This window comes from Triticum urartu, chromosome 5A (genome assembly GCF_056163025.1).
Source record: "Triticum urartu cultivar PI428250 chromosome 5A, HENAU_Tu73, whole genome shotgun sequence".
NCBI lineage: Eukaryota > Viridiplantae > Streptophyta > Magnoliopsida > Poales > Poaceae > Triticum > Triticum urartu.
Window position 1 is genome coordinate 658,417,908 of NC_141877.1, and position 72,089 is coordinate 658,489,996.

The 72,089-nt window shown below is 42.4% G+C and overlaps 2 protein-coding genes across 4 annotated transcripts; one reads left to right on the top strand and one right to left on the bottom strand.

Annotated features, from left to right (window-relative positions):
• Window positions 1-5,642: 5,642 nt before the first annotated feature.
• LOC147973845 (WAT1-related protein At5g64700-like) lies at window positions 5,643-19,859 on the top strand. 2 transcript variants are annotated; one of them, XM_087522279.1, is made up of 8 exons: window positions 12,170-12,208; window positions 17,164-17,315; window positions 17,475-17,537; window positions 17,631-17,744; window positions 17,800-18,076; window positions 18,451-18,609; window positions 18,696-18,847; window positions 19,021-19,859. In XM_087522279.1, exons 1-8 carry the CDS (start codon window positions 12,170-12,172, stop codon window positions 19,169-19,171), a joined length of 1,107 nt encoding a protein of 368 aa, XP_087378405.1. In that variant the 3' UTR covers window positions 19,172-19,859. The 2 variants fall into 2 exon arrangements, with proteins under 2 accessions (XP_087378404.1, XP_087378405.1); XM_087522278.1 differs by lacking the exons at window positions 12,170-12,208; window positions 17,164-17,315 and adding an exon at window positions 5,643-5,858.
• A 263-nt stretch (window positions 19,860-20,122) lies between these two features.
• On the bottom strand, window positions 20,123-55,782 carry GSL10 (glucan synthase-like 10). Of its 2 annotated transcripts, XM_087522277.1 has the most exons (52): window positions 55,307-55,782; window positions 54,630-54,727; window positions 54,082-54,245; window positions 53,826-53,949; window positions 52,622-52,732; window positions 52,409-52,534; window positions 51,347-51,436; window positions 50,391-50,488; window positions 50,188-50,305; window positions 49,090-49,215; window positions 48,901-48,977; window positions 48,747-48,825; window positions 47,811-47,927; window positions 46,695-46,797; window positions 46,468-46,591; window positions 45,243-45,420; window positions 45,072-45,124; window positions 44,925-44,985; window positions 44,760-44,841; window positions 43,856-43,905; window positions 40,915-41,001; window positions 40,299-40,384; window positions 40,202-40,226; window positions 39,225-39,319; window positions 39,069-39,150; window positions 38,803-38,963; window positions 38,598-38,718; window positions 33,876-33,973; window positions 33,691-33,781; window positions 33,434-33,594; window positions 31,189-31,298; window positions 30,696-30,830; window positions 30,520-30,588; window positions 30,259-30,433; window positions 30,006-30,120; window positions 29,503-29,622; window positions 29,258-29,404; window positions 28,127-28,242; window positions 27,954-28,037; window positions 27,759-27,871; window positions 26,605-26,657; window positions 25,669-25,845; window positions 24,848-24,895; window positions 24,170-24,328; window positions 23,766-23,879; window positions 23,569-23,657; window positions 23,325-23,483; window positions 23,119-23,221; window positions 21,950-22,069; window positions 21,301-21,351; window positions 21,026-21,208; window positions 20,123-20,634 (listed from the first exon to the last, which is right to left on the bottom strand). In XM_087522277.1, the coding sequence occupies exons 1-52, from the start codon at window positions 55,503-55,505 to the stop codon at window positions 20,398-20,400; spliced, it is 5,862 nt and encodes a 1,953-aa protein (XP_087378403.1). In that variant the 5' UTR covers window positions 55,506-55,782; the 3' UTR covers window positions 20,123-20,397. The 2 variants fall into 2 exon arrangements, with proteins under 2 accessions (XP_087378403.1, XP_048532773.1); XM_048676816.2 differs by lacking the exon at window positions 29,258-29,404 and having other exon boundaries at window positions 55,307-55,778.
• Window positions 55,783-72,089: the final 16,307 nt, after the last annotated feature.

The following is a 72,089-nucleotide window of genomic DNA, read 5'->3' on the forward strand; positions in this document are numbered from 1 at the left end:
CTGGTGTGCCGCTTCAATGCCGGCACCAATGCGCGGCTGCGCCGCTCTGGCCGGGCATGAATGCGGACACTGATTTCGAACCGACTTCTTATTCCAAAGATTTTGTTTTTAAATTTTTAATCAATTTTTAAAATCATAAAAAATATTGCTGAAAATGAAGAAGTGCTGATGTTTGTATATACAAAAAGGTTCATGTATTTCTAGAAAATACTTTGTAGTTTTTTTAATAAATATCCACATATATTTCAAAAAGGTGTTTAAAAATATCAAGAAGAAAAACGGACATAAATGGACAACAAAAAGGTGGAAACCAAAAAAATAAAAAAAGAGGAAAAACATTTTAAAAAAGCAAAAGAAACTAAAGAGAAGAATTGAAAGGAATAAAAATGACGTCTGCTACAAATCATTCGGCTAAAAGATCAGCCGCCTGGCTAGCCCTTCGATTAGAATCATAGTTTTAAATAGCCGGCTATAGCCCCGCTATAGCTGTTTGAACATGTTGCCGCTAAATGATTTCATGTATAATTTGCCGTTATAACCTTACTATAGCCCGCTATAGCCCAGCTATAGCTGTTTTTAAGGGTTGCCGCTATATGCCATAGCCCGCTATTTAAAACATTGATTAGAATGCATATGGTCGTTCGATCACACAGCAGCACGGAGTAGGGATGAAAATGGAGCGGAACGGACGGAACTGGGTGCTACCATATTTTTTTTCATTTTTTTTGCAGAAGCAGAAATGAATATGGAAACCCCGGGAAGTAATACGGAAACAAATACTACCGGAAATAGACACGGAGCGAATACAGAGCGGACACGAAAACAAAACGGTGTGTTGACCGGAACTTAAACCCCCTTGAATCATAGAGAAATACACACAAAAAACAAAGAAATTTAAGAAATTTTTACATGGCTACATGATAATATGGTTGTGTTGGTAACGTAGGGTAGTATTGTAATAGTATATGACAATTTTGTATTGTGTCTAGTTGAGAATGTGTGTGGAAGTAAAAGTTGGTCCTCAAATGATCCAGTCTGCTCATTGTGTCATTGTATGTTGTTTGGTAATTGGGCTACAAAGCAACCATGGGCCTATAGTAGAAACGGAAATTCCATATTCACGGAAACGGAGTCTGTTCCACCGGAAAACACTGTTCCGTTTTTGTTTTCGTTTCCGCATCAAAAATTCCAATTCCATTTCCATTTTGCAAATTTCCGTTTCCGTTTTCATATTTCCTCTCCGTTTCCATTTTTCCTTCGAAAAAGCGGAAACTTTTCACTACATTTTCATCCCTAGCACGGAGCGTCTTTTTTCTCTATTGTTGTACCCATCTATACACAACAATATGCCACCACGACACCACGCTGATGCGAACCGCGACTACATCACCTATGCTCGTACTGCTGCACCGGCGACTGCAACAGCACCCCACCCCCTGGTGCAGCTCCATTGCAACCCCCGGCGGCGGAGACAAAGCTTCAACACAGCATCGCTGGCGCCTGCGAAGCTCCAATGCAGCAGCAACAAAGCTCCAACGCAGCACCGGCGGAGCTCCATTACAGCCTACTGACTCCGGTGATGCGCCGACGAAGCTTCATTGCAGCCCCCGGTGGTGGAGACAAAGCTTCAACGCAGCATCGCCAGCCGGCGCCGGCGAAGCTCCAATGCAGCAGCCACAAAGCTCCGATGCAGCACCGACAGAGCTCCATTGCAGCCTGTCGACTCCAGCGATGCGACGACGAAGCTCCATTGCAGCGCCAACGATGGATTCCTTGCAGCCGGTCGCAATAGTGCAGACGCTGCATCGCAGCTCTGCCGTCGGCGCACCACCATGGATGTTGTGTTGAAGCTTTTGCGGCCGCTGAGATCCATGGGTCACATGGACACACGTGTTGCATTGCAGCTTCACCATCGTAGCGCCGACCACGGCGCCCTCCGCGCGGCACGACAACGCCCTCTTGAACTCCGGCCATGCCGAAGAGTACTGCATCGCGGCGTCGATGATCCTTCAGCCATCTCGTTTGCAGCGCCGCAACAGCCCTCCCTCCTCCCTGGTTTTTAGCGTCGCCAATAGTCGACGGGCTGTTGTGTCGCCGGCAGCAGTCAACGACGAGATCCACGTGGTGGAAGGGGCAGGGAACAACAGCTCCCGCAGGAAGGAAGATTAGGCAGGGGGCGATTTCGAGGGAGAAGAGGAAAGGTCGGGCTAGTGCAGGGGGCGATGGGGTTGCAGCAAGCGGCGGTGGTGGTGCTCGTCATGGGATCCTCTCCCCTGCTCGATCGTATGAAGAAGACAAAAGGGAGGGGAAGAAGCGTGTAGAAGAGATTTACTCTGTATAAAAAGATAAGGCGAGGAGGAAAGCGGCGAGCAGAGCCCACAGGGGCACGTGGCATGCGGTGGAGGCGGCTTAATGAGAGAAAATATATTTTTTTCGAGAGTACATCAATGACATACCATATTTTTATAGAAGGAAAGAGAGTTTAATTACAAGAAGCCCGTCTCCCATGCGAAACAATCCAAGGCGGGTACCCACTACAACGCCTAACCCCAAAACACCCAAAGCTAACTCCTCACAAAATGTTGAAGGCCTCCTATGCCAATCCCGCAGCTCACCAAAGTGCAATCTCCTCCAACACCAAGGTCGAAAGGAGGGACGCCGGTTTTTGTTGGTTCAATCTCTTAAACACCCTGGCGTTTCTTTGTTTCCACAGGTTCCATGTCACCGCGCTGACAAGGGTGTCAAAGCCTCTCATGTTCGCCCTCATGAATTTCTTCCTCTCTCTAAGCCACCAAGCGGAAAAAGTGTCCAGCTACGTCATTCCGATCACATTGAGTCTGAAGAGGTCGAACACTCTATGCCACACTTCCTGCGCATATGTACACTTGGCAAGAATATGGTCAATGTTGTCCTCGCACTGCAAGCAGGTGTAGCGTGGCAAAGATGCATGCTTTGCAGCTGGGTCGTGAAGAGGCTGTGATGTTGCAATCCTCCATCCATCTATCTTCAATGAGAGCTTGTTGTACCATGCGGCTGTTGATAATTCTAGTCTGCACTGACGCTACCAGCAAGGGCGCAATATCCGATACCCCAAAGCCATGTATCCATTTGTCCCTCCAGAAGAGCACTCTGTCGCCGCTGCCCACTGTAATGCTAACCATTAGCATCAAAGACCACACGCGCATTGGTGTCCTCAATCATGGTCAGCCCTTGCCATGGCCTTTGAGGGCCAGCTCTTTTCAGCCATTCCCACCGTACACAGAGAGCCGGTGCTTGTCCTTTCAAGTTTCTGATCCCAAGCCCTCCCAGCTTCTTCGGTCGACAGATCTTGTCCCACGCCACAAGGCATTGACCTCCATTGGCCTTGTCTTCCCCGCCCAGAAGAACGATCGCATCCACTTGTTCATGTCCTCAAAGACCCAGTCCGGAGCATCCGAGATCATTAGGTGGTGGACCGGCCTTGCCGCAATGACAGACTACACAAGGATTAGCCTTCCTGGTCGATGTATAAGGCCCCGCTGCTAGGCCGGGACGCACCGCCGCACCCGGTCCAGCATAGGCATCCAATCTGCCCGCGTTAAGCTTCGGATAGCAAGTTGCAGGCCAAAGTATCTGCATGGAAACTCCGACATGCCACATTGCAGGATTCCGGCTACCCGAGCTCTGTCCTCTCATCGCCCCTGATAAGAATGGCCGAGGACTTGCGGTAATTGACCATAAGGCCCGAGGCCGCCCCAAAAGCCTCAAGCATCGCATGCACTGCCGTCAGGTCCGAGGGAGTTGCCTCATGAAGAACGCAACGTCGTCCGCGTAGATCGATATCTCTGAGTACTAGATATCCCATTGTAGGAACTGATCACCCTCATCTCGGTGGCCTTGTTGACCAGCGCCGTCAGCACATCCATGGTGATAACGAATAGCATCGGCGAAATCGGGTCGCCCTGTCTGAGACCACAAACTTGCAGAATTTCCTGTCCAGGAACTCCATTTACAACTACCTTGGTACTAGCAGATTGAAGCAACGCCATCATCCATGATGCCTATCTTTGGCCAAAACCCTTGGCTCTCATAACCTTAAACAGAAAAAGCCACGAGAGGGAGTCGAAAGCTCTTGAAATGTCCAGCTTGAGAAATACTCCGGGCAGCTTCCTCGCATGGATCTTTCTAGCCACTTGACGCACAAGGAGAAAGTTGTCGTGAAGGTGCCTTCCTTTGATAAACGTAGATTGGTTCATCGCTACAATCTCATGCATCAGCCCTCGAAGGCGGTTGGCCAGAACCTTGGCGAATAGCTTAGGAATGCTGTGAATTAAGCTATTCGGTCGGAAGTCTCCAAACTCTTGTGCATCCGGTCTATTCGGGATGAGGATAATGTGTGCCTTGTTAAGCTTAGAAAAGCCTCTTGCGTCTCCAACAAATAGCTTTAACAACACGGCCATAATAGCATGCTTAATGATGCTCCGGGTTTTTTGATAGAATGCGCCAATGAAGTCGTCCGGGCCAAGAGCACAATCCGGGGGCATCTCCTTAATAACCTGTCACACTTCCTCTTCGGTGATGATCTCCTCTAGAATGTGTAGGTCTCGTGCTTCGATTCCAAGGAATTGCAGATCTAGGGTGTGCTCTCTCTCCTGCGTCGTGCGAAGCAGTTGCTCAAAGTGCTCTGTGAAAGCTTGCAGTTTCCTCTCTTGGTCCGTAATGATCTCGTCTCCCCTCTTGATGTGCGAGATAAAGTTCTTGGATCTCCTTCCCTTCGCAACCGCCTGAAAAAGCTTAGTGTTTGCGTCCCTTTCCTTGATCCACTTGAGCCTCGATCTCTGACGGCCAATAGTGCATTCCAGGGCAGCCATGCCCAAGAGCGACTGCTTGAGAGTGTGTCGAAGCCATAGCTCTTCTCTCTGTAATCTCATGTAGTCTTGCGCCACGTCAAGTCTATGGATGACCCAGGTGGCCACGCCCATCAGTAACTTCACATTCCCAAACTTCCTTTGGCCCCACGCTTGCAGATGAGCAGCGGTGTTGCGTAGCAGGGCATCGAGCTTCTTGTAGGGGTCAACAATGACGGAGTTGCAGACCCAAGCCTCCCTCACGGCGTCTTCAAAGACCTCTAGCTTAGTCCAGAACAGCTCGAACCTAAATCTCTTCTTGGGGCAAAAACCAGCGCTCGTAGAAAGGTGCAGAGGAGCGTGGTCTGAGACCCTCGTGGAAAACACCTGCTCGTTCGACCAAGTCTACCGAAATAAGGACTCTGTCAATCTTAGTCAGGGTCGGCACCTCCCGCTCGTTCGACCAAGTGAATCTACGACCGTGCATGTACATCTCCTTCAGCTCGTTCGACCAAGGAGAGAAAATATCATCCTGTTGTTTTGAAGAGTAAAATCGACTAAAGAATCTACCCAATAGACTGAATCTACCATCTATCAAACAGGCTGAATTAGTGTAGCGGTTGAGGGTGAATCTAGGAGTGAAGAATGGGTCACACACGGCGTGCAGCTCCCATGCCTACCAGTGCGTGACAGGTGGGCCCGCGTGGGATCAGCTCGCCCGATTCCATGAGAATCTCTCCCCTGGTGCCTGGTTTGTTACTTCACTCCCTCTCCTTGCTGCACTAGTTTCGCTCCATCCCCTCTAGAACTCCTACTATTCTTGTTGGCTGATCATCCAAAATCGATGGGGTCGTCGTTTAAGTTGGAGTGGGGCCCGGCGATCTGCATGGTGCTCATCGAGCTGTTCACCACGGGGCAGATGCTGCTCACCAAGGTGGTGGTCGACGCCGGGCTCTTCGTCTTCGCCCTCCTCACCTACCGCTTCTTCCTCGGCGCTGTCCTCGTCATCCTTCTCGCCCTCATCTTTGAGCCGTACGTCATCGCTGCTCTACTCACCACCACCCGTGCATCTCATCTTCAAGATTTTTATTATTACTCTCTTCAATTCATATTAATTGTCGTTGATTTAGTATAAAATTAACGGAGAAAGTACTTATTTCTGCATGCATGCATTCCTGGTTGATCTAAAGCTATCTTCATGACGTGACGTGATCGAATTCCTTCTTTGCACTTATATTGATATGTGGTTCGTGTGTGCCTATGGGTGGATGGCGTGTTGTGTTTGCCTGTTGCGTTCGCCGTGTTGTTATCATGCCCTCCGTTCGAAATTACTTATTATAAAAATGGATCTATTTACAACTAAAATAATCTAAATACATTTATTTTTTAAACGAGTAATTCCGAACGGGAGAGTAGTCTCCAGGCAAGTTAAGCTGGACAGGCCGTTTGTCTTCTTTCCTGGTGGCTGAAGAAGCTGCTGAGTTTGGCGGTGGGAATTGTAAGCATATCAAATCTGAAATGGATGCCACGCACATATGTTCCCAAGGGTCTATTTTACGAGTCTTCCATGACAACAACGCAACCTCGTGCGCCCTCCAGTTGCTCAACGTCTTCTATAAGTAGTATGGACGGTCATCGCATCTTTAGGGAATCAAGGTGAAGTAATGGCTACGCCCCCGGCCGAAAACATAGCAAAACATTTTAAAAAAATCTGAAACTTTGTGGCAATGATTATGAATAAATGTTATAGATGTTTTCAAGGTTTGGTGGTCAAATGACATCCAAGGAGCTCGAATGTAACACCCCGAGACCGATATGTCAGGTGTCCTTCAGTTATTCGCTGTTGTTGCCTTGTCATTGCTTGCGTGTCATGCATCTCATATCATGTCATCATGTGCATTTCATTTGCATACGCGTTCGTCTCATGCATCCGAGCATTTTCCCCGTTGTCCGTTTTGTAATTCGGCGCTCCTATGTCACCCGGTCTCCCTTTCTACCTCTTTTCGTGTGCGGGTGTTAAACGTTTCCGGATTGGACCGAGACTTGTCATGCGGCCTTGGTTTACTACCGGTAGACCGCCTGTCAAGTTTTGTGTCATTTGGACTTTGTTTAATACTCCAACGATTAACCGAGGGACCGAAAAGGCCTCGTGCGTGTTGCAGTCCAACACCCTTCCAATTTGGCCCAAAACCCACCTAAACCTCCTCCATCATCTCGGTCGTTCGATCACGATCGCGTGGTCGAAAAACACACCTCATTTGAACTCTCCTAGCTCCCTCTACCTATAAATATGTGGCCTTCCCCGAAATTCGCGGACGAAACCCTAGCCTCCTTCTTCCTCCGCGCGCCGGACAACGTCCGCCGGCGCCGAACGTGTCCGGCTTGTCCCGCCGCCGCCACGTGTCCTCCTCCCATTGGTTCGGACGCCCCCTCTCACCGCGCGGCCCGGGGAGCCCGGAGCCGGCCCTCGCGGCCCAGCGCGCCGCCGCCCGTGCTCTTCCTCACCGCGACGGCCGCCGTCGTCGTCCGCCTCCGCCGCCACCGCGCCGGCTCGCCGCGCCACCGCGCCGGTCAGCCGTCCTCCACCGCCGTCCCGCGCCTCCACGCCTCCCTGCCGGGCGCCGCCGCCGCCATCGCCGGCGCCGAGCCTCCCCCCCCCCCGGCGAGCTCCTTCCTCTCCCTCATTGCTCCGGCCACCTCCCTCGTCTCCGGCGACCCAACTCCGGCGAACTGCTACAGTAACGGCGAGATCCAGATCTGGATCTGGAGATTCCACTCGGTTGACTTTTTCCTCCGAACCCTAATCTTTTGGCATTTTTCATCGCATCATAACTCTGCATCCGTGGCTTCGATTTGCGCGTGTAGCATATCAAAATGTTCGCCTCGACGAATACATCATTTCATCTCATTGCATCATTTTCATTTCAGCTCATCTTGATGCCCGAAATGTCATTGGAAGAGGGCTATTTGAGGAATTTGCCAGATCTGTTTCAGCAAATAGGCTTTTGTCATTTTTGCCATGATTAATGTGTGTATGCTATGATCCTGAGCTCTACATATGTTTTGTTATATGCCATGCCATACTTACAGTGGTGTTTGCCATGTATTTTTGTGATATTTGTGGTGACCATCACAAGCTTGCAAAGTAGCGTCATCGGTAATGCTGATTTCAGGGATTTAGAATTTCACAAAGTCCTTGTCCTGATTTTGTTGTTATGCCATATGTTCATGTTGTTTCCTAGTGATCTGTGCCTATTTTGAGGATGATCAGTAAGGATGTTTTGTTAACATTGTGGTGCTCTATCCATCCATGTCTTTGTTTGCATTTATGGAGCACCCTAGCTTGAGTCAATCGAGCTCTACTTTTGCTATAAAATGTTCCTGGCAGATTGTTAACTTGTTTAGCGATTTTGCCGAGGATGTTGCTATTGATCCGTGCGTGCTATGATGTTGTTCTTGCCATGTCTAGCTTCTATGTCATGTCTTCTTGATGGTTGTATGCTTAGTTTGTCATGTCATGATTTGTAGTGAGTGCATCGAGTTCGTAAACATGCCTACTCGTTAACTGTTTTGCCATCCTTCAGTTTTTCACCAAGTTTGAATCTGTTTATGTTTTTGGTATGTTCACATGCTTGCAATTGTATTTTCTGATCCCTTTTAGCTCAAGGTCACTAAGGGACTTTTGTTAAGTGCTTTGAATAGCTTTATGCCATGCCTTTCTTTGCCATGATATGTTCCTGTAGCATGTCTTGTTCATGCTCTAAAGTATGCTTTCTGATGATAAATTCCAGACTTGTGTTAATTTCACTAAGTCTGAAACCTGTTATCATTTGCACTTTTGCCATGCTTGTTTGAGCCTGTTAATGGATGATTTAGCCGTAGCTCAGTGTTCATCTTTTGTTAAGCATCTTGAGTGGATCCATGCTATGTATTTTTTTACCATGTTTGAGTGTTGTAGCATATTTATCTTGTTGCATTTAGATGGTTACTTGCTAATTATCACAGACCGGTGCCATATTTGTTTTGCTTGCCATTTCCAAACCGTGCATCCGATTCCGGTGATCTTTATATCGATTTCAACCGAAATCACCTCACCTTTCCAGTGGCACTCTTGGATTTCCAAGTTGAGGCCAGGTTAAATCATTTCTTTGCAAATCATGCATATGCATCACATACCGCATCCCACATATCATACCATGTTCATGTGTTGGTTTGTTTACTATGTTGTGTGCTTCTTTCCGGTGTTGCTTCTTCGGGTTGGTTCCGATTATGACGCGTTTGTGAGGATCCGTTCGACTTCGTCTGCTTGTCTTCTTCATGGACTCGTTTCTTCTTCCTTGCGGGATCTCAGGCAAGATGACCATACCCTCGAAATCACTTCTATCTTTGCTTGCTAGTTGCTCACTCTTTTCCTATGCCTATGCTGCGATACCTACCTCTTGCTTATCATGCCTCCCATATTGTTGAACCAAGCCTCTAACCCACCTTATCCTAGCAAACCATTGTTTGGCTATGTTACCGCTTTGCTCAGCCCCTCTTATAGCGTTGTTAGTTGCAGGTGAAGATTGGAGCTTGTTCCATGTTGGAACATGGATATTTTGTTGGGATATCACAATATCTCTTATTTAATTAATGCATCTATATACTTGGTGAAGGGTGGAAGGCTCGGCCTTATGCCTGGTGTTTTGTTCCACTCTTGCCGCCCTAGTTTCCGTCATATCGGTGTTATGTTCCCGGATTTTGCGTTCCTTACGCGGTTGGGTTATAATGGGAACCCCTTGACAGTTCGTCTTGAATAAAACTCTTCCAGTAAGGCCCAACCTTGGTTTTACCATTCGCCACCAAGCATTTTTTCCCTTGGGAGTCGCGCATCCCGAGGGTCATCTTTATTTTAACCCCCCCGGGCCAGTGCTTGTCTAAGTGTTGGTCCGAACTAGAGTTCTTTGCAGCGCCACCTCGGGGAAACTTGAGGGCTGGTTTTAGTTGTATGAAGCGCTCATCCGGTGTTGCCCTGAGAACGAGATATGTGCAGCTCCTATCAGGATGTCGGCGCATCGGGCGGTCTTGCTGGTCTTGTTTTACCTGTCGAAATGTCTTGTAACCGGGATTCCGAGCCTGATCGGGTCTTCCCGCTAGAAGGAATATCCTTCGTTGACCGTGAGAGCTTGTGATGGGCTAAGTTGGGACACCCCTGCAGGGATTTGAACTTTCGAAAGCCGTGCCCGTGGTTATGGGCAGATGGGAATTTGTTAATGTCCGGTTGTAGAAAACCTGAAGTTGACCTTAATTAAAATACATCAACCGCGTGTGTAACCGTGATGGTCTTTTCTCGGCGGAGTCTGGGAAGTGAACACGGTGTTGGAGTTATGCTTGACGTAGGTTGTTTTAGGATCACTTCTTGATCATAGTTGTTCGACCGTGCTTTTGCCTTCTCTTCTCGCTCTCATTTGCGTTGTTAGCCACCATATATGCTAGTCGCTTGCTGCAGCTCCACATCATACATTTACCTTACCCATAAGCTTAAATAGTCTTGATCACGAGGGTGTGAAATTGCTGAGTCCCCGTGACTCACAGATACTTCCAAAACCAGTTTGCAGGTGCCGATGTTACCGAGCAGGTGACGCAACCAAGCTCAGGAGGAGCTCGATGAAGATCTTATCCTTTATGTTGTTTCGTTCTAGTTGATCAGTAATGGAGCCCAGTTGGGGACGATCGGGGATCTGTGTAGCATTTGGGGTAGTCTTCTTTTATTTTGGGTTCCGTAGTCGGACCTTGATTGTATCTGGTTAATGTAATGCTTTATTCATGTATTTGTGTGAAGTGGCAATTGTAAGCCAACTATGTATCTCTTTCCCTTATGTATTACATGGGTTGTGTGAAGATTACCTCACTTGCGACATTGCTTTCAATGCGGTTATACCTTTAAGTCGTGCTTCGACACGTGGGAGATATAGCCGCATCGAGGGCGTTACATCGAAGCTCCTTGGATGTCATTTGACAACCAAACTTTGCAAACACCTATAGCATGTATTCATTATCATTGCCACAAAGTTAGATAATATGGTCTACAAATAACACTTATGGCCGCAACAATGAAAATTACGCTCCTAAATTAAAACTGATGAGATGAGATACACTAGCAGTCTAGCACCACCTGATAGTCAGAAACTACATTATGCATGATCTTTGCATTTATATTGATCTGTTATGTTCTTCCCTGTTGGACCAATATATGGTTTGTGTTTGTCTATGGCGTGTCTGTCCATTGCGTTCGCCGTGTCGCCAGCATGTGTACTGTACTGTGTAGTCTCCAAACCAAGTTTAGCTAGACAGGCTGTTTGTCTTCTTTCCTGATGGACAAAGAAGCTACTGGGTTTGGAGGCGTGGAAATCGTAAGCATATCGAATCTGATGCCACACATATTTTCCCAGAATCTCACTAATCTTTCATGACAACAACCTTGCATGTTTCTCATTTGGTTACTTACCAGTACGGTTTTAGCTCATGGTGTCTTTGGAAGTCCGCCTCCGCCGAACGAGTATTTCACCACGAAAGGCTTTCAAGTTAATTCCACTAGAATCCTACAGGCTACATGATATAGGTTTAGCTCATTACTCGAATGAAACCAAGTCTACAACAAAAGACTAGGGATTACTTTATCAATTAATTGGAAGAACGGAAGATATACTCTTCATAGTTCATACTCGTTTACCAGTCTGAAATGTAATGAAATCAAAACTGAGAGAGCAAAATAGACAATATGGTCTAGAAGTGACATTCACGGTCGCAAAAATGAATACTACGCTCTGAAATTACATCTGATGATATAAATTAGCGATGCCTGATGATTATATAACTTGCACATTTTTTTAGACAATTGTTTGAGCATTGATATCGATACAAAGTCCAATCAAATTGTCTGCAAAGGTGTAAAGTGCACAATATCCCAAGAAGTGGAGGCATGTAGCTAACAGAGCAGGCCCTAAATCAGAAAGATTAGAAAGTATAGCTAATTAGATGCAAACACAAGTTCTCTGTGTAGCTAACAGAGCCTGCACCGCCGACCCATATTCAAATCTTTTTTTTTAGAGATTGAGGAATAACTCTCATATATATCCCTCGAACATAAAGAGAAAAATTAGAGGGTGTAGACATCATGCAAACATAAGTTCTCTGTACATGCACGCCACTAGCTCACACATAAAGAATGACAAGCACTTCACTTGGTGAGTCAGAGCCAGCACTCCCCTCCCTCCCCGTAGCTTTGCCACTCCCTCCCTGTAGCTTTGCTCAAAGGCTATCTCCAATTCTCCATCACGCACGTCCAGCGACAGACATACACAATGGGGGGCTCGACGAACGTGAAGGAATGGTGGCCTGCCATATTCAGTAGAATGGTAATATTCACCACACTGTATTGATCATAGGGTCTTGCCCTTTATATACACAGGAGAGTACAACAGAGAGAGGGGGTCGTGGCCTAGCTCTACGTAGCCACGATTACCGCGTGGGCAGAGAGCATGCGGACGTGCCCGAGTCTGTCTCGCGGGAGGACAAGGTCTTCCAACAGCCCCCCGCAGCCACAGCAGGGTCTTCGACGATGTTGAGGCTGGACCGGAACTCTGTGAAGACGGCAGTCGGCAGCCCCTTGGTGAATATGTCGGCGAACTGGGACGTCGAGGGCACGTGTAGAACACGCACATCGCCAAAGGACACGCGCTCACGGACGAAGTGGAGGTCGATCTCCACGTGCTTGGTGCACTGGTGCTGTACTGGGTTGGAGGAGAGGTACATGGCGCTGACGTTGTTGCAGTAGACGATCGTCACGCTCGCTGGCGGCCGGTGCAGTTCACGGAGAAGTTGACGAAGCCAGCAAGTGTCAGCCACGGCGTGCGCCACCGCGCGGTACTCCGCCTCCGCGCTGGAGCGCGACACCGTGTGCTGCCTCTTAGATGACCAAGAGACGAGATTGTCATCGAGGAAGACGCAGAAGCCGGATGTAGAACGCCGCGTATCCGGGCACCCGGCCCAGTCAGCGTCGGAGTAAGCCACGAGGTTGGTGGTGCTGCTGCCTCGCCGGAGGCGGAGCCCGAGGTGAGCGGAGCCGCGCACATACCGCAACATGCGCTTGAGAAGAGTGAAGTGAGCCTCGCGTGGATCATGCATGAACAAGCAGAGTTGCTGCACGGCATAGGCGAGGTCTGGCCGTGTCAATGTCAGGTACTGCAGGGCGCCGGCCAAACTCCGGTACAGCACGGGGTCGGAGACAGGAGCGCCGGCGAGTGACGAGAGTTTGCTTTTGGTGTCGGCTGGTGTTGAGACGGGCTTGCAGTTGAGCATGGCGGCGCGGTCGAGGATCTCGAGGGCGTACTGCTGCTGCGAGAGGAACAGCCCGGAGCTGGTGCGGTGCGTGCTGATGCCGAGGAAGTGATGCAAGTCGCCGAGATCGGTCATGGCGAACTCAGCGTGGAGGGCGGCTATGGTGGAGCGCAGCAGATGGGTGGAGCTGGAGGTGAGGAGGATATCGTCGACGTACAGCAAGAGATACGCGGTGCCGGCGGCGCTGTGGAGGATGAAAAGGGATGAGTCGCATTTGGACGCATGGAAGCCGAGCGACAGGATGAAGGCGTGGAAGCGCTGGAACCATGCCCGCGGCGCCTGGCGCAGCCCATAGAGAGATTTTCGGAGCTGGCAGACGTGCGTGGGCCGAGCGGCGTCGACGAACCCTGAGGGTTGCTGGCTGAAGATGACGGAGTCGAGCTCACCATGGAGGAAAGCGTTCTTCACGTCCAGTTGGTGAATGGGCCAGTCCGACGACACGGCGAGGCTGAGGACGACCCGTATCGTCGCTGGCTTCACCACCGGACTGAAGGTCTCGAGAAGTCGATGCCGGGTCGCTGAGTGAAGCCACGAAGCACCCATCTCGCTTTGTAGCGGGCGAGTGTGCCGCCAGGATGTAGCTTATGGCGAAAGACCCATTTCCCCGTCACCGTATGAGCACCTGTAGGACGAGCAACAAGAGACCACGTATTGTTTTGCAACAGAGCATGAAACTCATCGCACATGGCGGCGTACCAGTTCAGATCCTTGAGGGCTTGTTTGTAGGAAGAAGGGATGGGCGAGATGGCGGTACTAGTGGCCTCGGCAATGAGAGAGTGGGGGGAGAAGAGGGCTTTGGGCTGCAGAAAACCGGACTTGCCCCGGGTCTGCATGGTGTGGGTGTTGCGCCGTGGTGTGATTGGAACGGCGCGAGGAGGCAGGGGACGGCCAAGTGGCGAGCATGAACTGGATGGGGGGTCGCTGTCGCATGTGGGTGGGGTAGTGCTCTGTTGGGACGGCACAGGATTGGCGGGCGGCGAGCTGCAGGTGGTGGGTGGGGTAGGGCGTGCGGATCCCGTGGGAGATGGGCGTGCAGGTCTGGCGGGCGGCGATCCCGGAGGGGATGGGGGAGCCGCGGGGTTGGTTGAGGCGTACGAGGTAGGTGCGCTGTGGATTCGGTCGGAGTGGCCGTGGGATAATCGAGGAGGATTGGGTGTGGGGATCGGGTCACGGGATTTTTTGTGGCACGAGGGGTCGGTGTGGCATCGGTGTATGGAAAACGCCCTCGTCAAAAATGACATGTCGGGAAGTGATAACTTGCGGCATTTCGAGGTCAAGGCAACGATAGCCTTTGTGCTCACGAGGGAGACCGAGGAGGACGCAACGACGAGATCGTGGGGCTAGTTTGTGGGGTGTAGTGGCGTAGAGGTTGGGGTAACAGAGGCAACCGAAGGTGCGTAAGTGATCGTATGTGGGAGCGACGCCATGGAGCATAAAATAAGGGGTGTTGTTGGCAACAGCGCGCGATGAGCGAAGGTTGAGGAGATGTGTGGCGGTGTTGAGGCTTTCGACCCAAAACTCCGGTGGCATGTGAGCTTGGAGAAGGAGTGTGTGCATGATATTGTTGGTGGTGCGAATAGCCCTTTCGGCCTTGCCATTTTGGGGGGAGGTGTGCGGGCAGGAGAGACGGAGAGAAATGTCGTTCTCGGAGAGGAAGGAGCGTAAATGAATGTTGAGGAATTCACCCCCGTTGTCACACTGTATACACTGAATACAGAGATGGAACTGCGTCAGCACGTAGGCATAAAAGCGTATGAGTATGTCGGCAGCATCAGATTTGTGACGGAGGGGGAAGCTCCAGGAGTAATGGCTAAAATCATCAACTATGATTAGATAATATGCATAGTCGGAACAGCTAGGAACCGGTGATGTCCACAAATCACTATGGATAAGCTGAAACGGAGAAGTAGTAAAGGTACTAGAGGTAGGAAAGGGAAGTCGTGGCTGCCGCCCTAGCTGGCATGCCTCACAAGTGGCTGGGGAAGAAATACTAGGAGTGCATGAAAGAAAATCTTTAGCTAAACTAGATAAGGAGGCGCGGCTAGTATGCCCTAAGCGCCGATGCCACAGATCGCCCACGTCAACGGTGAGAGTGGTAGGAGACTCGCCGAAGAACGGGTAGAGGCCGGTGGAGCTATTTGACCTCATGAGAGGGGTCCTGGTCGCGAGATCCTTCACAAGAAAGCCATGAGGGTCAAACTCGACAGAAACGGAATTGTCAGTGGTAAATTGTCGTACAGAAAGAAGATTCTTGATAACGGAGGGGGAGAAAAGAACATGGTTGAGATTGAACGGGCGGGGTGGGAGGGAAGCGGTGCCGATGGCAAGAACAGGCATGTACGAACCATCGCCGACCAATATGGATGGGTGCTCTGAAGAAAAACAAGACGAGCTCAAGTTACCTGCGTTGTTGGTGATGTGGCTCGAGGCACCCGTGTCGAGGTACCACTCGCCGCCGGCGCTAGCAGGCTGCAGGGACATGTTGTTCATGGCGGTGTGGAGCAGCCCAGTTTGATCCCATGAGGGTGGCTGGGGTGGTGGCGCCGCGGTGTAGAGAGGGGCCGGGCCGTACGCCGGGGACGCGCCGTAGACCATGGGGTAGGCCTGGTGCAGGACGCCGGGCCGTGGACCGAGCACGCCTGCGGCGTTGGGCGGCACCCAGGGAGTGCGGCCAGCGGGAGGAAACGGCGTCCCCCACGGAGCGAAATACCCCATCCAGGGCTGCTGCGACGGAGAGGGAGCGGTTGGAGGCCCGCCACGGCCGCCGTAGCCACGCCCACGGCCACGGCCGCGCCCCCCGTGTTCGGAGGAGGCGGAGCGGTCGCCCTGGCGCTGCTGTTGCGGCAGCTGCTGCGGCACGCCGCGGTCTCCTGATCCAGCAGTCCCTGAGCCGCCAGCGCCCGAGGAGGAGCCGTCGGTGGTGGCGATGAGGGCGGTGGTCCCCGCAGTACGGGCGCGTGCATCCATGTTGATTTCCTCCAGCATCAGCCTGGAGCAGGCCTGGACAAAGTTGGGGAAGGGGACCTGCATCAGGAGGAGCGACGCCATCACCTGGAACCGCGGGGAGAGGCCGCGGATGAGCTGCAGGGTCAGGGTTTTGTCGGAGACGTGCTCGTCGAGGTCGTCAAGCTCGTCGGCAAGCGCCTTGAGGCGCCGACGGTACTCCCCGATCCGGAGGTCGCCCTGGACCGTGGACCGGAACGCGGCGCCGACGTGAACGGCGCGGCCCGCGAGGTTGTTGCGGAAGAAAGCATCGAGCGGGACCCAGGCGTGATAGGCAGTGGTATCTTTGGTAGAAATCACATCATAGAGCTCATCGGTGATCGTACCGTAGATCATGAGAAGGATCTGCAGATCGTCGTGGCGCCACTGCGCCGTCTGCTGGAGGGGATCGCAGGGACGAGGACATGGCACTCCACGCCGGACTTGCGGAGGATGAAGGACATGATGCGGCGCCACTTCGAGTAGTTGCCGGAGATGGGATCCAGCGCCCCGATGTTGACGGCGTGGATTGATGGCGGCGGCGCAGTAGAGGAGGAGGTGCCGTCAGAGAGCGCCGCCCCGAGTGGCGACACGGTGAGGTTCAGCGGAGCGGTGGCTGGGGGAGCGGTGCTAATGGGCAGCGAACTGGAGGTGGTGGGCAGCGGAGAGGAGGTGGGAGGGGGGAAAGTAGCGGGCAGCGGTGCGCTGCCATGGGGCAGTTCCCCGGAGTCAGAGCCGGCGTCAGAGGCATGGGAGCCGGCCATGGACAGGAAGGAAAGAACTTGCTCTAGTGCCAAGTAGAATGGTAATATTCACCACACTGAATTGGTCATAGGGTCTTGCCCTTTATATACACAAGAGAGTACAACAGAGAGAGGGGGTCGTGGCCTAGCTCTACGTGGCCACGATCACCGCGTGGGCAGAGAGCGTGCGGACGTGCCCGAGTCTGTCTCGCGGGAGGACAAGGTCTTCCAACATATTCATGGTGTTGGTCCAAATTTTCACGACAGGGTTGGTGTTGCTCACGAAAGTCGTGGTGGACAGTGGATCACTTGCTTGGACCTTGCTCACATACCGCTTCTTCCTTGGCGCCATCTTGACCATTCCCTTGGCGATGTTCTTTGAGAAGTTAGCTCTAATTAACTACTGTTATTTTAGCATATTTTTCTCCTTCTCATGGTTGTCATATGACAGGGAACATTTGGCAAGTAAATATCAAAATTCGTCGTGATATAGAAACATTTTGCAAATGATTATCTGTTTACTTACCCTCATCACCTGATGTAGAGGAAAGTTGAAGGAGCTTAAATTGAAGGCATTCATATGGATTTTCACCAGTGCACTTGTGGGGTTAGTCGTTTTGTTCACATCATCTTAGTTCAGCAATGGTTCTGATTAATATCTGCCCACAAAGTAGTAGTGATTGTTGCTTTCTCCTTCCAGATTCACAATTCCTGGTCTCTACTACATTGGCCTCAGAGACACATCGCCAGGATACGCGATAAACTTCTATAACATCATCCCGATTACCACATTCATCCTCGCGGTCCTTTTCAGGTAAACAAGATGGAAATATAATGCAGCACCTACCAGAAATATTGGGACCATATAGGAAGGAACTGCGACAACCGTATAATCTTTTTTTCAAGGAGGAGTCACTGGACATGAGGAGCCTGGTGGGGAACATCAAGGTCATTGGAACCCTAGTCTGTGTTGGAGGAACGCTGGTGATCAGCCTGTACAAGGGCAAGGTGCTGCACCTTTGGCCCACCAATATCATCGGCTACCACCCCAAACAAGCCGGAGCTGTGTTTGGTCACCACCATGTGCGTGGAACCGTCTTGCTCATCACAAGCTGCCTCAGCCTCGCCGTTTGGTATACAGTACAGGTATATAACAAACATATAAGCAACAACTCACTATTGCAAAATCTCAAATAAATAGTATTACCTATATATCATTATTTTTGTACAGGTATTTCATGCAAAATTCAACTACTCCGAGGGAGTATTACGTTTTTTAATTCTTTGGCAAAGTGACAAATACAGCTTAATTATATATGAGTTTGTAACAGTGGCGGCGCCAGGTTCTACAGGGTGGGTATTCATTTTGAAGGAGGGTATTCATTTTGCCCAAATCATCACTGTTTTGCAAAAAAAAATCGCTTGTTTTATATAAAATTTCAATGGTTTGTCAAAATCTTGGGTATTCAACCGAATACCCAAGAAGACCCCTGGCGCTGCCCCTGGTTTGTAATGAGCAGGCTCAGATGCTAAAAGTGTTCCCATACAAGTACTGGTCCACGGTCGCTACATGCTTCGTGGGGAGCATCCAAATGGCTGTCGTGCGGGTTGCCATGAACAGAGAGAAGGCAACATGGGCGCTCAAATGGAACATGAGCTTGCTCACCATTGTGTACTCGGTAAAACTATTCGGCTATTCCTTTTGTTGTGCATCAGTTCACTTTTTGGCTCTCGGTTGAAGGTCCTCATTTACATCTTGCTGCAGGCAATACTCAACACTGCTGCCAAGTTTGTGATGATTTCGTGGGTCATCACGCAGCGTGGGCCAACCTATCCGGCCATGTTTTGCGCCGTGTCGGTGTTCTTCACTACTATTCTTGACTCGTTGCTTCTCGGCCATGATCTGTCCGTTGGGAGGTATGCTTACCACTTCTCTCCATCCTATGTTAAAAAGTGCTGATTTTGGCTAACGTTCTTAAGACCGTAGGTATATACCCAAATATGCATTGCCAATTACTAACATTATTTTCTTAAAAATTGTTGCTGAGTTTTCCTTGTAATTAATAATCGATCTGTTTACATGCCTGCAGTGTTCTGGGCATGTTCATGATTCTAGCTGGGCTCTATCTTTTCCTTTGGGGAAAGAGAAAAGAATCGGTACCTCCGAGTGAAGAAAATCCAACGGAACAAATGTTGTTTCAGAATGGAGACAAGAATGATAAATCAGTAGCTAATTTATGATTATTTCATTTCGCAATATTACAAAAGGGACTATTCAAAAGTTTGTGTATACAAAAAATAGAGAAAAAAGGTCAATATTGTTTGTGATGTCCTCAACCATTCATCCAATTTGATCATCACATAAAAAGGTCAATATCCCCAAATTGTTGATTATGGTTGAGTTTCTTCATTTTAATTAGCAAATTTTAAACCAGAATGTGAAAATAGCAAAATGACACAATTAGTTCTAAGTTTTGTAGTTTCTTTGTTTGGTTTTATATGAAGTCCTCCAGCATTGACCCTGCATTATTGTATCTCTCCACTGCCTCATGCTTTTCCTCCTGTCTGAAAGGATCAAGATGGATCTGCGAAGGGGGCAGGATGTGAATGGGTCTCTACATTATTTATGATGCTTGCAACGTAAGGGACCAAAGTAAAACGCAAATGAACGAGCTACAGTTAAGGACAATCGAAGGCACAGGGAAACAAATATTTATTTCGATGTTCACTCCCTTGGAGCAGAGATAGTCACCGTTGGAGAGATAGGAATCCACAACCAACACCACATTGCATAAGAGCAACTACAACACGCGGACCCAAATGGACGCGCGCTTTGTCCACTTTTTGTCCGTTCAGGCCAACCGCCCGCTTGACGTCCACCATCTTTTTGATTTGGATCAGCCATGTGCCCAATGCGCACGACCCATTTCATGTCCATGCATAAATTTTTAAAAGGCCCATGGCCATAGAGCGCGCGACCCATTTCATGTCCACGCATAAATTTTTAAAAGGCCCGCGGCCATAGATCTTGTCAGCGGCCATGCCATCGGCCAAAGTTCATTCAGCGCTATGCCAGCCTCCAAAAAGGATTACGGCATGGTTGAGCGAAGGCATGAGAGGGGGTACAAAAAGGGGAGCAAGAATGACCTCGGAGCCCCATGGTACTTAGTGGCACGTAAGATGACTCGGATGTGCAGACCACAGTTTCACAACATTATCTAAACAAACTAACATAAGTAAACAAGCTATTTTAACAATGATTCAGCACCCGCTCCTTCAATAACACCACCTCCTATAACTATCATGAGTGCAAAAAATGTCGCAGGCGATATACATATACAGCCATAGCAAATAACTGCCAGTCAACACGGAGATATATACATCTGCTGCTAACTCAGAACCGGGGATCAACTAACTACGAAGGTGCATGATCTGGGTGAGGATTCAAAAAATGGATGATGCCACCATCATATGCCTGCATTCTGATTGTTGCCAGCCAGGATGAGAGAAATCTCCAAACCTCTGCTGAAAGCCTGGTTGAACAGTAGCCGTGTCTGGAAGGTGGAGATGAAGGGAAACCAGGAGCAGATGGCTATGGGCACAAAAATGATCATTCCCATGCCAGCATCATACAGACGAGCCAGCGAGCGCACTATTTTCCACAAACCAAATCTCTTCACAATTGGTTTCCATGCCACAGCAATCTGCAGAAGCAAAAACAAGATCGATAAAGATTTGGTTAGTAAGAAACTCTAGTATCCTGAAATTTGGATTTGTTTTCTTTGAGATAAAAATCTATATGGTGTTTGAAACAGTTGTACGGTAGTAAAGATATCTCCGCCTGTCGAGCTAACAATGGAGCACCATTCTGTTACTATGCAAAGGTAAACCACATGGAAGACTTGACATATACCATCTGTGTCATCATTCTATATATAAATCCTTTCATTGCCTACGCAACATTAGCAGATCCACTACCAAGTTTTAAGTTGCGTAATAACCAACTAGCCTTTACTATCCAGTGTCATTTTGAACAATGGCACGGTTTCCGAAATGCAGGATTTCATGGTACCAAAGTTGCCACATGAAACTCACCGAAAGAATTCCCCATCCAGTAGGCACATATGCTAGGATGGAAGCAAGTACATCTAAAACAGTGAGGGGTGTCATCGCAATTGCCACAACCAAACCTGCCAAAACCACTAACAGTGCAATGCTTTTGACCAGACGCAGGAGCAACTGAAAATGAACCATGGCCTTGGGGTTTAAACTAAATACCTGCAGATTAATACAGAAAGCAACACAGGTGAACACTGCGATCAGTAAAAACCAGGTATGGCTGTTAAGCATTACATCGCAAATACACGTACCATTAGGAGGACAAAAAGCCCTCCAAGCACTGCCCATGAAACCCAATATACCTGCAGTGCCAAGACATGATATTACTATTCTAGTATTCTTTTCTTTTGATAAAGTAGGCCAACAAATGCTTGCAATTGATTCTTCCCCAACTGTTCTCAAAGGAACAACTGATACATCGGTAAGCTTAAACCCCATTCAAGGAAATAGTAGAATCAGACATGGTGCTGTGATGTTTTCAAGCAGTTAAGACGACCAAAACTAGCAAAAGAATGGCAATGCTTAACATTCAATCCAAGATCAGTTTTATGCGGTGCCGGAATTGCACCTGTGTATGCGTTATGGGTGGGTTCAGGTAACAGAATAACAGATTAGTGTTTTGAGTTAATTTTGCTGTAATGGGGTCACTACTAAATTAAGTAAATGGCAACCATTTTTAACATGGTCTTCCTTCTAAACATATAAGAAATGAAAGAAAATATTTTTGTAATCTTCTAAAGTACAAGTGGAAGATCAGACAATCAACGATATATACAAATATAGACTTTGCCATAGCAAGTGCTTAAAGAAACTGCAGTATCTTTGGTACATAAAATTACATGTTCATTTGTCAGTGAATTTCATGTCAGCAAGCAGAACAGTGCTGAAACACAAACATACCGATAATGATGTACTTTCTTTGCCTGCATGCATGTGGTAAACAACTCCATACTGGAAAATAAAAAATCTTAAACTAAGTATAGTTTCCAGTATCCTCCCGCGGAAGGTGTGAATATGTGCCTGAAAAGGAAATGTTTGGAAATGAATTATTTTCAACACCTTGGACCTCAACAAAATTTAGTGTATGAAACTTCCAAGCGTAATACCAGGGGTGGATCCACATGGGGTCAAGGGTGTACATCTGTACACCCAAATGTTTTGGCAGGAAATTTTTATATATGATTTATACCAGATACATGTATAAAAAGTGGTGTGGTTTGTGCAATAAACATCATGCCGATTCATATAAACTGGTCTCAAACCTTCGGTCCAACTATCACAAACATCTTCATTCCCTTAAGACCAATTACCATCGATGCGTTTTCACCATCTCGTATGTTGCATTAACACCCTATTACTATTACCAACCCTACATGAACTACGGTTTTAACGACGGGTTTCTGGCCATGACATATTTTATGATTGTGTAGAAAACAATCTTCATTTTTTTACTATTTTCTGTAGGGTACTGTCATTATTATTGGGGAAAAAGTTCTTAGTAGCTACATGAACCTTTTAGTTATTACATTGGACAAAATATTTGAACACCCAATTTTCGAATCCTGGATCCGCCACTGCATAATACGTATTGGTATCACATGAAGAACATAAATCCAACTGCAGACTTAAGGAGACAAATTATGCAATGGCACAAAGGAATTAACACCTTTCAGTATTTTCTTTAATTGTGTCCTTTTCAAAGAAAATAATTGCGGAAAGAGCACAAGTAATGACATAATCAGTGTAGAGGTGGTGCAAAAACAGAGCAGGAAAAGTACGCAGCATTTGGCATAGTAGTAAGCAAGACGAAAGATAAAGTGAACTTATTGAAACTATTGATACATCTATATAAGAATTCAAAAGCATAAATCACAATGCTGCTTCAAAGAAATATGCCAATATGTTCTCATGACATCATCAGGCTGCAGCAGGATATTTGTAGAAGTTCAGTTTTGTGACAATGTTGAACTTCAAAAGCAATTCAGGTGTTGACACAAATAACACAGCAAATAGATGTCGTAACAGATCATTCAAGACTGGAGAGGCTAGTCAAAGCAACATTGAATTACCAGTTCTTCATCCCACCAAGCTTCCCAGCTTTCTTCTCCTTTAACCCCAATACCACCTCGGTAAAAAAGCCAGTTTGTCCAGTCTCTGAAATCCTCGACGACCCTGAGAGAGCAAGAGAGAAGGGGTGGCACAGGGTTTTATCTTTGTCCTGACAGTTTATAGTGATTGGCTGGAATAAACATACATAGAATGCTAAGTGGCTTACTTTTGCCATTCAAATCCAGAAGGGTTGAATACATATGGAGCAAAAAGCCAAGAAAGAGCCATAAACCAGCTACTTATGGAAAGTAAGATATAGCCAATTGCTCCACTGTTGTTAAAACCATAAGCTAAAAAGATAACCAACAGAAGTGCAACCTCCAGCCTACAAAATGGAACGAGAATTGTTGGCTTGGATATTACTGAAATTGCACATACAATCATGAAAGTAACATCACATGACAACATACCCTTTCACAAAATGGCTTCGGGAATAAAGACGGTAATTCTCAGCAAACTTAATATGCCGTACCACAAAACCCCTACCAGTTGCTCTATACTGGTAATAAATAAGAAAAACAAGATCAGTATAGTGCGAAATTCTCAACAACAGAAAAATGTAGTGTGTGAGATTAAGAAGACGAGCATGACTTCCAGAAAGCCCTACCTTTGCACCTCCATGCAGTATTGTGCGACCAAAATAGTGAGTCCTTGTTCCAAGAGAGAACGTGAAAAATATGGAGCATAGTTGGAACTGCATAGTAATGAAGCTAACAAAAGCCTGCATCCACACATTCACATGTAAGGATTCATAACCGGCTGTTCTCTAGGGAAATATTTACAAGGTAGTGGCTATTCATGAACCAAGCTAATAAATAGGGCCAAGGTTCCACATAACACACCAGAAAGATAAGCTCATCTAAAAAACGAATAAATTAGAACTATACTGAAATCAGAAGGAACATAACTTAATTTAAACTCAATATTCTTTTCAGAGTAGAGACAGTAATAAACCAACCATAAATAGAGATATGATAATAAACCCAGAAGTCTGCCAAGGAAGAGAAGTACCGTCAGGACACCTTCTTCCAGGATGAAACCTAGAATCATAGGAATTGCAGTAAACACACCAATCTGGAAAAGAAACTGGGTGTTCAGAGCCACGCTCAATGCTTTATTTCCCTGTATATCCGCCCTATTTTGAATTGATTCTCCAACACCAGATAAAGCCTACAATACAACAAAAAATGCGTCAGAAAAAATCCAAAACGTGACAAAGAAAAGACTGAAGAATCTACAGATGCAACGGTATTTTTGACACATAAACTGTTACATACCATTATAATAACAAATGAAGAAGTTTCTTTTGAAAACGGGTAGTATTTAAATGCCATGCAAAGCTTGAGAAAGTTTGCATTCACTATAACTTTGTGTGAACTTTATGTCCCAAAAGTAACATGTACTGGCAGCCGCATGAGCCAACAAAAAGTGCTTATGCTGTCACCCAACTATGTTGCATGAAAAGCAGTGGAGAGAAAGAATAGCCGAGACATAATTGAAGCAATATGTGTGGCCTATATGACTGGAACAGCAGTAACTAGAGGCATAGATAAGCATGACAAAAGGCGCAGGAAACAAGTAGGTTTGACATTTACATGCAAGTAGATTGACATGATAAAAAACGACCTGTCTGAGATTCTCGCAGAGATCTTACTGCAAAGAAGGAGAACAATGGATATTGAATCTTACCAGATAAGTTTTACCATAGAGAAATATGTACACTGTCAGTACAGTTAGCTGCAAAAATAAATAAACAATTAAATATCGGCAACTCTTTAAGGACAAAAGAAGAAAAGGGATACAACAGCGGAATTCTCAAGGTCAACAGGCAGCATCTTCAATTTGTATAATTAGTTTTATCAATGTGACTTGCAATAATACAAATCCCACAGATACAGGTATAGCTCTTATAATGCACAAAACATGAGCTTGCACAAGAAAATGTATTAGTTGGGAATTTAAACTAAGAATAATATTTGAACATAAAAGATTCGTTCGAATGATAATACATAGTAGATTCACAGAAAGTAACAAAAATATTATGGGATCATAGTGAGCATTTGGAAACAGAGAACAGAAAACGGTTAACAGAACAATAATAATTGCCATAGCAATGCCTGAAGATCCATACAACCTTTTCCACCCCTTTTCAATGAAAAGAAACGCAAAGTCTTTGCGTTCTCTCAGAAAAAAAAAGATCCATGCAATATACTATGGTCATAAATAGATGACCTTTTGGGCCTTCAGTCACCAACATGCAACTTTGAACATCAGTTTTCATACGAATATTCTAGTGAGACTTGATAGAACTGCAATATTATGACAACACTTATCTTCGAAAATCTAAATAGTATGAGTTTCACATGACCAAACTACTTTTTCATATTTATGAGTCGAGGTTAGAAATGTTTGACTGCACGCATTCTAGGACATTGTATATTTACGAACAGGATAGTAGAAAACACAGCTGCCAGAAAAAACATAACATGTTGTATCAGATATAGAATTACCATAGTACAGAAGTAAAACCCAACAGTAGTCACATAGAAGGATAACATCCTGAAAAAATCAAAAAGCTGCCCAAGTCTGTATATATCTCTGCTAAGAACTTGTTCGCCGTTTCCTCCCGCAACTTTTCCTTCAAATAGTGCGATCTGATTAAGCCCAACATCTCTTCCTTTACCAACCTACAGAATATGTCAAACATCCATACAATGTTCACAAGGCAGTAGTAGAGCCCAAGTTATATGCTACAGTCGGATAAGAGTGGAGATCAATGTGTGGGAAGAGAGAACCACACTGAGGGCATCAGTATTTTTTTAAGCATTTCATTCATTTAACTATAAAATTGCTGGTAAATATAATTAAGTGGTAGAGGCAAACTATATTACTCTCTGAGTAACATAAAGTAAGCAAGGTTTAAAGCTGGCAGCTCAAAAGTGGAATCACTCAAGGCCAAACATATTTAGAATATTAAGATGAAGAAAAAATGGCATCCATCAGAAATTCAAAATACTGGAACACTTGTGTTGCTTACTTCCCCTTAACACACCGGAAAGTTAGCTAGTAATGACCAAATGGAAGTAATCTACCTCACACGACTGAATGACTTCGATCAAGAGTTCATATATGCTCTAATTTAGCAGAAACTGCAATGTAGTCACATAGTCTCCATCTAAAGTTTTGTACAAGACATGCAGTAGATTCAGTTCTGTTATTAAGTCTATCAAAAAAAATTGCCAGGTGTTATTAAGTCTATCCTTGCTGAGTTCTGTAGTACGGTTTTGTCCAATAAAGGAGTATAGATGCGAGGAGTGAACTAATAAAAAATTACTTGTTTAGAAAGATTCATAGTCAACAAACAAAGAAAGCTTAAGGTTTCCGTTGACTGAAACACCTAATCAACAGGTACAGTAAAACAATTACAAATTGAAGAAAAACAAGACCTGGATATACTCATGGTGAGTTATGTTCCCTTGACGTAGAGTAGAGTTAAACCCTGCAATTCAAAGATGGTGCACCAGTAAGAAGATACTCCCTCCGGTCCTTTTTACTCCGCACATTAGCTTTGACTGAAGTCAAAGTTTGCTAAGTTTGACCAAATTTATATTAGAAAATATTAACATCTATAACATCTAATAAATATAATATGAAAATATATTCTGAGATGGATCTATTAATAAATGTGTTGTTATGTGAATGTTAATAATTTTTTGTATAAACTTGATCAAAGTTGGATGAGGTTGACTTCAGACAAACCTAATGTGCAGAGTAAAAAGGACCGGAGGGAGTACAACTCCACGAGTGTAATATATTATCAGCTAACTAGCGTAATGATAAATGCTATAGCAGAAACTTTCACGCATATATGGAATTAGTAAGAGGGATACCATAAACAATTGACATACTGATTGTATGTGGAAGAGATACCGTCCAACTAAAACATGAGAAAAAACACAAGACTAAAATATGGTGTTCACAGATGTGTGCGAGGCTTCTACTTGTTTCTTGAGAGTACGGTTGCATATAATATCTAGATTACAAAATGGCATTGCAACATATCATTATTAACTTGTTAATTTCATCAAAATTCCTTTCCATGAATAACAGCAAAAATACTGTTAGTGTTTTGTTAAACAAACATGAAAATTGTGAGATATTTCGTATGATTTCCACTTTTACAGATCAGCAAACAGTATATAATATCAAAATGAGTAAAACATAAAAAAAATGTGTATAGTTGACTCCGAAGTGAAGAATTTCTTTCCCTTATGAAGAGCAACACAGAATGGTAACCAGTTGGGATCTAAAGACAAATCACAACAAGATTTAAAATATTATTAGCTAGCACGAGTAACAGAAAGGAAGGGCAAGATAATGCAAAGACTCACTTCAAACATAACCTAATATATACTGCTCAGCTTCTGAGATGAGAAACAGATATAGTTTCCAATGAACTATGTAAAAATGGTGAGCTGTGTACCTTCATGTTCTTAACTCAGAAAATAATAGGCAACCACAGAACAAATTAATACTAGAAAAGTAAAGAATGATACACAAACACCAAGAGACAAAGCAAAAAAAGGGTATTTGATCTTACCTGCAAATATATCCTCGCTGATATTGATGATACGGGACGCCTTACTTATGCCACCCCTCGTAATATGAAATATTCTATCAAACACGTCTGGGTGACCATAATGCATTCTCACTCTGCAAAAAGAAAAGGATGTTAACAAGATGTAATTCTAAAATACTTCAGTCGATTAGAAAATTATTATGTAAATGCACTTACTTCAGTGGATTAGAAAGAACACGCTGTCCTAATGTCACAAAACTAGTTTCTTGATTTGACATAAACGAAGCGAGGGAGGAAACACTACACAAGAGAAAATGTTATTTTGACTGGGTTTACCAATGGAGCAAACCAGAAAGAAAATAAACAACCAAAGTATACTGAAATATCACCTTCCGGTGAAGACATGTTCTCTAACACCAAGAATTGAAGGCCTGAACTTGCCATGATTTTGAGAGAATTCCTCAAGCAGATTTCTCATTTTGAGTGCCTCCTCGAAATAGTTGTCCTTCAATTGAAAAAACAACTCAGCAATGATAAACAAAACAGTTGATACAGTCTTGCAATGGATCATTAGTCAAATCCTCGAACAGAGACAATATACATAGCAGAGTGAATAGAAACTATGCACAGAATACAGAACTACCAAATGTATAAGAAATGAACACATAAGAAAAAATGTACATAGCAAAGTGAAGAAGGTGCAGCAAATAAATACATTTTTTAACAGAAAGTACTAGATAGCTGCCTCTATTACTGTAAAACCTTCTCTGAGTTGATAGAAAACTTACTATTCCCTTGCAAAACAAGAAACTGAATGTCCTAGAATATTTAAATGTGCAGAATTTGGATTAAAATGACACTAATTAAGACAGGATCAAAAAGGCAATGCGTATTGATTGGCGGGCTTGAACAGTAACCTCTCCTATCTTCCTGATTTGCAAGGAGGAAGAGAAGATATTCGGCATGCTCTGTCTGGGAGACGCCGGGTGAGGAATATTTGGAGGTGGGGTCCCAAAGACAGGATCAAAAAGGCAATGATTATTGATAGGGTGGGGTCTGCTATTTTGGATTAACTTATTAGTGGTGTTGATGTTAACGGTATGTATATGGAGCATGTTTCTATGGCCGTCCTTATCGCTGTGGGATGCTGGTATAAGTTGTGAGAGAGAAGCAGCAGGTTAATAATGAAGCGGTATAATTGCCTGAATGATCGGCGCTCTCGATTCAGACATTGCCTCTGAATTACTGTCAGGCCGGAAGCACTGTCAGCAATTCCGACGAAACAACTCTTTTAATTGTTCAAGCTAAATGTCGATGCCTCGCTGTCATATGATGATAGTACAGGTTCTTGTGGTCCGATGATACAAGATGATGCTGGCGATTTTGTTGTGGCGAAGAATTTCTTCACAGGGCCCATAGCGGATGCGCATACCGCAGAGGCAATGGCACTGAAACGCATAATGTCACCAGCTCACGTAATGGGCATTGAACATCTGCTGGTGCAGTCAGATTGTTCGGACCTCACTGATCGCACAAGAAGTGAGCTTGAATCCCCCCTCTGTGGCAGTGTCGGTCATTGATGATTGCTTCGACATTAGTCGGGAGTTTGGCAAGCTTAGCCAGGATTCATCCCTTTTTCTGCTTTGGCTCCGAAATGGATGATGTATCTGTATTTGATTCGAAATAAAGCTAGCCAGTAGCCATGAAGTATTTCCCTAAAAAAATGACAGTGAATAACTCAAGAAGCGTGAAGATAGCTGGATACCTGATTCATATCAATGGTTTGTACGGCATTTCCGCGAGTGAATATTACAGCATGGTTTTGATTTTCGGGTTTACCCTCCCCAAGCTTTGGATTGCCGGGCAATTTAACAGAATAAATTTCCTGCAACGGGAAGTTTAGTTTGGTCAGAGTGAACACATTGCTCATATAACAAAACACAATATTGAAGTTTACAGTTGAAGATTTAGTGCTGCTTGTATAAACAGGTGTATGGTCATCAAGTAAGGATATGAGAACTGCGATAATAGTATCAGTATGAACAATCAATGTACTTACTGTCATGGTCTAACCCACAGTTTTATGCACAAAGATTTTACTTAATGTACCAAAACAATTTAAAAGAACTAACATCGTAGACATTAAAGGCGTGAGCAGGGAAAACAACGGCTGAAACCCAAGCCAACTGCTATTGAACAGCCCCTTAAGAAAATCGATAAGAGCAATCAACCTTTAGCCAGGAGGAAAGACATCCAAAACTAAACTACCTTGTCCTTTCCATGGATGTCAGCTTTAACAAGCTTTGAGTAATACTCAGTGCTAGGCTTTCCATTCTTAACGCTCTCAACAACATCAATGTAAGCAATTCTGAGAGCTTCATTTCTGAAAAACAAAGAAAAATCAGAGATGGTGTACTGGTGTAGCACAATATAATACGCACAAAAAGAAAGAGCTAATCAGCTCCTTCACTGATTCTAAAAAGAGAAGCATCGCTTATTTAGCATGAAATATAATGAGCACCTTTGCATCAGAAGGGCTATATCTGCAGCTTCTGGTTTCCCTTCTCCTTTCTGCACTCCATATATTTGGCAGGTAACCACATACGTAAATTTCAAATCAGCCTGTGCGCGAGCTTCAGGGGAGTACTCAAAATGTGTGTCAGCCAGACCAGCCATATCAAATGCAGATTCGAGGTCTGGACAAGAAAAACATCAGAAAGGATGTTACATGCATTCAGTTAAGTAAAGAATTTATGTCTGAAAAGGAAGCTAGTAGACATACCTTCAGAATGCATTCTCTCCAAATAACTTTGCAACATAAGGGCCTTCCTGTAGTACATCATTCCACGAACTACAGAGAAACATAGTTACAGAATATAGATCCATGCATAGGAAAAGTATTTACAAAAGGAATGCACACGGGGAAGAATCAACATGTAAATCCAAAAGATAGCAAACCTGTTCGCGCTAATGTTTGCCCGCGGTAAGATGCCCATAGCCGAAGTTCTAATATGTCATTCGCACTGCTAAAAAGTTCGGTGTCTGCTGCATTTTCATCCCTGTTGATGCGAGTAAGGAAGTTCTTCCATTCATCTGTATACAGAAGTTAACCGCATAAGGTTTGGACAAGGAATTCCCATGGTAACAAAGAAAAATGCTTCTCAACAATTAAGACGGGAATGAAATAAGCTCAGTTGTATAGCATTGGTATTGATGACAGTATACGCTAGGTCGAGTTGTCCATGTTTAGATATTAACACTCCTCAAACAGGAGGCTATGGTCCATAGGTGTTTATCAATATTCAAGCTGTAAACCGATTGGTAAAAATAAGTGGGGCATCCGATCTACTCGAATATAGAAACAGATCTTTTAGAAGGAACATGGTTTGAGCGAAGAAACCACCTTTTACATAAGTGTCACCAAATTTCACCAGGGAAAGAAAGAACAAACCTGGATAAATCTTCTGAAGATAAAACAGTGTAGATATACCATCTTCATTTTTCTTTTGGAGTTCAGCGATGCTATAAAGCACAGTCTCAGAGTAATATGGAGTAAATACGCTACAAAAGAACATGGCAATGTCAGAGCAGCACGTGCAACTGAATGGGGGGAAAAGGAGAACTGAAGTTCGTACCCTCACTTGGTCTGGAAACTATACTACTCGAGCATATAATGCTCAACTCGTAGTTTCAGCAAACTAAAGTCGAGAATTATATACTCGAATGGTATAGTTTCAAATACAAAAATACAAATGATTTAGTTCTAGTACTGTCAAATACATTGCCTACTACACATCAAGGAATATGTTTATGTTACAGAGTTGCAGACTGGGTATTATACCAATACATGGACAAATATGTAACAAGAGCCTTTCTACGGCCGAGTATTGCAGTTACTGTAGGATATTCGGATGTGTACCAAAACCGCTAAATTGTACATAAGATGCTGTTTAGCAGGACCCTGCTAAAAACGCTATAGCCCACCATTTAAAACTATTGTCATCACTCATCAATAAATTCTGAAAGAAACCTAGGCAGAAACTTTTGGATGGATAGTTGTGAACACATTAGCTCTATCAACCACTAGGATTTATTTAATGTTTACAAGGAAATTAGACATGTACAACTTAACAAATATAATAAAGCAATACCAAGGATATGGAATTTTTGGGTAAAAAGCATATATAATGTACTTTGTTATGCTACAGTAAAGATTTAATGAGTTATACTTTATGTATTACTTATTCAAACTACCAAGAATATGGAATCATACACTTGTTATACAAAGTATTGTAAATTCTATATACTATTTGTACTACAAAGGCATGATATGAACAAGAATATGGAATCATACACTGGTGTTTTTTCAACAAAAGTACATATTTCCGATATGTCATCCAGTATGACATCTGATATGCCAAAGTCAAACCAGTATGAACTTAATATCCACTAACTGAGATAATACTTTGCTTATCCACTAACATATACTGCTCCTGCCCCTCAGGTGCTTTCATGCCAAAATAAGGTGCAAATGGTCATGAAAGATTTGAAAACAAACAATCAAGCATCCGAAAAAAAATGATCTGTAATATGGCAAACATTAGGAAAAACAGAAAAGGAAACAAAATCTCACTTTAGTTTTTTCTTTATTTCCTTGCAGTCAGAATTTGTTTCTCTTTTAGTTTCTCCATTTGTATATAAAGAATACCTTTCAAATTTAGTGGCATGGTAGATACATTTTTTGTCAAACTTTTGAAATAAGTGCACCGTATTTGCGGAGGGGGCTGTAGAGGACAGCTGTGTGGCAGTAACTTTAGGGGAGAAAAGGACAGGGCGCCACAGATAAGAATGACTTGGACAAGAAAACAGGAGATTACAGATGAGAATGACTTTATTGGTTGCTTTTGCTTAATTCCAAATAGTATGTGCCAGCACATTATATAGACATCAAGCATATATCACTTATAATAGTATCTTATCTTAATTCTTTTTTGCGCAAAAAAAGGCATCTTCTTATTTAGTACAAAGGCAAGTTCGGTATACAAGAGCTTGAGGACGTGGGGCAAACAATAAACAAACTCACAACACGCACATAAAACCTAATCCCATAACAGGATACTTATATTTATCAGTTGGAGCTCTACCCAAAGATAGGGTCGGCTTAGCTGTTGCTTTACACATGAATAGGAGCAGTAGAAAACTGATAACCACTGCATGTGCTCTCAGTTTTCCAAAACAAAGGACAGTTTTGGTCAGCGTCTGATTAACATCAGCTAATTCTAGATTCTTCTTAAATTACTTACGGGAGAATGGGCCATGGCAGCACTTTCTCCCCACTGTAAGATTTGTAGCAACATGTGCAACACATAGTATCTCAGTGTATCATTATTCTTGGCTTGTTTTCAACTAAACATCCTACCGGACAATATTATTAAGAAATACTGAAAATCAAAGGGCAGTTGGTTTTAACCAGTTTCTAGTGACAATCAGCTCGTTCCTGCTATGTTATGGGGCAACCTTAACTTGCAGAATTAATTATATTGAAGTTTAAAAGTTGGAAAAAGCAGTTTGCAGCTGTTACTGTTATTAGAACCTGCAGAGAGTGGAATCAAGTGCGGTGGCAGTACTGCTTACGAGAGAATATTAAATGCTCCACAGTCAATGGAACAAGCAGAAAAGAACTAAAGAAGCCACACCTAAAGGAAAGCATTTCTGAAACAGGCCTTGCAAGAGGCATTTGCATGAACAGGGAGTTTGTGAAGAACTGCAGTCTCCGGCTGGCTTCCAGGTTTTTAGGAACGTTTGCAGCTGATTCCTTGATGGTCAGAAGTGAATGCAATCGTTTGATCATGTCCTTCTGCATTCCATTATATCAAGATATATTTAAATAATAGCTATAAAGAGATCAAAGCTAACAGGAAAATATCAACTCAACAAGATCATACGACAATACCAATCCAGGTTCATTTGGCCACTTGAGATTGTTGAAGAGGCGGCCTTCGGCTCTTGCTCTATTTATCTGACTCCAATCGTCAATGTTACCACTAACATTCATAAGCAAAGGGGATTAGAAATGAAATGGCACACAGCATACAGATCTGACTATAAGGTTAGAACATTATAGACAAGATACCAGACCTCAAATCAACAAAAAGCACTTCGTGATGAACAACTTCATATAGATCTTGAATCGCATTAACTGCCCCCTTCTTCATATCAGCGGATTCCGTTTCTTTCTGCAAAACATCATTCCAATTTTCAACAGTTGTATAAACTAGTAAACTGTTCTAAACACCAGACTACAAAGAGTATTTTAGGAGCGGGGGTTAAAATGTTCGATCCAGTTTGGGAAAAGATTTGTATCGTAATTGACTACTTTCTCCAAAGTCCTGAACACCCTTGAACAAAACCAGATAATACACTTTAACTTCTAAAACTTGAGTGAATAAGTAGGTAGTGTTATGACATGCGGAACCAAACTACCGCAGATGCAGCAGCAAAAACATTTTTTGGGAAGCTCCTCGTGTTCTCTCCTTTGCTGCTGCAAGTCCATCTCCAGTCTCCATCCAAAGCCATAATCATGTTGTCTAAGATAGTGGTGGCACTCAGCAGCGATGACAGACAAAGATAAACTCATCTGCGAATGGGACAGCCTGGTGCGAGGTAAAGAACATGGATGAAGCTGGTTTGCTAATCAAGGCTGACAAGGAGGCGAGTTGGGGAAGCCTCCAGCGGAGGTGAACTAAGTGAAGTGCAGTTGGGCAGGCTGATTGATACGATGCCAAGTATTGGTGGTGGTCAGAAACTACAGTGATTATACTTCAGTTACTACTGGTGTGTAATGTTTCTTGCTGAGAAGAGTTAGATCATTAGCAAATTTATATAAATAATTAATGCATGGCAACGATTAAGAACTAGGGCTTTTTGGGTTAGAAAAGGCCAACATTGCTCCATGATTTATAACATATGATTTCACCTATTTCTTGGAACCAAACAGCCTTTCTCACAAACCAAAGACTCAAAATTACTGCATTATGTGTTCTTTTTCATGAATCAGTTACCAAGTAACTTGATCCTTATGTTTGTATCACAAAAGATGTGTAAGAAAAGTTGTCTTCCAAATGCTAATAAGATAACACTACCAACAAACTCACATCGTTGGTCTAGTCCTAGATAGTAACAGCACTGTAATGGACTTGTGTAAACGAAAATAGACAGCACACTCCAGTTTATCTTACAGGTGGTAGATAACTAGCCTCTTTATGCAACAAAGCCTTTAGTCCCAAACAAGTTGGGGTAGGCTAGAGCTGAAACCCATAAGATCTCACAACCAACTCATGGTTCTGGCACATGGATAGCAAGCTTCCACGCAGCCCTGTCTATTGCTAGTTCTTTGGTAATACTCCAGTCCTTCAGATCTCTCTCTATGAACTCCCATGTCAAGTTCGGTCTACTCCGACCTCTCTTGACATAATCAACACGCTTTAGCCGTCCGCTATGCACTGGAGCTTCTGGAGTCCTGCGTTGAATATGCCCAAACCATTTCAAGCAATGTTGGAAAAGCTTCTCTTCAATCGGTGCTACCCCAACTCTATCCCGTATATCATCATTCCGAAATCGGTCCTTCCTTGTGTGGCCACACATCCATCTCAACATGTGCATCACCGTTACACCTAACTGTTGAACATGTCACCTTTTAGTCCGCTAACACTCAGCATCATACAACATTGCGGGCCAAATTGCCGTCCTACAGAACCTTCCTTTTAGCTTTTCTGGTAATCTCTTGTCACAGAGAACACCAGAAGCTTGGCACCACTTATCCATCCGGCTTTGATTCGATGGTTCACATCTTCACCAATATCCCATCCTTCTGCAGCATTGACCCCATCGAAAGGTGTCCTTATGAGGCACCACCTGCCCTTCAAGGTTAACCACCTCCTCCCCGTGCTAACAGTACTGAAACCGCACCTCATGTACTCTGTTTTAGTTCTACTAAGCCTAAAACCTTTTCCAAGGTTTGTCTCCATAGCTCTAACTTCATATTAATCCCTGTCCAACTATAATCAACTAGCACCACATCATCCGCAAAGAGCATACACCACTCGTTCATAGCGGACCCCTGGTGCAGTCCTATTTTAATCGGAAAGCAAAAAAGAGAAGGGCTCGAAGCTGACCCCTGGTGCAGTCCTATTTTAATCGGAAAGTCATCAGTGTCGCCATCACTTGTTCGAACACTTGTCACAACATTATCGTACATGTCATTGATGAGGGTAATGTAATTTGTTGGCACTTTGTGTTTCTCCAAGGCCCACCACATGACATTCCACGGTATCTTATCGTAGGCCTTCTTAAAGTCAATGAACACCATATGCATCTCCTTCTTTTGCTCCCTGTATATCTCCATAAGTTGTTGTACCAAGAAAATGGCTTCCATGGTCGACCTCCCAGACATGAACCAAACTGATTTTTGGTCACTCTTGTCATTCTTAAGCGGTGCTCAATGACTCTTCCATAGCTTCATTGTATGGCTCATCAGCTTAATTCCACGGTAATTAGTACACCCCTGAACATCCCCCTTGTTTTTGAAGATTGATACTAATATACTCCGTCTCCATTCTTCTGGCACCTTGTTTGCCCGAAAAATGAGGTTGAAAAGCTTAGTTAGCCATACAATGGGGATACACACCTCAATGCAGATACAATCACGGTCCATCGCCTTGCCTCCTTTCATCCTTTTTAAAGCCTCCTTGACCACAAACTCCTGGATTCGCCGCACAAAACGCCTCTCATCGAACGGGTCGTCCAGTTCAATGGTAGAGCTCTCATTCTCCCCATTGAACAGCTTGTCGAAGTACTCCCGCCATCTATGCTTAATCTCCTCGTCCTTCACCAGGAGCTGATCTACTCCGTCCTTGATGCATTTGACTTGGTCAACATTGCTCGTCTTCCTCTCTCAGATCTTGGCCATCTTATAGATGTCCCTTTCACCTTCCTTCGTGTCTAAACGTTGGTGGAGGTCCTCGTATGCCTGACCCCTTGCTTCACTCATAGCTCGCTTTGAGGCCTTCTTTGCCACCTTGTACTTTTGTGATGTCTACACTCCTATCCAGGTAAAGGCGTCTCAAACAATATTCTTCTCCATCATAAGCCTTTCGGACATCATCTTTCCACCACCATGTATCTTTAGCTTCGCTTTTACTTCCCCTGGACATTCCAAACTCCTCTGAGGCCACCTTACGAATGCAAGTCACCATCCTCATCCACATATTTTCGGCATCACCTCCTTCCTCCCAAGGGCCCTCCTTAATGACCCTCTCCTTGAATGCTTGAGCTACCTCCCACTTGAGGTTCTACCACTTCGTTCTAGCAACTTTGGCACGCTTATCCCGCTGGACACCAATCTAAAAGCAAAAGTCAGCCACCACAAGATGCTAAGGGACAACACTCTCCATGTATCACCTTACGACCTAGGCAAGCACGCCTATCTTCTCTTCACGAGAGGATGAAATCAATCTGGCTAGAGTGTTAACCACTACTAAAAGTCACTACATGTGATTCTCTCTTTTTAAAGACGGTGCTAGCTACGATCATGTCGTAGACTAGAGCAAAGCTTAAGACATCTTCTCCTTGATTCCTGATGCCATAGCCAAAGCCCCCATGCACCCCTTCAAAACATGTGTTAGATGTACCAATGTGGCCATTGAGGTCTCCTCCTATGAAGAGCTTCTCGACAACAGGTACACTCCTAACCATGTCCCCCAGGCCTTCGCAGAACTCACTCTTGGTGTTCTCATTGTAGCCAACTTACGTGTTGATAACATTGAGAACTAAATCCCCAACTACCAGCTTGACGAGGATAATCCGGTCCCCGCGCCTCTTGACGTCTGCAACTCCATGCTTGAGGCTCTTGTTGATCAAGATGCCTACTCCATTACTGTTTGCAGCCATCCCCGTGTACCACAACTTGAAGCCGGTATCCTCCACCTCCTTCGCCTTCTGCCCCCTCCATTTGGTTTCTTGGACGCAAAGGATATCAACACCTCTCCTCACCGTTGTATCAACTAGCTCCCGAAGCTTACGTGTCAGGGACCCTACGTTCCAGCTACCTAAGCGGATCCTCCTAGGCTCGGCTAGCTTCCTTATCCTTCACATTCGTCAAGTCAAATGCGAAAATAGCCTCTTCATGCATACATAAAGAATGTTTTTACTGCATATGCTTGAATAAGGGACTTCGATCACATTCCACTCCAAAGCCAACATGTCAGAAGTGGCCCAAATGGACATGCTAGTGTTCTAAGTCATGGCTATACAAGGAAGTGCAAAACTGGAGATGTTGATAAGAGTTGTCACTGCTAATTAAAGGACGTGGACACCATATTTTATATAATAAGAAAATACATCCAACACTGGCAGCCACAGGGGCAGATCAAAATGGTGTAGGAGGTTTCAGCAAAGCTTTTACAGTACCAGCGACATCTGGCTTGAGTAGATGCGCTCTTGCTATAAAATACAGGATTTCTAAAGAGAATCTAGTTCTAGCAAATGGTACAGATTGGATTTCAGCCATGAATAAGGTGATCTTCCGGCAAATATGGCCTATACAAGCCATGTAACTGAAAAGGGAATGCTAGGAGGTTTCAACAGAGCTTTCGCAGTACCAGGGATATCTACCTCAGTAGACAATGAGCAAGCTAAATCATATATCCAAAGAGAATCTAGTTCTAGCAAATGGAAATGTTCGGACTCCAGTGGAATAACGTGATCTTGCCGTAAATATGACCGATACACACATGTAACTAAAAAGGCACCCAAAAAGCACACCACAACATTGATGTATTCAAACTAAATCATAATATTTACCAGTATTCCCGCTACAGCAACAAGCTTGGCAATGACATTAGGCAATTTGCTGAAATGAATATCACTCTGGATGTTGTTCTTTGAAATGCTTTCTTGAATACCATCAAAAATCCTTTGCACCCTAAAAAAGTAAAATACTTTGCAGCATAAAAAATCTGCTGAAGAACACAGGATGCAAATAAATAATGTTCTAGAAAACCATTACCAGAGATGGCCTTCTTTATCTAGAATAGATGACAGGATATACTTGATGCTATGAAAGCACTCCTCGACAGCATATTGCATATATTCGTCCTTTGAGATCCTTAGCCAGAGTTCATCTTGTGGGTCGTTGCAATCAACTGCAATATCTTTGGCCAAGAAAACCTGCAATGAAGGGCAACTAATCACTAAAGAGACACTAATCAGAGACGGCACGTGGAAAATATGCAAGGGAATACTATTAGAAGTTAAATTTGGTTGACTTTTGACCTTGCTGGCAAGCAAAAAAAGTGGCCACTGCACAATTGGAAGACCGCCTATATTCTTGGGCATCAAGAGTAAATCCAGTTCACTGCAAAAGGGTCAAAACATCAAGCTATGGCTTTCAACAAAACAATAGCACAAATTTAAAAGAAATTTGCTTACGTGTTACTAATGTAGTCCTCTTCCCGCAAATTCTTCACAATTTCATTCCAGAAAGGAGCGAATCTAGATGCATCAAGCTTGTTTAGCTCTGCTTGCTGGTAAATTAGGATTTCCAGTGTCAACATATTTAAACTAAAAACAAATAACTGAGAGAAAACATGGTATATTTATAATTTGCACACAAAAAGACAGTTTGTATTACTGTACTTGTTTAAGCGAGCAATAGCAATACAGACGCAAAACACTTAGCCATAACTGTCATAACTAACAAAAGCTTAAACAACCATGAGGAATTTACGAGTCCAGTGCAAGGCATACAGGACAAACCAAAAAGGAAATAAAAATTACGATATCTAGAAAACGCTACAGAGAGGGCATCACAGGTGTAAGGCATAGGAAGCAGAGATGCTCGTGTAATGGAGGAGGATTAGGACTGAGCAAATACTCACACAGCAGGAGGAGGAATGCCTACCTATTTAACTTTCAGTGGAGAATTGGCTATTTTGCACAGGTACATATAACAAATATATTCACTTTGTAGGAACGAAAATATTTCAAGTCTGAAGTTCATGCTTTAAGCTAAGGAGCCAGTTGCTAAAAGAAAATTAATAGTATAACTGACAAAACAAGATGCCACTGGTCCAAAATTTATCACTTTCATGTCCATTAACAGACACACTTTTGGTAATTTTGACCACAAATATGTGCATAGATTAAGTTTTCACGAGAAAACTAGACTATTTGTCGTAAAAGGTACTTCAATGGTACATTTCTGCATGTTTCTAGTAACATATGAGAGTAAATATCAAGTTGAACCATGAGCTCTTTACAAAACAAAGCTTCTTAACTTGAGGAGGAAATAAATATTGAATTTGGAGAATATATTTTTTTTTAAACATGCGATCAGGGATCCACATACAGAAAGCTAAACTGTGAAGGAACAAGTTGTGAAATGCTGGTGCGAAAAAGAAACACACCTGACCAGATGATAGCAGTTGTTTCCTGTATGATCCATCAAAACCAGCTTTAGTGTATTGAAATGAAGTGTAAAAAAACTGTATAAACGTTTAAAACCTTTTTGGAACAGCAACATGAAGTTTATCCATGAATACTTCAGGGAACTTCTCAAAGAACCTGTGAACTGCTTCAACAGATCTAATCTGTAAAAATAGGACCACCAGGCAGGATAAATCAACAGATGATTAAACAAACCGCGCTTTATCAGCCATAAATATATGAAGAGCTAGGAAAGAAAACATCAAAGTATGAACTATACGCTGGCGGGGCAACCAAAAGTTAACACATATCCAACCAAAATATAAATATATTTTGTGTGTGAATGGTTCATGTGCTATTTATGATTGCATTTCCTTACAGAAGTGCGCTTTACCCTGACTAACTACACATAATAAGCTGCCTCCTTAGCTCAGTTGTCTAGCGCCACAGTTGGTGGGATAGCCAACAGGTTCGATTCGACCCCTCATCCTCTATATTAACAGAAGTCGGTGGAAGTCTTCCTCCCACATCTTCCCTTTTTTTACTAATTACACAGTGATAGTCCAATAAAATCATCTTACAAAAAATAACAAAATTTCCCTTGTAAACAACAAGAGTAATAGATCTTCCAGAAGCAACTTATCAGAAAATAACAGCATAACAATTAGCATAAAGCTAAAGTTTAAGGACTAACCTCTCCCAGGCGATCACGTGCACCAAGGAGGAATCCAACAATAGCAGACATGATAGTGTAAAAAACATGGATGTCCAAAAGATAAATCTGCACAATAATATTCATCATATAAATATGCATTTCATATATTCACTGCACATAAGAAGCAGCTACCTGCACAATCAGCCCAACAGAATAAAAGGAACAAGCAAGCTGATGGAAATAGGCATAGGCACGTTTAGCCTCCCATGAGTCTGATCTTAATTATCAAGGTTGCATGGTGATTCAGCCAGATAATATAATTTGCCACAGAAACAATATTTATCAATTTGTTATCTATCCATGTACTAATAACCAGCATGCCAAAATAATGATATAAGAAGATAATTTACCATCCAAAAAGATAGGCTGAAATAAATATGTTGTAATATTACTTATCCTATGGCTGCTGGCAAGGAAACCATATTTTTGTTCAGGTCTGACGCTATGTTTACACCGCGCATCAGCTGACATCTATGTGGTAGTTCAACTATTGACTCTAGAGAACTTTCAGTCTACAGCACAGAATTCAAAATTCATCGCCTACGCAAGCAGGGGCTACATGCACCGGGCTGCCCTTTTTTTATGCTCTACAGACCAGGATCAAGTAAAGCAATGACCACAACTGATATCATCAGCTAACCAATATGCAGTGCGCACATCAGCACAAGAGCACCCATGTTTGACCTGGTAATGTTGGGTTTACGCCCACATGGTTTAATCCTAGTTGTGTGTGAGTTGCACATAAACACTGAGGAAGCGCCCATAGTCAGCCACTCAAGAAGAATGGAAGTGTATGGGCTCAAAGTACACAATGTGTCTATGAGAGTAAACTGACTGATAATTAGTTAGTGTTCTTTTAGTGTTACAAATTCCAATGCCTTGGAAATACCTTCTGCACATCTGCTACATATAGCCTACTTACTCCTTTGTCATCCATAGAAGCTCTGTACAAGTATTTTCTCTTGTTGGATAGTAAGGACATAGTTTATCCGAGTGGTATCATGTCACTAAAGAAGTGTATCTGTGCATTTCTACCAGACTATTGAGCTTATTAAGCATGACACACTGGAACTGATACCAAATTATTGTCATTCTTTGTTGTCCTGCGAGCTGGAGTTGTGTCTCCAGTAAGTTGTGCAATGTTTCAACAAGACCCAAAGTTACACTGAAATGATAGTCAAATTAATTCTTCTAAAGGAACCTTATTAAATTGTCATTTCGAAATACCATTGTTAATGATTGTGTAGTGCCATGGATCATATATGAGCTAATATCACCAAAAGTCAAAGAACTTGCTCTGTATGTTCAGTTTGGTGCTAAAACTTTAAAAATATGGATTTATGGTCACCTAACTTGACATCCCGTGCACATACGGTGCCTCCTCCTGTATATGTCTGTATGACCTGCTTGCGTGGCACGCCTGGCCCACCGATCAGTGGGTGGGAGTGGGTAGGCGTTGGGTGCCAAGTGCATGTTGGATCTTTTACAATATACCCCCTAGTGTTTTATTGAATTATGCAGGAAACCCCCGCATGATTTTTTTGTAGTAACCCCTGGCGTTTATTTAATTACACACAAAGTGAAATGTGTTCCTAAATATCTGTTGAGAGAAAATAGAAACAAACATCAGCCACCCCAAGTACGCGAACCAGGAACGTCACGCATGCTAGATCTCACATGCACTAACCACTCCACCAGCAAACATTTGTTGCAAATGAAACAGGTAAATATTCTTTACTCGTGTTCCAGATTGGACATCAGTCTAACAAAAAGGAAACTAAAAATGGCAACGCCAGAATCAGATTAAATATAAGGAAGCTAAAAGGCTCAGGCCCTACTATCAGATTCCGTTGAAAATTCAAGTTGTGCTTGTGCGGCAGCATGCATATAGCATTTTTCAACAATTTCATTATGCACGTGCCTATGTAATATCGCCTGTCTATTTTAATGTAAAATCTGTTAATTTTGACAACACGAGTGAAATTTTGCACGGTATCATTCTTGAAAACTTTATGTTGTGTACTTCGAAATTTTTGAAATAAAATAAAATGGGCTGATTTACATCTTCGGACATAATATGGACCTGAACTTTTTGATCAATAGTGTGCTCATGTGTAAAGGAAACATAAATAAAACTAGTTGGTTTTTACGGCACATAAATGAAAGTAATTTTGGTTCAAAATTCTAGATAAAAAGGACGTCCCAAGTTCACAAAATATATTATTTCTTTAAGTTAAAGTAATTTATGCACAGGTAAACTCACTGGGCTTTACATAGTCGAACTGGTGTTCCATCGAGACTTATAGGATCAAAGCATCCCGTCATGTACGAGTAACATGTTAGATTTTTTTTCTATCAAAAAAAACACATCAAATTTTTTGTTGTCGTTTATAGGTGAACATTATATTAAAAAATATATTTGTTCGTTATCCTAACAAGCATTTGTTCTAGGTCTAGTGGTTAGTACATGTGTGAGTTATTCTGCGGCGATGTCATGAGTTAGAATCCCGTCTGCATCATTTTTTTATTTCCTATTCCCAAATTAATGTGCACTTACAATGCGACCCATGTCTACATGAGATTAAGGGAGGGCTTCCGTGCGAAATGAAAAAAGGACAAGGGTATTTTCTGTAAAAATATGTCGCACGCTGTACACACGTGGCACACCACGCAAGCGGTGCGTATGCATAGGCGTTTTGTGATCGTATTTGCACTTAATGGCAAGTTAGCTGATCACAAATCCGTATTTTTAAAGTTTTAGCACCAAACTGAACATCCAGAGCAAGTTCTATGACTTCCAGTGATATTAGCTCATCATATATCATACCTACAGTTCAATAAGTCGGAGGGGATGCATGTGAAATAATACTCTAATGGTACATAATGTCAACCAAAGCTATAAGGAAAAAAGGTTACTTACTGTGGCCACTGGAGCCCATAAAGCAAGGATTGTAATCGCATTATGGTTATCTGCAAATATTCCAAGAACCAATACAAAAATTAAAATCTGGGCCTACAAGCTCACTTCAGAATGATAGAAATTGCATACAAGTTTTGCACATCAAAGGGCACAGCTTAGCGCATCACACTGGGATAGCAAAAACATGGTGGCAAGTTGCAACATAACAGGCTTAAGAGATTAAGGGCACTGATGTTTGGGGAGAGATGCATTTTTCAAGAAAAAATATTTCCAGATATACAACAGAACCCAGAAGGCACGAATATTTGCAAAGAGATTTAGAGGCACTACTCTTAGACCTGCAAATAGCAGATTTTTGTTCTATCAACATAACCAAACGAAATATGCTCATGTGTTTTCTCAAAGAAGAAACAAGAAAGAAAGTTGAATATCCATTTCTGAGCCCGGGCTCATCTGCACTCTATGAATAGTAAAATCAAATAAATACTCAAAAAATTCCAAAAAAAATTGTATGGAAGATGCTTCAGTGCGTGAGGTCCGTACAAAATTTCAGTTCGTTTAGACATCTGAGTAGCTCTCAGCAAAAAAACAAAATCGGTCCGAACAGTACATGAACAATACACTTTCACAGATCTCAAATTTGTCTTTTTTGCTGAGCGCTACTCAGATGTCCAAATGAGCTGAAACCTGGCACGGACCTCTCGCACTGAAACATCTATCATGCGAAAAAAATCAGAATATTTTGAACATTTCAAGTATTTTATTTGATTTTACTGTTCATGGCGGGTGTAGATGAGCTCAGGAGCCAAATTGCCCCTCTCAACCAAGAAAGTGAACTATTACTATGATCAATTGATGCTAAAAATGACAGTGTAATGATGGGATAAAGTGTGTATATACTTACTCTTTGAGACAAAGTCATGCCATTGATACTGTAAGCCTTTGAAACTGATTATCAGTCTTGTTGGTTTTACAAGAGGTTTGATCTGCATAAGAAAGCCAACTTTCAAATACAAATTGATGCCGGTATAAGCAGAGAGCAGAGTTAAAACAGATAAACTATACTTTCCTGGAGGAAATAGGTGAATGAAAATTTCGCAGCAAAAATAACAAGCCAGAAAGCGACATATCTGCACAGTAAATCAAGTTAGTGATGATGTGCTTCAAACATGCCAGCACAATCACAGAACTATGCTTCAGGGTTAGACCAGATTACTTCATATAATCTAGAGGCCTTTCATGCAAGCCTCTTCCAACATAATTGTGTTCCTTCAGTATATAAAAAAAAAGTCAGACATCAGTAACATAATTTAGAGGACTTTCATTACAAATGTTTCTACAGAAAGGCAGCTTTTAGATAGTCAGAACGCGTGAAAAGGGACAAGACCTGATGCATCCACTTGGCAAGGCGTACAAAAGACCAGCTGTAGCAAGCATTGGTAAAACCATGGCAGCAGGGAACACTCATGAGTAGGCTGATGATTATCTGGAAACCCGCATACGCGCTGATTACAACAACATAAATCTTAAAAGGTGCAGATTGCACCCCATCTTGAAGTGCCTTGCTGCAAAACGACAAGTTATTAATACTTTTACTGAAATTGTGTAAACACCACAAAGGGATTTTCCCCACAATTAGATACCAAGTAAGGAAATCTATTAATAAGCTTGGGCAGAAAGTTTTGCTAAATATTGTGGTCATGGATGCAAAGGCGAGTAGGTACGAAACAGCTAAGTTTTTCATCCAAGTAAACTAGCATAAGCATTAGAGTTGACATCAAAGGGTCTCAATACTTTGCTCCTCGATAAGTAGAATTGTCAAAATACATACAAAAACGTTTGGATGGCTAATGTGATAGTTTCATCAATAAGACTGAACTGATGCCCTGGTCCACAGGCCAGTTTTAGTATTTTTATTTCAGAAAAACAGAAGAGATGTCCTTGGGCCAACCTGCTATTAACTTTTTCAAGCAAACCACATAAAGCCTTGTTCTATCCATCTTATTCTCAGAATTAAGATGTTACACTTAACCAAAACCGTCAAAAGAGATGCAGAATGCCAGAAACTAATGGAGGGTGGTTTGCATAATGACAAGCTTCAAAGGACATACAAATCAAGTCAAGGTGGGCCAGACATCACAATTAGGTACAAATTCGATCTTTCTACTGTTGGCCATCATGTCCTTATGTTCAACACAACTAAGATCATAGATATTTCAAATGACTAACAGAGAACCATTAATCCTTTCTTTATAAAAATGGTAAGGCTAACTAAATGTTAGCCATTAGTCCTTATGCTTGGGCCTTAAGAACAGATCATATTCAACCTACCAATTAAGAGTGCCAGGGAACATTGAGGGCACGAGGTCAATTTTTGGCATACTAAGTTTCAGAGATGTTACAAAATATTATTATCTGTTTTTCAACAGTCCATGATCAAAACAGTCCATGATCAAACGCTTACTGATTGAATCCCGGGACAGATATGTTCCCAGAATTTCAGTATTCATCCTGAGCTAGATGATAAGATCCTTAATGAAACGATTCAAACAAATTATCCAGTTACATAGTGAATTATTGGCAATTCACTCTGGACAGGCATCGAAACTTACATATATAGGTAACAGATGACCAGTGAAGACGCAGTAAACCAACAGAATCGCCAGATCACTCTAGTAATTGCAGAACCACGAGATGTTGAATAGGCGCCATACATCATTAGAATGTCCAATACACCTTCCGCAAACAAAACAAAGAACAGAAGCAATTAGTCGCCTACAAGAGAATTTATGCAAAAGATCGCACTGCTATGGTAACAGAAAGGTTTTTTGGTACAAACTCTCAATAAATTCCATTATGATATAAGTTGGGCCAAGGCTAAGAAGTTCCAATACAGTATTTGTGTCAAAATTGCCATTGTTAAAAGCAATGATAGTAAGTCCCTGCATGCACATAAACAGAACCGCACTGTTAGGTGACACAACAGGCACGATAAAAGAATTTAAAAATGACAAGAAAGCACAAAAGAATTTTCAAGGCAAGGAAATACCATCCGAAACAGCAATAAAGAAACACGAAAAGTTGTGCATCTCTCCTACTGAACATATTTTTTTAAAATCTTAACTGTAAATGCATGAATTTGTATGACAATGAACTCGCATGTGAAAAGAATACACGGTGGTCAGCAAAGCAGTATCATACTGCCAGTGTAATGCATGGCAATGAAGCATATAAAGAGAAGTCCAACTATTATTAGGTTATACTCCCTCCGTCCCAAATTAAGTGTCGTGGTTATAGTTCAAATTTGAACTAAAATGAACTAAAACCACGACACTTATTTGGGGACGGAGGGAGTATGTACAAAAGTAAGCTTCTGCAATGTCTCTGTAAGGCTAAATCATTCTTCACTCTAAAAAGCTGTCTCCTGATTCAGCATTGCCTTTAAGCCACATCACCTTTAAAATATTGTCGTTATATTGATGTTAATAATAAATACTAATAATTGGATCATAAATTGCTAGAGGGGTTTACAAGAATGGGCAGCTTTAGAGGAAGGGTGGAAGTTTCTATCAAATCATGTAGTATTTCATGAAACAAATACACAGTTCAAAAAATTCATGGGAATATTGTCTGGTAATATCATTCAACAGACCAGCAGCAAAGCACAGTTGATACTTCCAACAGACACTAAAGTGACACTATCCTAAGACACACACACTCATGAACTGTGCCTCTAAAAGACACACATTAGTTTAAAATATCCCTTATTATTCCCCTTCAAAATACAAATCCCCAAGACACAAGCCTTCAACCAGAGTAGTGTGCCTCTGGCACCTCCCAACTCATGAACAGAACAAACCTAAGACACAGACCACAAAAGTTACAACAGAAAGGGCGGACATTTAAGGTGAACCCAAAGCAGAATACTGAGACCGTTGTAGGATAATTCATGTACCTGAAACATCAATAGTAGGAACATCCAGAGGCGGTGAAAGCTATGGTAAAGATGCAGAAAAGTTCTGTGCTCCACGAAAGATGTCTTTCCGTAATGATGATTCCTACTTATCAAGCCCTGTAAAAGAAATTGCATCAACACAATTTTATGAAAACTACCAAACAATTCATAAAAAATATATAAACAAAGAAAAAATATCAAAGTATTCAACATAGCTAATGATGATGTGTACAGTATTCAAGAACAAAATTCGTCGATTCTAGGATTAGGGCCTGTTTGGCGAGAATGTTGGGTTTGTGTTGGTAATTGCTAAAAGATGCTATGGCACTGATAAAGCATAAAATGGGAATATATTTCATAACCTAACAATGAAAATTCCAGATCCCTCTTCGTTGCACACAATCCAAATCGCTACTCATTACTCACCTCCCAATACCATAACAATCCTCCCCAAAACAACAATACACAAGTGAACAAAAGACAACACTACTGTCAAGCACACCAGAACAGCAGATCTCCGAGTTCCAACGATTCTGCTCAACAGTGAACCTCGTCAAACACTTTGAGAGCTGGCGGGTAACTGCGCCACAGTGACAGCCCTCATTAGGAAAGCAGGAGCTAAGGAGCAACACACCAGAGAAGCCACTATGACGGTCTTAGCTGACCATGTCAAGTAAGGTAAAGAGAGTGGCTGGGACGTCGGGAACAATTGATGAGCTACCAAGACCCTCAAAAAGAGTGACAGTGGCTTACGTGGATAGATAATAGTGCAACTTAAGTCAGAAAAGAAGATAAACAATATCCTTGTGACTGACAGTCATACTAACAAATAATCATCAAACGAGAAAAAAAAAGGATCCCGTAACACACATTTATTAGTTTAGTTCCATCTACTGCAAGATCCAAAAATCTTATATACAGTTAATACAAACAAACCTGCTCTTTCCTATTAGGCTTTGAGAAGAATGGGTTACTCAGTTTCCACGGCCAACCCAGCTGAAAACATTTCTCAGACCTAAAAGAGAGAAGCAACAGTATTTGAAAATAGCAACAGAATAACAAAATCCGAGAGCTCAATTGATCCACCTACCAGAAGAACTCATTGAAATCATCGTAGTTTCTCCATGCAGAATGTGCTGCCCGCCCATTGTCATTGTTGCCTGCTTCCTGCAGTAGAACCACCATTCAGACATTTATATAGGACAGAACATATCGAGTTAAGACTAGCTGATAACCCTTGAAAAAGAAGTTGACTAGCTGATCAAGCAGCACCACTTACAGCTGCAACGATTTCATATAGAGGATAAATGACTTGGTCAAGAAATGATACGCCATCATTAGAAATGCAGCTTCCAGCTGGCTCAGCAGTCTGTTTCTGCATAATCACCTCTAGTTCTCTTGCTAGCTACAAAATTGAAAGGAAGCAGGAATTTCAACAACAAAAGTTGAAATTTGGCATCATTTACAAATTTAATTGGTTAGAGATCATCTATACATTTAACAGCTACAACTGAATATGCAAGAATGAAAGAAAATTTGAGGTTAGTAATCTACAAATATAATAAGATGAAGGTTAGCCATGCGCTTAATTTTAATATAATATGCTAACATAATTTGCTGATTTGTTTGCTCCTAAAGATTAAAGATGATCACCTTAGAAATACATAAGGCCGAAAAGCCTACAAGCCTAGAACAATCCCCAGCCTTACAAGCATGCCAACGAGGTAATAGAGCAATTAAGTGTAATTGGTGCTCCTAGGAGTTTGCTCTCCCACTGTCAAGAATAGTTTGACTATAATGTATACTGTTAAGCTTCATGCACTAGCCAACGCAACCAAAAGTCCGGACCTTTCCATCAGTTCGGACTTTTGCAATTTATCCAAAAATTGCTGGTAGCTCCCCTTTGTGTCCACGTATAGGCCTCTTGAGTCATACGTGAGTTTCGCGCGCCGTCACTCTCTTCCTGTTGCACGTGTTGACTTGTCTTCCCCATCACACGTGAGAGGGGATGTTACAGTATATGTGGATTGGACTAGCCCTTATCAAAAGTCCGAACTGATGGAAAGGGCTAGTGCAATCCACATATACTTCTTGTTGTTGCTTTTTTTAATTTGATGCGTGTTCATACTTGAAGTGCACTTTTAAGTTTGGCCAATACAAGGACCATCCAAACATGATTCATCCAAGGGCCTATGTTCAAAGTAAGCATAATAGCACACAAATGTGAGGCTTGCGCGAGATTCTTAAACAAATATACAAGAAACAAGAAAAAATGAGTACTCTCATGATATTCATGCATGAAAGAAGTAAATGGAGGCACAACATGCACCGAAATAAGCACATTGGAGAATTTGAGTAGAATCCTCTACGGACTTACATGATGAAATATGTAGCATAAGCCTTCTGGAAGAAATCGTACGTTGGCAGCCTCTCCCCAGATCAAGTAGTATAAACAAACATATAGCAACTTCTTTTCTTTGGTCAATGATTCAATGCTAACAGAAAACAATGCAGTCGCTTGGTATTTGTAACAAATAAGGCAAGAATAAGAATTGAAATGCAGAATATAAGAAATCATACTTATTCCAGACAGGGCGTAGTGGTAAATAGTTGCACCATTTTATGTAGTTATCCAGGGACTTGGAAAACACAACATGTACAGCACCCTCGTCAATTTTCTAGCAACAAATGAAAACAATGTTAAATACCATGCAAAAGCTCAATCAACACGATAATAAGGCCAGATGAAAAAACGCATTTAGCTGTTACCATATTTTATCACATGATGGAAGTAAAAGGATATGCTCTGAAGTGTCATCATACATGTTTCATAAGCATTTTAAATGGCACCTGATTTGTGCATGGGTTAGGAGGCAGTAAGTCCTGCCCATATAAATAAGGAACAAGATCCCAATAGTGGGGATTAAATTATATGTACTTTTTAGCGATAAATTATACTATTTGTTAGGGACTCACTATCTCTTGATCATGGTGTGTTTCAAAAAATGCCTCTTCTTGATCATAAAGTGTTTCATGCGTTCTAAAGCACTAGACAAAATGCCTTTTCTTGGTTAGGAAGACAAAAGTGCTGAAGCGGAAGTGAGTACATGTATGAGTAAAACAATACACAAACAGGAACATGACATATCAACTTATCACCAATAAGAAAGAAGAAAACATATGTATATGTTGCTACCAGATAGCGAGCTAGGTAAATCCAAAAGAAATTGTTCGGTTCATACACAATAGAGAAAACATTGATCGGCCAAGTACAACTATGTTGGCACAAGAAAAAGGAACATCGATAATAAGTTAAAACACCTAATGTTTTGTTCAGGGTGATAACTTGTTCCAAATTCTAACTAAAAATTCCAACTGACATATTTTAATATTTATTAGGACAAAAATCATTTAACTGGTCCGGGAAGGAGGGTATAACTAAAGGGAAAAAAACAAATATATTCACACGTGGTCTCCTGCATGCTCTCGTAATTAAAAAAACAGAACAATGAGCTGAATATATAGTGCACACACACCGGTTCACTCCCTGATAGTTTGCCTAATCGAGACTGCTCATTTGCCAACAGGTGAACAATGTGCTCCCGTTGATTGCTCACATTGTCTTTCTGCAACCACAAGATCAAGGGGGTTATCACATATTTCAATGAAAGCATCAACATTATGTAGCATTGTCATTTTATAATGGATCAAGAAAGCCCAGATAAGTTAAAAGGGGTGTGTTAAGTTTGAACCGAAGACAGCCGTGCCAAGGATTTGATTGCCCATGTTGAAGCCAATGTTGGCAAGAAAATACACTGGGAGACTACAAGCAGCTAAAGGAGCAAGGGCATACCCAATTTGGCAACCATCCAAACAACGGCCATAATCTTGGGCATGACCAAATAACTAAAAGGATAGGTTTGGTCAGAAACCAAACATACCCCAAGTGCAAGGACCAAGAGATATTATGTATCGCAACCTGTATTTCTATTTCCATCTTAGAAATCATGGAAATAACACATAAGTCAATATGCTTATTTTATTCCTGCCTCATTTTCCATAACAGCTTCAGTCATACACTCATACTATTACACTAGGATGCAAGTTTGGCTCCATAAATATTATTGTTTATTTATCATTTATAAGTGTGCACAGTTACATGCTAAGACACTATATTATTCACCAGCGTGACTTGTAAATATATGCATTGCCTTATTTTTCAGTTAAATGCTCGATGAAATGTACATCAACGTACAAAAGAACATGTGATAAGGATAACATGGGAAGTATTAATCTCAACATCTCAAGTAATGTTGAACGGGTGCACAATTTAACATAGTTTCCAAGTTTGCAGTATCCAGAAATATGCATATAGCATAGCACATTTACTATTATATCAGTTAACCCATATAGTTGAGTACGACGAGCAAGCAATTTGCTGATTGCTAATCAGAATTAGTGTTTGTCCCTCAGGTTGGCAACTAAATTTTTGTTGGCAGATAATAAGGTAGTTCATCAAGCAGTAAAAAGATTACAGCAGTAACTCCACAGAAAATGTAGGCTAGCTTACACAACAGGTGAGCCACATGCTAGCTAACCTGAAAACCAAACACGCAGTGCAAAAGGTCCAGCATATCAGAATTCCTAGCATCAGGAACTGAAATGGTATTCGGAAGCCTGGGCAGATCCCTATGGTACTGCAAAGATGATATTGCTGCCCTCACCTGAAATTCAAACAACGTTACAGGAATATAGTCACTACCAGATCTAAAAACTGTAAGAATTAAAAAAGACCAGGCCCTGAACTATACCTCTGGAAAAGTGACAATTAGGTTAGTTGTAGACAAGGAATCTAGAGGAATGATATTATACGCCACAACATCCTCTGTCCTTGCCGCATCCTTTTGCATGACTTTTTTCATCTGAGTAGAAAAGAGTGCATTACTATTTACACACAAAAAATAAAATAATGGAACATTTATTTTTGCCAAGTAGGTTCAGAAAGTGGGAGCAAAACTGAACAGGCACGGACTCATAATAATCGCACCACACTTGAATTCAGTTATACATTAAAACTTCGTTCGCAATTCAATTTATGGTGCTATTGATACACTACAGTTTATAGTTAAGATAATGGTCAGGTAAAGAGCCTGCTAAACAATGGAGTTTCTTTGCACAGCACCTTATACTAGAGACGTGGGCAAGAATAAACGAGTAAGGAAACTACACCCTGAGGTTACACAATATGCATGGGGCCACTATGCATGTTTTTGGTCAAAGTAAATCCTTGAGACAACTCAACATTATATCTGTTAAAGCTCAATAAAATAACTGAAATCTTAAAGTTAAAGCTTCTGTCTTGTTAATTTCACATATTTGATACTTCTACAAGATACATGGTTCCTGAATATTTGTTAATCCACTGCCGCTGGTAACAGAACATATGAATGTACAAATAACAGTAGGTGAGGTCACTCTTTTAGTTTTTAAAAAGATGAAAATACTTTCATTATCTCCATGGTGGCACTCAACCACGTTACAGTAAAAGGAAGTACTCCCTCCTTCCCAAAATGTTGGGCGTCTAATCTTTTGCGTGCAATCCCATAATGTATGGCATGCATGTCTTCCTCTCTCCTTCCATTACAACCATAGATGACGATAGCTAATTTTCTGGGAAGGAAAACAATCGCTGACTGGGTCTCCATTGCAGTTAGCCCACGTCATCTCCCTCTCTCTCTCACTTATCTCCCCAGTCCCCACAAAGGGACCCCACCTGGCTTTCAATCCCATGACGGAGGAGTTCGTGAGGAGTAGAGGAGATCAAGGGAAGCAATTTCCCTCTACCAGCCAACGACAGCTCAAGTAACGAACGCCTGCGCTAATTTTCGTGCTGAAACACTAGACGCCCAAGATTTTGGGAAGGAGGGGGTACTGTTAATATTTTCTCTGATCTTTAAACATTTGAATGAAGGAGAAGCGAAGTCAAAAATTAATTATCAAGGATAAGAACAAAACCTCTTCAGAAATCAAATTTGCTGCATCCTCAGGGGAAATTTCCTTTGTTATATCCTCTATTACTGACCATAAGACCTTGAGAGTTGCAAGTACTTTTTTGCGCTTCAGTGTTTTGCGCTCCAGCCTGCTCAAATAACAGTAGTGTAAACACCACAATGCTAGAAGTTGAAGTAACAACCATGCTTAAAAACAGCATGTCTCAAAAGCAAAAATGAATTACAACTTTCAGCAAGGTCTCCATAGGAGGAATACATACTCTCCAAGGTTACCGCTGAACACACCAGATTCCCTCAGCTTCATTTCGTCGTCACACAACTCGTCAACTTTATGTCTTTCTCTGTAGAGCTTATAAAATTCTTGCAGTTTAGCTATATCCTGACTTCGGTCTATAGCACCACCTTCCCTCTTAGCTAGTTTTTGCTAAAATTTTGAGAAAGACAAAAACACTATTAGAAGATGTTTTACTTTCCCAAACAAAGAAGTCTACTGCAATTCAACAAGTCATGGTTCAGGAGATGTGGTGTGTGATTTGATTCAGGACTGAGATTGGAATGCAAAAGCCTTCCTGCATGCTCAAGGCAGTCATGAAATGTTACAGCTCTGATTGGCAAGCAATACATAAAAAAAAGTAAATTATTAGCTTATTTTAGAACGCCCGCAGTCAAACATCTGTGAACTACTATACTAGTGACTAGTAACATAGATAAGTGTGTCTGAATGGTCATGCAACAATAATAGTAGTAGATTCACCCCCAAAAACAAGAAAGGGGTGAGGAGAGGGAGTAATGGCAGACATGTGCATACCCGGATTACTGACATTAAACCGGTCTTGAACTGAAGCACACCTCTCCCTTCGCTATTTGGATCCAGATTTTGGGCGAGGGCATATGCGTGCTCACACACTGCTCATGGAAGTCGAGACATATTAGTATATTACAAGATGATACCATATTGCGAGTAAAAGTTAGCTGCGCGGAGGAACTTAATTGCTATGGAAGTCGAGACATATTACAAGATGATACCATATTGCGAGTAAAAAGTTAGATGCGCGAAGGAACTTAATTGCTCAGATATAGTCCAGATCATTTCATCAGCGTTGTGTTTGCTTTTCTCAGAGAACTACTAGTTTAGTTTCTACTAACATATCTTGGGTCTACCAAGTGTGTTCAGTGGAGCAAAATAGCTGAAGCATGGCAGGCGAATTCTGGTCATAGCAATGTCGTAGACAGGCAAACTGTGTGTCAAAGTAAAACGTGCAATGCAACTTAACTGCTCAAACATTAGTACAAATCATATCACAAGCGTTGCGTTTGCTTTTCTCAAGAGCACTGGTACTTTGTGCTAACATCGCTTGGGCCCAAAAGGTGTTTTCAGTAGTAAGAAGGTACAGCCCAACTATGACAGGCGGATTCTGGCCATGGCAGCGTCGTGGGCAAGCGCCAGCAGGCAAGGGCTAGATACGGTGGTAGAAGGGGCCTTACGAATCCTGGCGACGGTGGGGTCCTCGTCCTGGATCTCGTCGGCGGCGCGGAGCACCTCGTCGATGTGGGTGTTGTTGCCGAGCGAGGAGGGGACGTTCCCGGCGATGCCGCTGGCGGGGACCCCGTAGACGCCGCCCATCCGGTCCCCGCGGAGCGCCGCCCGCACCAGGCGCTCCCAGTTGGCCTCCGCCCTCGCCATCTCGCCGGGGCGCCTGCTGGATCTGCGCGCGCGCTCGCTCGCTCTCAGAGGCCGCCCCGCATGAACGCCCGAGCTGCCGGCGCGCCGAGCTGGCGAGAGAGGGGGGGCGACCGGAGGCTAGGGTTTGCGCGTGCGCGTGCGCGCTCGAGCTGGGGCGGGGGCGGGGGCGGGCGTGGGGTGGAAGGAAAGGGGAGGGGGAAAGGGGGAGGAGAGGAAATGCGGCAAGGAAAAATCTCAAAACCTCTCTCGGCTTTCTGGCGAGACCTTTTGGTTTGGACTGGAGGATGCGATCTACCGCCGCTCGCTCCAGGTGGAAGAGGAGGGGGAGGGGGGTGGGGCGGCGGCGTGTGTGAAAATCGCGCCGCGCGGCTCGGCTCGGCTCGGCTCGCAGGGCGCCGCTTGCTTGCTTTGCTTGTTGCTTCCGGCCCCAGCTAGCGCGTGCGCCTGCGTGCCCAGAAGAGGAAATGCTTTAACGCGGAAGGACCCGTCTGCGCGTGCGACCGCATTCGTGTGACTGATCCTGAGACGTGTGCGGCGGCCGGGCATGTGTGGTGCGGCGCGGTGCCTCGGTCGGTCCGTCAAATAGTGCGACGACCACGCGACGCAGACCCGGGGGACGCGCGTTCCTGCGATTGCCACACGCGTTGCCTTACCCTCACTGTAAATGTGTACTACATGTAACGCACGTTGATATTACAAGAGAAATTTATTGGATGTTGATATTACGCAGGATATCAATTACGCGTTAATTATGTGATTAGCACAGATCCTATATCTGATAGTATTATATTAATTGCATGTTAGACATGTTGGCGCTCACCATTGTAGCAATCTATGTCGTTGGGTTGACATGTTTTGATGATCGGAATTAATTAGATCTGCCCCTCCCTGCTTTGAGTCTCTGGTAGTGGACCGGCATGTGAGAGGAATACGATTGTCCTTAGTTCATATTGGCAAGAGGAACGCCAGACAACGATTGGGCTATGATTTCCACTGGTTATGTGGTGTCGGCGATGGGGAAAGGAGAAGTTGCATCGGCAAGGACATGACACATCTTCATAAAGGACTTCATTAGGATCTGGAACCCGCAATGTATCATGTCAAAAGGCACGAGAAGGAGAGCAGCATCGTCCGGTGGGAGAAGACAAAAGCGTCACCTTCGAATGGATGGATACTCCATCGTTCTTCTGCGTCGACGCATCCTTTGACTAGGAAGGACAGTGTGGTCGTGGTAGCGGCGGCAAGGCAAGTTGGCGGTGATGGCGGCGACAGAAGGTTCGTGAGATGTTGCGTGACATCGAGATGGGAATGAATAGGTCGCATGTACACTCGACTCACATCCTTACGCACCACAGCCCGCTCCCTCATCAGCAACCCGCTAACCCAAATTGAGGACGGACAAGGGTAGTCAGCTCGTAAAGCAGCAACCCGTTCAGGTGCGCTAGAGGCCTAGGTACGCCCTTTGGTACGACTGGAAGATCTGGTCCATTCATGGCACGATCCGACATCCGTTAGCGCCAAGACGCTGAGAGGGGTTATAGCTAGTTCCATTTCATTGTTTTGTAATAGAGGTCATACTTTGCGGATAATTCACAACTCTCTTATACCTCTTCGCCAAAGTAATAAAAGTGGCGTAGAAACAACGTTAACTTTTCATAACTCTCTTATACCTGTTGGAAAGTTGGAAATTTGGTTGACGAATGATTTTGTTTTGACATATTCTTGTGCAAATTGCATGGTTTCTATATGATTACATAATTTTTTGCTTCCTACTTCATCAAACGAGCCTATGGTTGTGTTCCTTACTATAACTATTGCCATACCATGTTTTCATGATTTATATACAACAAGTATAACTAGCACTAGTAATCAAGGTTGTTTGAATCGCGATTCTGTTATACGATTCTATGACTTTACGATCCAAATTTACCCATATGATTCTATGGTTTTAGTTCATAAAATCTACGTTTCTACAATCCTGGTAGTGAAGATTCTAAGATTTACGGTTCTATCATCAGAGCTCCAATCCGATTCAAAATCGCGATTCTGACAACCTTGCTAGTAATTATTTATGGACGTAAGTTTACATCATTAAGGAAGCCATCATAATCAAGGAAGCCACGAAGAGTGTGAGATTCAAGATTGAATATACCCAAGGCACCCCCAATTTGTTTCTAAGAACACTGAAAAGGCAAAGCTTGGGGATGCGCAAGGCATCCCTATTCTTCAACAACCTTTGTAGTTGAAGAGTATGACTTCCTTAAACCCCATTTATCCGTTCATTGCTTTTTTGTGCATTTATCTTGGAACATCCTTTTGTTTTTCTTTACGAATAAAGTATGATGATCAGCTCTAGTCATTATGTTAAATAAGGTTGTGAGCGTTGCTTGGATTGATTGTTTACTCTGTGCACTTCACTTAAATCTACTATAGTAATAAAAGTAGCATAGGAACTATGTTAATTTTCCATAATTCTCTTATACCCGTTGGAAAGTTGGAAACTTGGTTGACACGTATGATTTTATTATGATTTCTTGGGCATATTTTGATTGGGATGGTTCTGAACTTTTAGGCTTGCACGCTTCGGATAATCAAAACTTGATAAGAACATCAATCTAGAGATTGACTCAATAATACCGAATACTTGGCAATAGTTATGAGACATTCTTGACACTAATAATTGGCATTACAAAGTAGCTCCTACTATTTGGATATGAGATAGTGTATTCATTAATCAAACCATTTCCATTCTTTCACATAAATAAACAAAAGTTGGGGACTCTAGTTGATGACTAGATTGGCATAGCCTTGCTTTCATTGCAACCATTGTAGACAAGCGCGTTGATGTGTGCGCAATGGGTTTTAACCTATGAGCCTTCCTCCACTGGATAATAAGCTTGTTTTACTTTTCCATATTATTTCATGATACAATTGTTTTTTGTGTCTTTATAATTAATGCAAGTTCTATAGTTCTTTGCTTTCATATAATACTTATCGGTAGCCTATTCAGTACTGAGCATTGCCTGCTCTCACATTGAGACATGGTGCATATGTCGCCAGTACATCTAACTCCATGAGGACTTGCTCCTGTCATCCTACACATAAGCCTCACGTCTCCTAAAAAGCCCATTATACCTACCTATTATGACATTTTCATAGCCATTTTTAGTAAATTTTCTATGCACTACCATCTTTTACATTACATGAATAGACGACGAGTTTTTCATTGTAATATGCTTTCTATGGTCATTTATAACTAGCATGATATTTTGGCTAAGCCACTCTTCATTATTTTTCATATATATGTTGCGTTAGATCATTGCATATCCTGGTACGCTGCGAGAGGCATTCATATAGAGTTTCTTTTTCATCTTCATAGTAAGACATATGTTAGCTGTTGGGGAACGTAGTAATTTCAAAAAAATTCCTACGCACACGCAAGATCATGGTGATGCATAGCAACGAGAGGGAGGGTGTGATCTACGTACCCTTGTAGACCGACAGTGGAAGCGTTAGCACAACGCGGTTGATGTAGTCGTACGTCTTCACGGCCCGACCGATCAAGCACCGAAACTACGGCACCTCCGAGTTCTAGCACACGTTCAGCTCGATGACGATCCCCGGACTCCGATCCAGCAAAGTGTCGGGGAAGAGTTCCGTCAGCACGACGGCGTGGTGACGATCTTGATGTACTACCGTCGTAGGGCTTCGCCTAAGCACCGCTACAATATTATCGAGGACTATGGTGGAAGGGGGCACCGCACACGGTTAAGAATATGATCACGTGGATCAACTTGTGTCTAGGGGTGCCCCTTGCCCCTGTATATAAAGGATCAAGGGGGGGTGCGGCCGGCCAGGAGGAGGGCGCGCCAGGAGGAGTCCTACTCCCACCTGGAGTAGGATTCCCCCCTTTCCTAGTTGGAATAGGATTCGGGAGGGGGAAAAGGAGAGAGAGAAGGAAGGGGGGCGCCGCCCCCCTCTCCTTGTCCTATTCGGACTAGGGAGGGGAGGGGCGTGCGGCCCAGCCCTGGCCACCTCTCCTCTCTTCCACTAAAGCTCACTAAGGCCCATATACCTCCCGGGGGGTTCCGGTAACCTCCCGGTACTCCGGTAAAATCCCAATTTCACCCGGAACACTTCCGATATCCAAATATAGGCTTCCAATATATCAATCTTTATGTCTCGACCATTTCGAGACTCCTCGTCATGTCCGTGATCACATCCGGGACTCCGAACAAACTTCGGTACATCAAAATGCATAAACTCATAATATAACTGTCATCGAAACCTTAAGCGTGCGGACCCTACGGGTTCGAGAACAATGTAGACATGACCGAGACACGTCTCCGGTCAATAACCAATAGCGGAACCTGGATGCTCATATTGGCTCCTACATATTCTACGAAGATCTTTTATCGGTCATACCGCATAACAACATACGTTTGTTCCCTTTGTCATCGGTATGTTACTTGCCCGAGATTCGATCGTCGGTATCTCAATACCTAGTTCAATCTCGTTACCGGCAAGTCTCTTTACTCGTTCCGTAATACATCATCTCACAACTAACTCATTAGTTGCAATGCTTGCAAGGCTTATGTGATGTGCATTATCGAGAGGGCCCAGAGATACCTCTCCGACAATCGGAGTGACAAATCCTAATCTCAAAATACGCCAACCCAACATGTACCTTTGGAGACACCTGTAGAGCACCTTTATAATCACCCAGTTACGTTGTGACGTTTGGTAGCACATAAAGTGTTCCTCCGGCAAACGGGAGTTGCATAATCTCATATTCATAGGAACATGTATAAGTCATGAAGAAAGCAATAGCAACATACTAAACGATCGGGTGCTAAGCTAATGGAATGGGTCATGTCAATCAGATCATTCACCTAATGATGTGATCCCGTTAATCAAATAACAACTCTTTGTCCATGGTTAGGAAACATAACCATCTTTGATTAACGAGCTAGTCAAGTAGAGGCATACTAGTGACACTCTGTTTGTCTATGTATTCACACATGTATTATGCTTCCGGTTAATACAATTCTAGCATGAATAATAAACATTTATCATGATATATGGAAATAAATAATAACTTTATTATTGCCTCTAGGGCATATTTCCTTCAGTCTCCCACTTGCACTAGAGTCAATAATCTAGTTCACATCGCCATGTGATCTAACATCAATAGTTCACATCTTTATGTGGTTAACACCCATAGTTCACATCGATATGTGACCAACACCCAAAGGGTTTACTAGAGTCAGTAATCTAGTTCACATTGCTATGTGATTAACACCCAAAGAGTACTAAGGTGTGATCATGTTTTGCCTGTGAGAGAAGTTTAGTCAACGGGTCTGCCATATTCACATCCATAAGTATTTTGCAATTTTCTATGTCTACAATGCTCTGCACGGAGCTACTTTAGCTAATTGCTCCCACTTTCAATATGTATCCAGATGAAGACTAAGAGTCATCCGGATTAGTGCCAAAACTTGTATCGACGTAACCCTTTTACGACGAACCTTTTGTCACCTCCATAATCGAGAAACATATCCTTATTCCACTAAGGATAACTTTGACCGCTGTCCAGTGATCTACTTCTAGATCACTATTGTACTCCCTTGACAAAATTAGTGTAGGGTATACGATAGGTCTGGTACATAGCATGGCATACTTTATAGAACCTATGGCCAAGGCATAGGGAATGACTTTCATTCTCATTCTATTTTCTGCCGTGGTCGGGCTTTGAGTCTTACTCAATTTCACACCTTGTAACACAGGCAAGAATTCTTTCTTTGACTGTTCCATTTTGAACTACTTCAAAATCTTGTCAAGGTATGTACTCATTGAAAAAAAAACTTATCAAGCGTCTTGATCTATCTCTATAGATCTTGATGCTCAATATGTAAGCAGCTTCACCGAGGTTTTCTTTGAAAAAATCCTTTCAAACACTCCTTTATGCCTTGCAGAATAATTCTATATTATTTCCGATCAACAATATATCATACACATACACTTATCAGAAATGTTGTAGTGCTCCCACTAACTTTCTTGTAAATACAGGCTTCACTGCAAGTCTGTATAAAACTATATGCTTTGATCAACTTATCAAAGCGTATATTCCAACTCCGAGATGCTTGCACTAGTCCATAGATGGATCGCTGGAGCTTGCATATTTTGTTAGCACCTTTAGGATTGACAAAACCTTCTGGTTGCATCATATACAACTCTTCTTTAAATCCATTAAGGAATGTAGTTTTGTTTATCCATTTGCCAGATTTCATAAAAATGCGGCAATTGCTAACATGATTTGGACAGACTTAAGCATCGCTACGAGTGAGAAAATTTCATCATAGTCAACACCTTGAACTTTGTCAAAAACCTTTTTCGACAAGTCTAGCTTTGTAGATAGTAACACTACTATCAGCGTCCGTCTTCCTCTTGAAGATCCATTTATTTTCTATGGCTTGCCGATCATCGGGCAAATCCATCAAAGTCCATACTTTGTTCTCATACATGGATCATATCTCAGATTTCATGTCCTCAAACCATTTCGCGGAATCTAGGCTCATCATCGCTTCCTCATAGTTCGCAAGTTCGTCATGGTCTAGTAACATGACTTCCAGAACAGGATTACCGTACCACTTTGGTGCGGATCTCACTCTGGTTTACCTACGAGATTCTAACTTGATCTGAAGTTACATGATCATCATCATTAGCTTCCTTACTAATTGGTGTAGTAGTCACAAGAACAGAGTTCTATGATGAACTACTTTCCAATAAGGAAGAAGGTACAATTACCTTATCAAGTTTTCTACTTTCCTCCCACTCACTTCTTTCGAGAGAAACTCCTTCTCTAGAAAGGATCCATTCTTAGCAACGAATGTCTTGCCTTCGGATCTGTGATAGAAGGTGTACCCAACAGTCTCCTTTGGGTATCCTATGAAGACATATTTCTCCGGTTTGGGTTTGAGCTTATCAGGATGAAACTTTTTCACATAAACATCACAACCCAAAACTTTAAGAAACGACAACTTTGGTTTCTTGCCAAACCATAATTCAGATTGTGTCATCTCAACGGATTTAGATGGTGCCCTTTTAACGTGAATGCAGTTGTCTCTAATGCATAACCCCAAAACGATAGTGGTAGATCGGTAAGGGACATCATAGATTGCACTATATCCAATAAAGTACGGTTATGACGATCGGACACACCATTATACTGTGGTGTTCCAGGTGGCATGAGTTTGTGAAACTATTCCACAATGTTTTAATTGAAGACCAAACTCGTAACTCAAATATTTGTCTCCGCAATCAGATCGTAGAAACCTTTTCTTTTCTTGTCACGATGATTTTCCACTTCACCCTGAAATTATTTGAACTTTTCAAATATTTCAGACTTATGTTTCATCAAGTAGATATACTCATATCTGCTCAAATCATCTGTGAAGATCAGAAAATAATGATACCTGTCGCGAGCCTCAATATTCATCGGACCACATACATCAGTATGTATGATTTCCAACAAATCTGTTGCTCGCTCCATTGTTCCGAAGAACGGAGTCTTGGTCATCTTGCCCGTGAGGCATGGTTCGCAAGCATCAACTGATTCATAATCAAGTGATTCCAAAAGCCCATCAGTATGGAGTTTCTTCATGCGCTTTACACCAATATGACCTAAACGGCAGTGCCATAAATAAGTTGCACTATCATTATTAACTTTGCATCTTTTGGTTTCAATATTATGATTATGTGTATCACTACGATCGAGATCCAATGAACTATTTTCATTGGATGCGTAACCATATGAGGTTTTATTCATGTAAACAGAACAACAATTTATTCTCTTACTTAAATGAATAACCGTATTACAATAAACATGATCAAATCATATTTATGCTCAACGCAAACACCAAATAACACTTATTTAGGTTCAACATTAATCCCGAAAGTATAGGGAGTGTGCGATGATGATCATATCAATCTTGGAACCACTTCCAATACACATCGTCACTTCACCCTTAACTAGTCTCTGTTTATTCTGCAACTCCCGTTTCGAGTTACTAATCTTAGCAACTGAACTAGTATCAAATACTGAGGGGTTGCTATAAACACTAGTAAAGTACACATCAATAATATGTATATCAAATATACTTATGTTCACTTTGCCATCCTTCTTATCCGCCAATCACTTGGGGTAGTTCCGCTTCCAGTGACCAGTCCCTTTGCAGTAGAAGCACTTAGTCTCAGGCTTAGGACCAGACTTGGGCTTCTTCACTTGAGCAGCAACTTGCTTGCTGTTCTTCTTGAAGTTCCCCTTTTTTCCTTTGCCCTTTTCTTGAAACTAGTGATCTTGTCAACCATCAACACTTGATGCTCTTTCTTGATTTCTACCTTCATCAATTTCATCATGAAGAGCTTGGGAATCATTTTCGTCATCCCTTGCATACTATAGTTCATCACGAAGTTCTACTAACTTGGTGATGGTGACTAGAGAATTCTGTCAATCACTATCTTATCTGGAAGATTAACTCCCACTTGATTCAAGCGATTGTAGTACCCAACAATCTGAGCACATGCTCACTAGTTGAGCGATTCTCCTCCATCTTTTAGCTATAGAACTTGTTGGAGACTTCATATCTCTCAACTCGGGTATTTGCTTGAAATATTAACTTCAACTCCTGGAACATCTCATATGGTCCATGACGTTCAAAACGTCTTTGAAGTCCCGATTCTAAGCCATTAAGCATGGTGCACTAAACTATCAAGTAGTCATCATATTGAGCTAGCCAAACGTTCATAACGTCTGCATCTGCTCCTGCAATAGGTCTGTCACCTAGCGGTGCATCAAGGACATAATTCTTCTGTGCAGCAATGAGGATAAACCTCAGATCACGGATCCAATCCGCATCATTGCTACTAACATCTTTCAACACAATTTTCTCTAGGAACATATCAAAATAAACACAGGGAAGCAACAACGCGAGCTATTGATCTACAACATAATTTGCAAAATACTACCAGGACTAAGTTCATGATAAATTTAAATTCAATTAATCATATTACTTCAGAACTCCCACTTAGATAGACATCCCTCTAATCCTCTAAGTGATTACGTGATCCAAATCAACTAAACCATGTCCGATCATCACGTGAGATGGAGTAATTTCATTGGTGAACATCACTATGTTGATGATATCTACTATATGATTCACGCTCGACCTTTCGGTCTCCGTGTTCCGAGGCCATATCTGTATATGCTTGGCTCGTCAAGTATAACCTGAGTATTCCGCGTGTGCAACTATTTTGCACCCGTTGTATTTGAAAGTAGAGCCTATCACACCCGATCATCACGTGGTGTCTCAGCACGAAGAACTTTCGCAACGGTGCATACTCGGGGAGAACACTTCTTGATAATTATTGAGAGATCATCTTAAAATGCTACCGTCAATCAAAGCAAGATAAGATGCATAAAAGATAAACATCACATGCAATCAATATAAGTGATATGATATGGCCATCATCATCTTGTACTTATGATCTCCATCTTCGAAGCACCGTCGTGATCACCATCGTCACCGGCGCGACACCTTGATCACCATCGTAGCATCGTTGTCGTCTCGCCAATCTTATGCTTCCACGACTATCGCTACCGCTTAGTGATAAAGTAAAGCATTACAGCGCAATTGCATTGCATACAATAAAGCGACAACCATATGGCTCCTGCCAGTTGCCGATAACTTGGTTACAAAACATGATCATCTCATACAATAAAATTTAGCATCATGTCTTGACCACATCACATCACAACATGCCCTGCAAAAACAAGTTAGACGTCCTCTACTTTGTTGTTGCAAGTTTTACGTGGCTGCTACGGGCTTAAGCAAGAACCAATCTTACCTACGCATCAAAACCACAACGATAATTTGTCAAGTTGGTGCTGTTTTAACCTTCGCAAGGACCGGGCGTAGCCACACTCGGTTCAACTAAAGTTGGAGAAACTGTCACCCGCTAGCCACCTTTGTGCAAAGCACGTCGGGAGAACCGGTCTCGCGTAAGCGTACGCGTAATGTCGGTCCGGGCCGCTTCGTCCAACAATACCGCCGAACCAAAGTATGACATGCTGGTAAGCAGTATGACTTATATCGCCCACAACTCACTCGTGCTCTACTCGTGCATATAACATCAACATATAAAACCTAGGCTCGGATGCCACTGTTGGGGGACGTAGTAATTTCAAAAAAATTCCTACGCACACGCAAGATCATGGTGATGCATAGCAACGAGAGGGGAGAGTGTGATCTACGTACCCTTGTAGACCGACAGCGGAAGCGTTAGCACAACGCGGTTGATGTAGTCATACGTCTTCACGGCCCGACCGATCAAGCACCGAAACTACGGCACCTCCGAGTTCTAGCACACGTTCAGCTCGATGACGATCCCCGGACTCCGATCCAGCAAAGTGTCGGGGAAGAATTCCGTCAGCACGACGGCGTGGTGACGATCTTGATGTACCACCGTCGCAGGGCTTTACCTAAGCACCGCTACAATATTATCGAGGACTATGGTGGAAGGGGGCACCGCACACGGTTAAGAATATGATCACGTGGATCAACTGTGTCTAGGGGTACCCCTTGCCCCCGTATATAAAGGATCAAGGGGGGGGGGGGGCGGCCGGCCAGGAGGAGGGCGCGCCAGGAGGAGTCCTACTCCCACCTGGAGTAGGATTCCCCCCCCTTTCCTAGTTGGAATAGGATTCGGGAGGGGGAAAAAGGAGAGAGAGAGAGAAGGAAGGGGGGGCGCCGCCCCCCTCTCCTTGTCCTATTCGGACTAGGGGGGGGGGGGAAGGGCGTGCGGCCCAGCCCTGGCCACCTCTCCTCTCTTCCACTAAAGCCCACTAAGGCCCATATACCTCCCGGGGGGTTCCGGTAACCTCCCGGTACTCCGGTAAAATCCCGATTTCACCCGGAACACTTCCGATATCCAAATATAGGCTTCCAATATATCAATCTTTATGTCTCGACCATTTCGAGACTCCTCGTCATGTCCGTGATCACATCCGGGACTCCGAACAAACTTCGGTACATCAAAATGCATAAACTCATAATATAACTATCATCGAAACCTTAAGCGTGCGGACCCTACGGGTTCGAGAACAATGTAGACATGACCGAGACACGTCTTCGGTCAATAACCAATAGCGGAACCTGGATGCTCATATTGGCTCCTACATATTCTACGAAGATCTTTTATCGGTCATACCGCATAACAACATACGTTTGTTCCCTTTGTCATCGGTATGTTACTTGCCCGAGATTCGATCGTCGGTATCTCAATACCTAGTTCAATCTCGTTACCGGCAAGTCTCTTTACTCGTTCCGTAATACATCATCTCACAACTAACTCATTAGTTGCAATGCTTGCAAGGCTTATGTGATGTGCATTACCGAGAGGGCTCAGAGATACCTCTCCGACAATCGGAGTGACAAATCCTAATCTCGGAATACGCCAACCCAACATGTACCTTTGGAGACACCTGTAGAGCACCTTTATAATCACCCAGTTACGTTGTGACGTTTGGTAGCACACAAAGTGTTCCTCTGGCAAACGGGAGTTGCATAATCTCATAGTCATAGAAACATGTATAAGTCATGAAGAAAGCAATAGCAACATACTAAACGATCGGGTGCTAAGCTAATGGAATGGGTCATGTCAATCAGATCATTCACCTAATGAGGTGATCCCGTTAATCAAATAACAACTCTTTGTCCATGGTTAGGAAACATAACCATCTTTGATTAACGAGCTAGTCAAGTAGAGGCATACTAGTGACACTCTGTTTGTCTATGTATTCACACATGTATTATGTTTCCGGTTAATACAATTCTAGCATGAATAATAAACATTTATCATGATATAAGGAAATAAATAATAACTTTATTATTGCCTCTAGGGCATATTTCCTTCATTAGCATTGTGATGAAGTTGGGAAAGATGTAGTAATTATTATTGTAAGGTGTTCCTTCTAACATTAGAGTATATTAAAAAAGGATGTGCCAAAGAGGCACCGACAAAACTGTGAGAGAGAGAGAGGGAGAAAGAGAAGCAGCAAAACCATTTCACTTTTAGGCCTCCTTTGGTTCATAGGGTAGCAAAATCATAGGAATAGAGAAGTCATATGAAATGAGATACATGCATCTCAAATCCTATGAGTAGGAATAGGAAAGGAGATGTCCTTTGATTCACTTCATAGGATTTTTTTCCATTGAGTCTAGGCTAATGTTTATTTTCCTATGAAATGTGGAGGATAGGAAGAATTCGTCCATAGGAATAGGATTCCATTCCTCCAAACCAAAGGGCTCTAAAGGAATTTTCCTACAAAAATCCAATCCTATGAAATTCCTACAAAAATCCTCCAAACCAAAGGAGGCCTTAGAGTGCACATGAGTAGTGCTTCAAAGCAGCACCATGCATTTGAAAGTAGAAATTTTTGGTAATTGCGTCAAAGTAGCACTATCCATCAGAAGCAAAAAAAGTGATTCAAAGTAGCACAACTTCATGCATTTGGTAGTTGAGAGTTCACAGGTTTTACTTTTTTACATACTGGTAGGGACCTCACATAATTGAACTTGGCTTAGAATCTCCTCAAATGAGTTCTAGGTCCTCATGGGCAATTAAGTTGGATGGATCCCCCCTAGTCCATGGGAGAGCTTTCATACATATAAAGCTCCATGTACACCATAGTTGCATGGTTTGTCCCCCTCCTTACAATAATATCAATTATATGGTCTTCCTCTTTACCTAATGATCAGCTGCATTGATGCGCAACTATCTTTATTTTTGACCTCTTTCAAGGAAAATACAGGATACACAGGGTTGTAGATGAACCTATAAATGAATTCGAGGGGGGAAATTGGCAATTGAGTAAAAAGTAAAAAAAACTTCAAAACTTTTTCGAAGAAACTTGACATATTGGTGTACTCATAAAAAAGTTTTTTTTTGGGTGTACTCATAAAATAGTTGACAGTGAAAAACTACCGTAAAAAATCCGAGCACAATTTTTTTGTCCACGACAATATAGAGTGAATAGTACATCTAATATAGAGTTGATTTTGAATTTGACCTGGAAAATAACACTAAAATCATTTTCCCACGAAATATTACATGAGTGTAACGCTTTATCAAGTTTGTTGCCAAAAAATTCATGATTTTCCGACCATTTTTCAAATTACTTTACTTTTTTGCAATTCGGGTGCACTAGCACCCAAGAGCCAAACTCCCCTCCCTTCTTTCAACCCCTACATTATCTTCTCCAGCCATTGATTAGGGCATGGAACCTAGATTTGCACTTAGATTCTACTCTATGTCGAGTTGATTGATTGAAATATTCCAGAAAAGCAACAAGTGATTGTGTCTCGTTGGCCTAAAAGCGACTGTCATGTTAAAAATTATTTGTTATAAAGGTCATCACTATGTTCCTATAAATATTGAAATTATGTCCAAACTTTTGGCAATTGTGATTTTACTTTATGCATTTGAGTATCAAATAATATGTGGGACTTCTTTTATATGCATTGCGACAATTTAAAATTGTTCTACTTGCATGAGGAGGAGCATGTATTAAGCTTGGGATGCTAGTATGTCCTAACATATCTATAATTTTCGTATGTGTGACGCCCATTATCCATCATTTTCCAAAGTTTTTGAAACTTTATATATAACTAACCAATTAATTCAGCGCCCAATGAATTTTTTGAACAAAAGAGTCGCGGATTTGAAAAGGTTCACGTATTTAGAATTTCCTTGAGAATTTGAAAATTATTTGTGAATTCAAAAAATGTGGATATTAAGAAATTCACGAATTTAATTTTTTTCATGAATTTAGGAAAAAGTCATGAATCTGAAAAAATAAACCACAAATTTTGAAAAAGGTTCGTCAATTTAATAAAGTTCACAAAAATTTAAATGTTCTGGAATTTATATAACAGGAAAATGATAAATACATGCAAAAGGGAAAACAGAAAAACAAAACCAATGAACGAGCAGATGAAAGCAAAAAAGGAATAATCTAGTAAAGGAACATTCCAGAATGTTCCCATGAGCGGGTCGGTTAAGGAAGAAGGAGCGATCGAGTTGTCCTTTTATACCAATAGGGAACTATTTGGTACCTTGAGCGACAAATAGGATATTCGCTTATTCGGCACTTCAAATAGGCGCAAACACATAGACCCGGATGAACTTGGCTGGCCCATTACATGGGCATCGCTCTTCTCGTTTTTTTTTGTGTTTTCTTATTTTGTTTCTTTACATTAGTTAGATTTCCATTGGGTTTTTTTCATGTTCCATTTTACTTTTACCTTTTCCCTTTTCTTTTCATGTTTATTTTGGGTTTTTATATTTATTTTGTTTTTTAATGTCCTCTTCTTTTTATTTTCTATGATAAACATTTTTAACATAAAATGATCTTTTTCAAATACGCACTAAACATTTTTGTATACAATAAACATTCTTTCAATATACTTTCTCTGTTTCTAAATATAAGTCTTTCTAAGATTTGAATATGGACTAGATACGGATAAATATAGACATATTTTAGAGTGTAGATTCAGTCATTTTGCTTTGTATGTAGTTTATATTAGAATCTTTACAAAGACTTATATTTAGGAAGAGAGGGAGTATGTTCGACCAACGTATGGGTATGCATGGATGATATGACATCCTTAACTGCTATCAAGAACAAATCAAACAATCTGATGTGCTCAGAGTCAGTTTGGTTTGTGTCCTAGGCCTTATCATAGGAAAAATTACACCTTTTCTAAAAAAAACGAGAGGAAAAAGTAACACCTCACCTTGACACGTGAGACTGAAACTTTTTGCCTCGAAAGAAATGTTTTCGGTGTAACAAAGTTTGTGCATAAGAGAAGTTTTCTGCCTCTGACGAGGCCTGCCTGAAATTTTCTACTCTGGCCTGGCGTAGTAATACCAAGGAATAAAGTATATTCTCCCTCTTTAAATAAATATAAGATCACTTGTAACAACCGAGATCACTTGAAATAGAGCAAGTATATTCCCACATTTGGGCCGGCCAATATGCAGGGCGCGCTGTGCGTGTTTTTGTTGCTTTTTTTAATGTTTGTTGCTTTAAAAAAATGTTCACGAATCCCGAGTTTGAAAAAATATTCATGTTTACATAAATTTTCGGATTCTAAAAATTGCCCACGATTCAGAAAATTATTTTTAATATTGCTCTACAACTTTTAAGTTTGATGAATGTTTTTTGAATTGGTTGATTATTTTCTTGAATTCATGAACTTTTCAATATATTATGATCTTTTAAAAATTTGATGACCAAATTTTGATTTCAATAAAAAATTAATTCTAATAAATTTTTAAAAAACTTTGATAAATATTTTTTGAATTAGATGAACATTTTTAGAATTTCATGATTTTTTTTAATTTATAAACTTTTTAAAATTTGATGAACAAAAATGTTCGAAAATTTGAAAAAGAATGTCCAGGAAAAAAAGAAAAAAAAAGAAAACCCGGTTAAGGGGGAGATTATAGAACCTTCCCAAAACTGGTGTGGAGGAAATCTGAATGGGACGGCCCTATAGGCGCTCGTGTGTTGCCTTCCCAGGGGGCGCATTTGATCTCTATCGTTCGTGGTACACAGGGAATAGGACCTGCTTAAATCTTGGCCCTACTCCTGGTTTGATGGTCACACAATATAGCCAACATCTCTATCTCTACTATATAGTATGCCCGGCAAAGTGCTTCGTCCAAACTTTCATTCTTTTCCCGAACATCATTTCTTTAAAACTACCTTAATCATCCCATTTTTTATTGACTTGTTGTCTTCTTTCATAAGCCAATAAATAATTATACAGTTTTGCTAAAGCACATCTAGATGTGCCATAAGTATTGCACATCTAAGTCCTATGTCATTGATCTTACGTTGAGATTCGTGTGAATATTTTCCTTTTTCTTTTTTTTTCTCTTTATGCTTGATTCACTCACTTAGATGTGCAATAACTAGAGCACATCTAGATATGCTCTAGACACACCCTCAATTATAAACTAAAACCCTAAAATATATTTAGGCAAGCAAATCACTGTCAGAATATGATGGACATTTATTTATACAATCACATTACGGAGTTCTACTTTTAGTTAAATAACTGGTTGTCGCCATTGCAACGCATAGGCAATTATCTACTCCTTCCGTTTCTAAATATAAATCTTTTAGACATTTTAAATGGACTATAATATACGATGTATGTAGACATATTTTAGAGTGTAGATTCACTCATTTTGTTCCGTATGTAGTCACTTGTTAGAATCTCTTGAAAAACTTATATTTAGGAACAGAGGAAGTAGTTCTCTAAATCTTTACTATTAAAGGGGGATCGAACATTGTGATGGTTCAACCTCGTGCAATGGTTCGACCTCCTCGATCTCTCCCCGCACACACGATTAAAAAAAGAAAACCACCGACCATCCCCGCTCGAGAAACCAACCCAAAAAAGAAAAATAGACCCACGACCCACGACCACGAACACACGTCCCTTCGTGATGGAA

What these genes read in the sequence shown, in the direction of transcription:
- LOC147973845 (XM_087522279.1), top strand. Translation starts at nt 12,170, where the DNA reads ATGGGGGGCTCGACGAACGTGAAGGAATGGTGGCCTGCC. An exon ending in TGAAGGAATGGTGGCCTGCC is followed by an intron (nt 12,209 to 17,163) that starts ATATTCAGTAGA and finishes AGGTCTTCCAAC; the next exon opens with ATATTCATGGTGTTGGTCCA. An exon ending in TTGGCGATGTTCTTTGAGAA is followed by an intron (nt 17,316 to 17,474) that starts GTTAGCTCTAAT and finishes CACCTGATGTAG; the next exon opens with AGGAAAGTTGAAGGAGCTTA.
- GSL10 (XM_087522277.1), bottom strand. Translation starts at nt 55,505, where the DNA reads ATGGCGAGGGCGGAGGCCAACTGGGAGCGCCTGGTGCGGGCGGCGCTC. An exon ending in CAGCGAGGATATATTTGCAG is followed by an intron (nt 26,658 to 27,758) that starts GTAAGATCAAAT and finishes TTTGAATTGCAG; the next exon opens with GGTTTAACTCTACTCTACGT. An exon ending in TCTGGATTTGAATGGCAAAA is followed by an intron (nt 23,222 to 23,324) that starts GTAAGCCACTTA and finishes TTGCTCTCTCAG; the next exon opens with GGTCGTCGAGGATTTCAGAG.